At 42.7% G+C, this 51,095-nt stretch overlaps 3 protein-coding genes across 3 annotated transcripts; 2 read left to right on the top strand and 1 right to left on the bottom strand.

The window, feature by feature from the left end:
* The first annotated feature begins 1,342 nt into the window (after positions 1–1,342).
* Positions 1,343–16,801, top strand: LOC142934226 (cilia- and flagella-associated protein 70-like). The gene is made up of 27 exons (XM_076078705.1): positions 1,343–1,589; positions 1,695–1,881; positions 2,661–2,756; positions 2,859–2,944; positions 3,589–3,669; positions 4,340–4,531; positions 4,684–4,866; positions 7,642–7,736; positions 8,067–8,152; positions 8,543–8,676; positions 8,925–9,071; positions 9,383–9,391; positions 9,593–9,670; positions 9,798–9,889; positions 10,080–10,140; positions 10,249–10,431; positions 10,681–10,812; positions 10,914–11,045; positions 11,404–11,537; positions 11,820–11,935; positions 12,382–12,684; positions 13,218–13,384; positions 14,126–14,425; positions 14,782–14,871; positions 15,191–15,292; positions 16,025–16,072; positions 16,292–16,801. The coding sequence occupies exons 1-27, from the start codon at positions 1,515–1,517 to the stop codon at positions 16,388–16,390; spliced, it is 3,408 nt and encodes a 1,135-aa protein (XP_075934820.1). The 5' UTR covers positions 1,343–1,514; the 3' UTR covers positions 16,391–16,801.
* Positions 16,436–21,076, bottom strand: LOC142934227 (transmembrane protein 138-like). Its single transcript, XM_076078707.1, has 3 exons — positions 20,884–21,076; positions 18,946–19,021; positions 16,436–17,163 (listed from the first exon to the last, which is right to left on the bottom strand). The coding sequence occupies exons 1-3, from the start codon at positions 21,070–21,072 to the stop codon at positions 17,051–17,053; spliced, it is 378 nt and encodes a 125-aa protein (XP_075934822.1). The 5' UTR covers positions 21,073–21,076; the 3' UTR covers positions 16,436–17,050.
* A 4,645-nt stretch (positions 21,077–25,721) lies between these two features.
* LOC142934280 (CD151 antigen-like) lies at positions 25,722–40,302 on the top strand. Its single transcript, XM_076078793.1, has 8 exons — positions 25,722–25,899; positions 29,133–29,217; positions 30,071–30,262; positions 35,096–35,170; positions 37,373–37,477; positions 38,414–38,572; positions 38,933–39,019; positions 39,166–40,302. Exons 2-8 carry the CDS (start codon positions 29,134–29,136, stop codon positions 39,223–39,225), a joined length of 762 nt encoding a protein of 253 aa, XP_075934908.1. The 5' UTR covers positions 25,722–25,899; position 29,133; the 3' UTR covers positions 39,226–40,302.
* The last annotated feature ends 10,793 nt before the right edge of the window (positions 40,303–51,095 follow it).

The following is a 51,095-nucleotide window of genomic DNA, read 5'->3' as shown; positions in this document are numbered from 1 at the left end:
ATGTATGTGTACGCATACAAGGAATTTGATTCCGGTTTTCACGTTGCTTTCAACTTACAAACAGAATATACAAATAAACAAGAAAAATATAACAAAAACAAGGACATTAAAGACAAGAAAGTATGACAGAGGTAAGCATAAACATTTAACCACTATGTACAATATAAATATATATCCAAAAGTATATATATGAACACAAAGAACAACAACAATAACAATGGATTTGAGACATTGTTCGCTGAGGTAAAAGTAGCAATATCCCTCTGTGTTATTTTTAAAAATAATATATTATTGGATTTTCTTATTTTCCGCAAGAACAAAAATAATAAAACAAACAAATAACAGCACAAACAAACAAAAACAGTTCAGATCAGTGAAGAAGAGGTTACAGGAAATAGTCTATATTGCAGGTAAATCACAGATTACAAGAGTTCCGGTTCAGATGACTCCTTGTAAAATAATGGAAGAAGATCTAAATAATTCAGACAGCCCCCCTAACCCCTAATAACGACTTTCTGGTCACCAGGGTGAATACAGATGTTCATTACCTGCTGAAGGTATTGAAGGCTTCATTGAAATGAATAAACCAGTTCTATGTGCGATAGTGTGCTGAAGTTGTTTCCATTTTTATTCAAGTTGCTCAAAAGTACATGACATAATCATTTTTCCTACTGAGCTACTGCACACCACTGAGAATAGCTCACACAAATCTCTCATTAGAAATATCTAAATATGCTCTAACTTGCAGAAAATGTTGTGTTTAATTTACATTAGCACCGCATCACTCATATTAAGAAGCTGACTGAGAAAATAGGTCGCCATGCAGGGCCTTCGAGGATCACACACAATATTACATTCTTCTTTTTCCCCCACTATGAGCTGTTGCACCACCACCAGTAAAGTTTGCCTTGAGAGCAGTGACCCCTGCTGCCCCTGTAGCACTATTACAGAGTAACAATATAAACATTTTCCTGAATACAGTGGCAGGAGAAATACTGCTGTGCATGAAGTGAATAAAGAGTGAAAACAGCAGGACAGACTCTATTATTTCTTACCTTGATCCAACACAATAAGATAAAATTACAGCAACATGTTATCACTGGAGTGAAAATAATAATAATATGTGTAATTGTTCTTGAATAGCTTTCACTGTTGAATAAAAAAGAAACTTAAAAAGGCAGAATCTTTCAAATGGTCGCTGCAGTAAGATCATGCAAAGGCAATGCAACAATAAAAGCAGAAATGATTTTGCTATTGTGCTTTATAACTGGAAGTCTGATGTTAAGATATGATCGGACCCCATAGTTAAGTTGATGTTTGATTGTTTTTTGTGGTGGACAGTTATTGCTGTTCTGTCAGTCCGTTGGGAAATATCAGATTCCACCTGAACGCACCACCATGTGTAGCGTCGTTTTCATGGAAACGGGACTCTAACCGAAGACGAAGAACCGAGCCTCAAACCGGTGGCTCGCTAACTTTAATATTAGTTTACCATTAGTCTGACGTTAAACACAATGGAGGCTGCTGAGAATACCGCAGAAACAAACCATAAAACGATCAACATAACCGTCGTCCGTGGAAATAACCTGGTACGCTCGTTGAACGTTGTAAACGTGTAGTTGAATACAAACATCGGGTCAGGACTTTAGGATCCACCGGATGTTAATTACATATTCTGTTTCCTCTCTTTTCAGCAAGGTGGAAAGACGGGCGGCCTCCAGAGTTTTGTGCAGGTTGAAGTGGATACACATGTGCTGGGAGAGTCGGAGAAGAAGCAGCTGGACCCAGCGGAGCAGCGCGTTGACTACGACTTCACCTGCAGCTTCCACTGCCCCAGTACCGCCCAGGCCCTCAGTGACATGGCCCACAAACCCATCATATGTAAGCTGGGTCTGTACATGTTGTTCCGTGTGTCCTGATATCTCACAGTGGAGATAACCAGCCTGACACGGACATGTGTAAACATTTATCTCCATCTCTTCTTTCAACTTCAATTCTCGTTTGACAACACAGAGGCTCTCAAATTCAACACACACAAAGAAAATAAAATGAGGGATATGTTAGATAAAAACATGGACTAAAAACAATATCATGTTGCATTGTTAGACACTAAAGAACATCCATGTCAGAGGCACAAAACATAAAAGCATGCAGAGTATGTGAAATATATAAGTCAGTCAGACACAGCTAAACAACAATAAAAGACATGCATGCAGGTAGATGAGGGTCGACCGGCAATTTCAAGACAGACAGACAGGTGATGACAGACAGACACAGACAGGTGACAACAGACAGATGGCGTTCCAAACGTAGTAACTTAATATTAACAGTAGATGTAACACTTTCATTGCTCACTGATAACCTACAGACAAAACAGATTAGAAAACCTTAACGTGTGGCTTTATTGTAAGTTATTGTCACACTGGCTAACTACTTTCATTTATTGTTGCCGTTGCGTTTCAGAAGAACCGGCTTAAATAGCCTTCAACATCTAAAATGTCCAGATTTCACTTTTGCTGCAATTTGGTTGTCTGATGATGGCGATATTTATTTTAGCATAATTAGTAGGTTTATCATTTCCCCCCTGATCAGATATCCTGCATTGACAGCCCTCAGTTTTCACAGCTCTGTTTGATGAAAGTTGGTTTTGTTGTGGTCAGTGACGGTGATGGAGTTCCTGCCCGAGGAGAAGAAAGTTGAGGCGAAGACAGCGATGCTGGGCCAGGCTGTGGTCGACCTGCTGCCGCTGCTACAAGGTACAGCTGGATGTGTCTAGATTGAAAACACGCCGCTGTATCTCCCTTAAATGTCTGTTTCTTTTACGTGGAGGTCAGAGAGATTTTCTCTTCCGTCTTCAGGTCGGTGCAGCTTCTCGTCCACAGTCCCACTGAATCCAGGGACGGCCTCCTCAGCCACAGAGTCCTCCCTGGACTCCTTCTGCAAGGTTGGTTGGTTAATGACTCGATAATAATACCCTCACTCATTATTAAGGGCAGTGCTTCTTTGTGGCCTTGTCATGTAGAGGAGTCAGATGCTCATACGGTCCATATTAATTATTAATACTTAATAAAAATGATTTTAATGGACTTACCACAGTAGGGGCCCATCAGCTAGTTTATTTTCTGTAGGCTCCTTAACATCCGCCATTGATCCGGCTATTCCTGCAATGAACTGCCAGACATTGCCATAATTTGAAACATTTTTTTCTGCTATGTAAGGGGTGAAAAGTGGTTTAATTAAAGGTTGTGCAATATAATATTTAGAGTGAGACACTGGAGAGTTATCAATCTGTAGACCTTCAACTACTGAGGTACTGTAGCCAAGTCTTTAATATTGCTTGTATTTATTTAGTGGACTAGCCAAAAACGGACATTCACGTGTGCTTATTTAATCTATTAATGCTTGCTCTATTAAGACATTTACCATTTCACAGTATGATTTTATTTTATAGAAAAGTCCTATTTACATCCACGAGATAAGATTATCACCCACCACTGGTTCACCCAGAGAGCTAGTGGATTGGATCTGAAACAGATGGAAGTTGTTCCTCCCAGATTTCTGTAATCAGTGAATGTTCCTCAGTCACAGAGCAGCTCGAATGTGGACACAGCAGTTAGAGCCAGAACTAAGCAGTTGGCCAGCCAAGTCCTTTCAAAGTGGACAAGGAAGGTATAATCCCATCAACTCACCAGAGCTTGTACAGTTAAAGTTTGGGTGGATCTCAAAACCTCCAACATGTCACCAAGTGACACCTTTTACTGTCACATGGAAAAGGTCTCGTGGCGTTGCTACATCACGGTCTCTAATCACACCTGCTCACAGTGGGCTGCAGTGTATGGACATCTGGCAGATAAGTACCAAGAGAAATAGTTCAAAAAAAGACGAGAATCATTGTAATCCAAGATATTTCAGACCAGAAAATGGAACATGATAAGGAGGCCACTTTTTAAACAAAATATGTTTTAAGACTTTTATTGCACCTAGTGTTTAAGGCGGGCATTCGATTTTTTTCACCAAGGCTGTGCTGAACTGAAAACTTGTCATGGTCTTTCTTAGATGTCCCTGCCAAACGTTTCACCACTGTCTGTACAATCTGTGATTTATTGCGCTCGGACTAGATGACAGAATCTCTAAACATGGCCTGTTTTTAGGCCACAAAAATCCAAAGGGCTGAATATTTTCCCTCCAGGGTTTGGAAATGCAATTAGTACCTTCAGGACAGTGAACCTCTGTCACTTTACACTTTACATCATTTAACAAATTGAATGGCATTTCCAGACAGTGTCATTAAACAATTAATAAATAAAACGTGAATGTGCCTCAGGTTGTGACCCCCCAGCAGTCCACCCTGGATGTGTGTGTCAGCGTGTCGAATCCAGTGCTGTCCGAGGCTGAACTATCAGCCTCCAACCTGCTGAAGGTTACAGTGGAGACCGCGTTCTCCATCCCCGAGTCATGGACATTGCAGTCCGGCCCCGCCTCCACTCCCTGCAAATACGCTGCTGCCCTGGAAGTCCCGCTTACTGCACAGGTGAGTGTGATATTTACTTTGTACTGTTTAAAGCCCTCCAACAAACAAAAACATGGAGGGACATTTAAGCACGTCATGATCTTAACATCGTCTGAATCTCTCCAGAGGGAAACATTCTAACACTGTGGCTGCTCGATTCCTCCGACTCCCAGAAAGACCAGGTGCTGTTGTTCTGTGAGGGGAAGCTGAAGGCAGGCGGGCAGAGGGAGCAAGATGGCCGACAGAGGAAGTGGCCCCATCAGGCCCTGCTGGTCCCGGGGAACCTCTTCCTGCCCGCTGCCTTCCTCCAGGAAGAGCCCGTGGAGCAGGAGGATGGCGAGCTGACTGGCTTACAGGTAACCGCACATGGGGCCTGCAACTGCTGCTAATTGCGTCAGCTGGAAGGCCTCGGTACGTTGATAGATGTTGACGTTGGGCACATCGCTGTCACCAACTGTCTTAAATATAGAACAGCGTGAAAGTGAAGGATGTCACATGAATGTCGTTCATTTAATAGATACGGACAGACTTTAAGGACAGTCATTTGACAGGCTTAGATAGTGACTAAAGAAGTTTAAATGCGTTAACAATATTAAAAGTAGGAAAAGTAAATATTCACAATAGCATATGTAATACTGTAGAACAGGGGTCACTAATAGGCGGACCGCGGTCCGGATCCGGACCCAGACGCTGTCCTATCCGGACCCGGACGTATAACTGATGGATAATTGAGAATTATACATTTTGGCGGAGCGCTTCTATTTTAACCTGCGCAGCTTTTCTAGCCTTTACGGTTCTCGGTCAGCAGTCCAGGAAACGCACCGACCAATTAGGCTACACGAGTTGTAAATCATCTCACGTGATGCTACTCAGCCAATCGAATATGTGTATTCCAAAATGCATCGTGAGTCGAGAGACGGGGAGAGAGAGAGCAGTGGGAGAAGCAGTTTCACACGGCGAGTGGACCTCGAAAACGCAGCTTTTAACAAAGAATGGACGGACTCTTATTTGTTCATTCTTCCTGCTCGCGCTACTAAACCACTCTGCCTCATGTGTTCAGATACCGTGGCCGATATTAAACGCACCGATGTGTAACGCCACCACGAGACCAAACATAACTCTTTTGAGCAAACACTCCAGTCTGAACTGAGGGCAAGATGTTGAGATGTGTAGAGATAGTTTATTATAAAGTTGACTGAGACCGTTATGATGTGAAATGGATTCAACAAAACAGAAGAAATAAGTTAACTCCAGCCAAACTCTTTCCTTTTTCATTTTCATTAATTTTTCTAAAATCAAGCACTTTCTTTTAAGATGCAAGTTTTGCAAAAGTTCTCTTTTGTGTATTTTATTTTTAGATGGAGCCCTTATTTTACTTGAAATGAGAGAACATTTATTTATGTATTCACGTCCACATTCACGTGATCGAACCTACTTTCTGGAACCGAGAACTGTGCTAAAGGAGTCTTTGTGTGACGGTCCACCTTGGAGCGCTGGCACACCACAAGTCCCGGCACACCTCCGTACATCCTTTTCCAGCCCGTGCCAGACGAACTTCGCTGCCACCAACTTCTGAGACGCCCTCTTGTCAGGGTGCGACAGCCCATGAATAGCGTTGAAGACCTGTTGTCTCCATTCGTCGGGAACAACCGGCCGTGGCTGGCCTGTGGAGACGTCACACAGGAGCATAGCGCCAGTTTCGCCAAACGGGACCACCTCCAACCGCTGTCCCGTAAGTGACCGGCCTCTATTCCTGTATAACTGGGTGAACCAACGATCTCCATCCATCTTGTCATAGTCCAATCCTAACTGGACAGCCCCGGTGACGGCCCTGGAGAGACTTTTCATGTCGTTTCACCAGGTTTTCGCTGAAAACCTGTGAAAACCTGTGAAAGCCTGGTGAAAACCTGGTGAAATGAAATGAAAAGTCTCTCCCGTTTGGCCAAACTGGCGCTACGCTCCTGTGTGACGTCTCCACAGGCCAGCCACGGCCGTTTTTTTTTTTTTTTGGTGATGTCATTAAATTAAACTATTTTTTCTAACATGGACAAGTTATTTATAAGTCTAACATGCTATATTTGTGCGTGCGTTCTGGTTTGTATGTTTTCTCCCCCTTCAAATTACAATCCAACAGCCTATCATCATACTTAACGATATAAAGTTGACACTGTCAGGTCCATTCTACATCCATTGTGTGCGGTCCCTTTAAGAATTAGGATTTGGGAGTGACGCGGATATTCTTTATTTGAGAAAAGTTCATATTTGTGTTGTCAAATTTAACTATGACCCTGAAATTCGGTCTCTTGTACTTTATTTTAAGATGCACCATTTTTAAAAGCTTTCCGTTATGTAACTTATTCTTTAATCCAGTCAATATTTTAATTTCTTTAAATTCATGTATTTGATTATTAATTATAATTCATCCAGTTAAATTTGAAAACTGACAAATATTGTTGAGATATTATTCAATTGCACTTTCTATAATTTATTTGACAGCCAGTTGTTGACTACATACAGACAGTAATACAACTGTTCGGCTACTTCAATACATATGGTACTAAATCATTGCGCAAATTAGACATTATTGTGATGTTCCGGACCTTTGCGTGAGGAAATTCTCTCGAAGTGGACCTCGGTGAATTTGAATTGAATACCCCTGCTGTAGAAGATCTAAAATGATTAAAGGGACCTTTTATGTGGATTTCCAATCCGTGTTGATCGTAAATGTTGTCAATTAAAGTAATGCATTTCTCAGTGTGAGCTATATTGACCCAGAAAGCTGATTGCTCCTGCTTGCACAGCCCTGCCAGTAGTGCCTACATGTCCCAGGATGCATTGCACCCTTCAGTCCAACAGGAGACTTCTGTTGGTCTTGAGGAGCCGCAGCATTTATTTGTGCACAAGCTGCAAACTCGACTGTACATTCACGTGAAATCCCCACAGCTGAACTTAAACTAAATTCAAACTCGTCTTTCTCGGTCAATGTAGAATAAACCGAGGAGTTAATTGCTTCAGTCGACCACATTTACCAATCAACCCTGATTGGACACACACATAAGAGGTGCAGAATTTTCCCTTTACAGTAACTCACACACAGAGTTACAGGGGTGAACGTCGAAATGTTCCTACAGGACCGGGAGTTTCGCAAAGAGGCGGAGACCATGAAGAATAGGGTGAGCTGGGACACAGAGATGCGCTGCTTCCTGGATGCAGGAGGAACCACCAGGTCTGCTACACACACTCCTCCTCCTATCTCACCATCATACCTGTTGGTCATGACTTTTAAGAGATTATTCTGGAAAGGGAAAGTCAATCATCAGTTTTTTTGGGGCTATCTCCGGGCTTTCTTCAAAATAATCACATTTAAGGAGCATAGACAGTACACAGAGTGTACTGTAGAACTTGGTTCCCCCATTCATTGCGTTTGAAGGCCAAATGGAAATGAAATGAGGAAGTGACAGAATTCACCTGATCTCGAAGTAACACCCTTATAAAACACGGAATTAGAAATAAAGATACAGAAAAAATATTTGAAAATATGTGCTTCAATGTTCAGGCTGCAGCAGAAGATCACTGAGAGCAGACTGTGGCCGGTGGAGATAATGAGGTCGACAAAGGCAGTAAAGATGGTGAGACAGCTTTGTTATCTAAAGATAGTTTCAGAATCAGTCCCTCTCTCTCTCTGTACTATATGTCCCCTGCAGTGTTCGCTCTCTAGCCTGAACCAAATATTAGAAATATGTGGGATAACATTCATATTAATTTCAGGCAAAATAGCAAAAAAGGTTAACCAAAGCTAATGTGAAACATTTTGTGAGCACTAAACATGTTTTCTGAGTTAAAAAAAACCTGAAGCAATGATCAATGACAGACCAAGCAATGTGTCATCTAGTCACGTGTGTGTGTGTGTGTGTGTGTGTGTGTGTGTGTGTGTGTGTGTGTGTGTGTGTGTGTGTGTGTGTGTGTGTGTGTGTGTGTGTGTGTGTGTGTGTGTGTGTGTGTGTGTGTGTGTGTGTGTGTGTGTGTAGCTAGATGAGGGGAACCCAGAGATCCCCTTCCATGGTGTGGCGTTTGTGGACATGGGGCGGCTGCTGTATCCTGGAGTCCGCCGCATCCGAGGAGCATACAGCATTCAGCCCTTCTCCGAGGCTGAGTTGCTGAAAAAGGTGGCACAAACATACACGTACAACTCATTAGCTTTAGATTTTTGTTCATTTATTCATAGTTCTTGATCAGGGTCTGGATTTACTGGATGTACACGACTGGAATTCCATCTTCTTTTTTAGAGGAACACTTTCTGGAAATATGTTTGTTGGCTTTCTTAACCAGAGTCTGATGAAATGATCAATATCAGCTCCACCCCTGCATGCCCAGTACATCAATAAGTTGTTTCTCATTGATCTTTTACTTAAAGGCCAAGCAGAGCGTCAGTGTGTTGAAGGAGCAGGCCAAGGCTGCAGCCAACGAGGTCAAAGCTCGTGCTGGCTCAGCTGCAGGGTCTTACAAGGCGAAGGCAGGGAAGAAACTGGATGGAGGGAGATCGAAGGAGCCAGCCAAAAAGGTCAGGATTTTATACATGAACTTTTAGTTTAGAGAATTTTCAGGAGCATGGAGACATAAAATAGGCCCTTAAACGTTTTGAAAAGCTTTTTGAAAAGTTTTTTTGTTTGCTTCACCAGCCCTAAACGTATCTAAAGGTGCTGTATACGAGATTGGGAGCATTTCTATCGGCTCTCAACATGGTGAAGGCTGAGACAGCGGCTAGCAGCTAACGGTGCTAACAGTGCAAACAATGGCATAAGTGCTAACAGAGCTAACAGTGTTTACCTGAGGGGTTAACCAGAGGGTGGGTGCTATGACTCCGTATGAGAGCAGTGCAGAGCCGGCCCGGCTATGTCAACACAGCAAGGTGAAGCTCTGCTAACAGCACACATAGAGGGAGAGTGACTCCACTACATCTTTAGATGATAGTTGTTTGCTGCTACATTAGTGCTGCACATCGTATAGAGCACCTTTAAACTTTACATCCAGGTTGTGCTTGTGAAGGTGGGACCCTAATGTTACCTGTTTCCATTATGGCAGCAACCTGCTAGTCAGTGCAAAATGACTCCAGCCGGCGCGGTGGCCGAAAGTGAGCCGCACGTCAATATGAAGGAAAGTGTAAGTTTTTACAGAACAACAACACAACTCTGTTCAGTATTACACCATCATTTACTGGAAACTGTGGTTGTAGTTACAGTCTAATACAGATTATAGCATATTAACACCTAATTCCTGTTTATTGCAGATTTATGGGGAGGCCAGAACTTATATTATCATTGAGATAGCCTTGGAGAAACCGCTGGTACCCAAACCATCTCCAGAGGAACTGTCCAGAAGGTAATGTGTTAAATATATCCTTAAAGTGTCCCGTGGTCACTAAGTTTGACCTGGTTCTATTGGCTACTCTGTCTTGCTAGAATGAATCATACTCATTTTAAGGGACCGTTTTTATGCACTCTGGTCTATTACATTTGGTCGTAGCACGAACGGCTGAGTATGTGCTGAGATGTGTCTCTATTTCCTGCAGGGTGAAGGCGTTGATCCCACCCAGAACTCCACTTCCAGTGGGTCCCGACATAGCAGAAAGAGTAAAACACAGACACACAGAGACACACACACACGCACAAAATGAACCACACACCAGCGGAGAGTTTGCTTCCTTGCTGAATTCTCTCCACCGGTGCGTTTTCCTGCAGGCAGTGCTGGACTTCCACAGACAGGTGGGCAACGTGGTGACCAATGTTTGGCACCAGTACGGGGAATTGTTCGGAGCCAGATGCAAGCCGCCGGAAAACTGCAGCCGGGAGCAAATGAATGTTCAGATGATGGGATCGCTCAATGACTCTGGGAGATATCTCGCCTTCAAGGAACAGATGAAGGTCAGAACATACATTCTCACAGAAACCCTGAGTGGATCTGTATCAGGTTTTTGTTTTACTGAGGGGGTGGCTCTTCTGTAACTATTTGACCACATACATGTTTGTGTGTGTGTGTGTGTGTGTGTGTCTGTGTGTGTGTGTGTGTGTGTGTGTGTGTGTGTGTGTGTGTGTGTGTGTGTGTGTGTGTGTGTGTGTGCATGTGTGTGTGTGTGCATGTGTGCATGTGTGTGTGTGTGTGTGTGTGTCTAGCATGCAGTGGTGAGGATCGTACGCGACAAGATGCAGCGAACTGAGTCATTCACTGACCCTCAGGAGCTAAAACTTTTTGTCAGCCAGCTCTATGTCTACCTGGTGGACGAGATGCACATAGCTCTCAACAAGGTAACACACACACACACACACACGCACACACACATAAAGTGTATGTGATTCTACTGTGTGTGTATATATATTTATGTTCATTTTTATCCTCTCCTCACCAGATTTATTCAGATGACGTCGTTGATGATGACTCCCCGGATGAGATCCAGTTGAGTTCTTCTCAGCTCAGACATTTTGCCAGAGAGGCTCAGCTTACTGGGGATTATCAGCAGGCTGTTCAGTACTACCAAGAGGTACAACAGCACTAAAAGACATACTCGCCTCTCTTTACACTTCTGCTCCTCACTCATAATGAATGAGGAAAAGGACTTGCTGAAGAACTTCACAGATGTCTATTCATCCACTGTTTTCAGGCCTCTAAATGAATTAGTTGTCACACATGTCCACACATGTCCGCACTGGCTTCTGTTTGTCTTGTAATCCTTGGAGCATATCAGTGTTTTTGGGTGTTTGTTTCTTGTCCTAAGTGACCACAAGTCATGTGCAGTGATTAATAATAATCTCGACGCAGATAATGACTAGATAAGATAATGGCTGGTAAAATAACTAACTAAACTTGCCACTGAATTTTTGTTTTCTGTTTCCCTGCAGTTGGTGGTGAGGCACCCGAATGAGCCCTCCCACAGGTTTGAGTGGGGAAGCTTTTACATGCAGACCGGAGACTACATGAAGGCCAAAGAGTGTTTCCATAACGCCGTGTCCGTCCAGCAGGCACACCAGCCCAGGTTAGAAATGCTCCAGTTACACTTAAAACATTGATATATATATATATATATATATATATATAGCCATGAGCTCAACACAGAGATCCTGAGTCTGTCTACTGTATATATCAATGAGAATAGAATAGTTGTCGGGTGTCTATTGGCATTGTGTAACAGGACACCACAAACATAGTTCCAGTTCTCTGCTCCCAATCAGTGCTAAGCCACACAGCAACAAACCACGTTAAAGGTTAAAAACTGGGAAGTGGTGACCTGTGTGTCTGTGTTCTCTTGTTTCTCCAGCCTGATGATGTGCGGGGTCTTGACAGCGATGTTTGAGCGTCACAAGGAGGCCCAGACCTTCCTGGAGAGGGCCACCAGCATCGACCCGCCCAGTGTGGTGGCCTGGACGCTGCTGGGTGAGATGTAGTCCTACTCACTGCTCTTTAACCTGTGAACCTGCTGCTAACAAAGAACACGTACTGGACAGACTGCTGCTGCCGTCACTCTTTTTGCCAACGATCAGATATTATCCAGTCAGGGTTGTCTACACACAGTATGACGGAGGCTCCTGTGAGACATATACAATACACAAGACACTTGAGATGTCTTTGTGTATTTTTACCAGAGTGTGTGACTGGCATTGTTTTCTTCTTAAAAATGCAAAAAAAAACCGAATGCAAATACACAACAATGGTAAATATTCAAAAGTAATCAGCACAAAAATTAACTTTTAGAAACTTTGGTTGAAAAACATTAATTTCAGCCGTCACAATCTCTGACCCTAAACGACTGTGAGTGGTTAACACAGATGCATGCTGGGAATTGCACAGTCTCATTTCACGTTTCTGGCTCTGCTGTCCAGGTTTGCTCCATGAGATGCAGAGCGACTCCATCCTGGCTGAGAGGGCTTTCCTGGAGGCCAGAAGGCAGCTGAGGGCAAACGAAGCAAAGAAGAGGGAGGAGGAGACGACGGACAGGGAGAAAGACGAGGGGGAGGAGAAGAAAGATGAGGGGGAGGAGGAGACGACGGACAGGGAGAAAGACGAGGGGGAGGAGGAGAAAGACGAGGGGGAGGAGGAGAATGACGAGGGGGAGGAGGAGAAAGAGCAGCGAGAGGATGAGGAGACAGACACGGCTGCATGTCAGTCTCCCACCGATAAGAAAGGTGAGCTGCAGTGGGATTATTATCATCTGAATGTAGTCATGTGTTGGTTTTCTCTCGTCACATCGAGGGAAACCAGGCAGCCGGCATGAAATCCATTAACACTTTAAACAGAAACGCTAGAGGCCACTCCTGTTCTAATGGATCTCGTCATGAGTCTTCAACGCCACAGAGAATACATGACGAAACACACTGAGATCTGTTAATGATCACATCCAAAATACTTTTTATTTGTAACATTTACTATGAAATCTCAAATAACAGGAAATGGTGCATGTTTGACAACTTCTCAAATAGTAATGGATTGTAGTTGTAGTTTTATTTCTATTCTTGTGCACTTGATTTAATCTATCAGGACAGAAAACCTCAAATGTTGATAAAGAATGTTGATTTATATCAGGGTGTCACATGCATTGAGAAGCTCAAGCTAATTTATACACAGTTTAGATGCAGTCTGTTGGTAAGAACCACCTAAAAAGAATCTCTTCTGTCTGCGATGCTCGCTACCTGACAATGTTACCGTCGTTTTCTCTCAGACCCAAAGTGTGGAGACCAGGACCAGAACCAGGACCAGAACCAGGACTCAAAGGTGCAGAGAGACTCTCCAGTGCAGCGTGTCGGCTCCAGATCAGCTCCAGCTAAACTCTCCTCCACCATTTACACAATGACTGTTCAGTTCCTGCTGCAGAACTGTGCTCTGCAGGTAAAACACACACACACACACACACACACACACACACACACACACACACACAGTGGCTGGTGGTTTGTCAAGCTGACCAGCCAGCTGGACTCACAGTGATCAAGTATGAATGAAAGCAACCTACGATGTTCAGTACTCAGATGACCCTTTAGTTTAGTGAGTTATGGAGCAGAAGTTATTTATGACCACTGTTGATGCTCCAACATCTGGAATATGACAGTTAGCCGTGGAAAGGTTATAAATTGTGGAAATCGGTTTTCAGAAAGTCAAAACACATTGTGGAAAAAAGGAGAATCTGCAATTGTTTTTAGATTACGCATTTATATTTCATTTATATTGGCATGCTAACAATTGTCAGCAGTAAAGTTTCCATAAAAGTTAGGGACTCTCAGATATCGGGCCGATACTGACACGAATACAAATTATATGTTTGAATAATTAAACATTATGAACTGGAATTCTGATTCCTGTTCAAGTTTTGACCAATTTAAAAGGTTTACACTCAAATTGTGATTCCTGTAAATTTAGAAGATTTTTCACCAAGTTGCTGGCGTACGATTTATTATTTTAATAATAAATAACAATTCAATACATTTTATTTATGTTTATTAATTCAACACTGGTATCAGATCGGTACTCGATATCGACACTGAAAAAGTCAGATCGGTGCATCCTTAACAACAAAAGGTCCATGTTGTGGTTGCAAACAGTCATCAGCAGTCACTGTCTTCCTGTCGTCAGATGGCGGAGCGAGCTCTGTCCCTGGAGCTGTTGTTAGACGGTGGTCCCAGCGTCTCCTACCCTCTCCTCCTGGCCCAGTTGCAGCTGCTCAGAGCTGACTACTGCGGTGCCGCCGCCAGCCTCGAGGATGTGCTGTTTCACAGAGATGCGTGGGCGCTGAACGGTCACGTTCACTTCCTGCGGGGGGCGTTCACTGATGCGATGGAGAGCTACGAGCAGAGCCTGAACTTCCCGCAGCCGCCGTCAGACACTCACCTGGTCCTCCTCCGCCTGGGATCCATCTACCTCCAGCAGGAGAAGGTCAGATATCGACACGAGCTTCAGCTCCCTCTGATCACTCAGATAGTTCACTCGTGTGCTGTCTCTGATGAATCTGCCACGTCTAGGAAGAACTACAAACTGCTATTACAAAGTATTGTAGTCATAGTAAGGTTTTCTAGAATCGCAAAAATTGGCCAAAAAGGTCAGGAACAATATGTTTTCCTGGACAAGTTTAAATTTGCAGCACAATTATGATAAAGCTTTAAATGTGTACAACCATGTGGGTGTGTCATAGGGCACAAATCACAGAATTCCCATTTAAGTTGTTGCATGTCACTGCAAAACCTCTTGTATGAAGCGACTAACTACAGTGTAATCAATCTCTTATCTTTCAGTTTGACCAAGCCAAAGGTGTCTACCTGCGGGCTTGTGAGGAGTCTGCCTCCTGCCTGACCTGGCTGGGCCTGGGCACCGCCTGCTACCGAGTAAAATCCCATCTCCACATATTTAGACGCAATTGAATTCTGGTTTTGAAAGGATACAAAGCGGTCTCATTCAAGCGTTGTGTCTTGTGGCGTTACGGTGTTTAACGGGTTATTTCTTCATCAACACTGCTGGGCTCAGTGATTTCACACAACAATCATGTCCACACACCAGCATTGTCAGGTTTCAAGTACTGTCCTCATTCTACTGTGAACAAAGCTCAGGTTACCCGAGCGTACTGTGTAGTTCCTGCAGTTGTGGAGTTGTTGTCTTTTACTCTGGGAGGAGGTGAGCCCCGCTTGTGCTTGTGTGTGTTTGTAGCTGGAGGAGCTGTGTGTCGCTGAGGAGGCTTTGACTGAGGCCAACCATCTGAACAGCCAGAACGCAGAGGTGTGGGCTTACCTGTCTCTGATCTGCCTCAGGGTGAGTGATGACCTGAAAAAACACACTAGCTGTGTCCCAGTTCAAGCTCGGCCTCCCTTGAAGTCTGTATTTCAAGACAGAGTGGGACACAATGGGCCGACGCTACAAGAATCCCTAAAAAATATCCCAAAGACATGTAGCTTTTCTTTACCCAAACACGGGGTGGTGGGGGGGGGGGGGGGGGCACAGCTGGTGAATCCTAATGTTCTTAGTATCCCAGCATCCTTTGCTCATGGATCACATGACCTAGTCATATTCTTTGCGGAGACTCAACTTCATGCGAGGACGAAAAGCAAGTTCAGCTTAACCGAAGAGTGTAGAAGCAAAGAGACGACACTCTGGTGCATTTTTGACAACCGCCACTAGATGGCTCTGCTGTACGAACACATGAATATCCCTCATTTAGGTAACTATGTACTAAAAGAATCCAGAGTTATTTTCCTCGGCATAAAGAGCGAGCATCAGACCCAATGGATTATGCTGCTCTGTACTCCTGCTAGCTTCTTTCTAGCTGTGTGCTTCTGTAGTAATGTTTATATTGGCTGTAATTCATCGCTTTTATTACCTTATAATACATCCATGGGCTGTATGCTGTAAAGCCTGTACCGTGGTGGATGTATTAACGTCCCTGTTCCCAAACAACCGGCTATCAGCCAGTAGCTATAGTAGCACGACATAAACAGAATCTCACATAGTATATGTTCAACCATGCAATGAACCTTTTGTTTTCAGTCGGGCAAACGAGAGGAGGCTGAGCAGTTCTATAAATACGCAACAAGGGTGAGTTCGTCTGGTGTTTTTATCCGCTGTTTAAAGTAGAGCTGGGATCAGTTTTTGAATATGTTGTTAATTGTTGATGATGCTGAGAAATCTCAAATTTGTATGTTTTTTTAGTGAACAAATAAACCTAATTTTTTCTCCTTGAGTTAGTAAAATACATGATTTCACATAAAGAAACTCTCATCTCATGAAAACCTTTTCTCATTTGTTGGCATGCAGTTCAACCTGCAGAAGGAGTCGCTCCTCAAAGAGTTCGGTGAGCTGAAGCATCAGCTCCTCTTCACTCAGCTAATGTCCTGCTTAGAAACAACCTCATAAAGTTCATTTGATACAAAACACACACGTTTCAGAAGACATTTTTATTGTACTTTAAGCATTTAACACTTCATGGGAAAATGAAACACGGTCAGATTTTACAGACTGTGGAGATCAGCAACTGTCAAAGCTGCAATAAAGTCAAACGCTGTTCAATATCCACATTACAAACAAACTCAAAGCAACACAAATAGTCTCAAATGTGTATAAAACAACTGTAATATTGTCTGTTAAAAAATATACAGCATTAACAAAAGAAAAGACAAACGGCATGTGGTGACAGCTATCACAGAATATTTTTAATTGTTTCACTTTTCATGTAATTCTTACCTGATGAGACCTTGTTGTTCTAAAACGTCTCAGCAGATTTTGGCACAATCCTTCCTGCTTTGGAGGGAAATGTTCTGTGGAAAATGTTTCTGGTTTTCAAATCCTGTCAAATCTATTTGTAATGTATGTTTTACATTAAATGCATTTCAAGCCTGATTGTATTTCTTTTTTCAAGTGTTCCCAAAATGCTATTGGTATCGTCTTGCAAATGCACTTCAAACACATTTAAATACACTGTACTGAAGTGGCCATCTTTTCCCCAAATGCACACTTCATTGAAACACCTTTGCTCTCCATATGGGACCTTTTTATTGGGTTATTTTTGCAGTGAGGTCACTGTCTGACCCGAGCGAACAGTTCCCGCATCCACGGCGAATCCTCATAGAGGCGAGGGTCACCCAGATACTCTGACGTCCTCTTGTACAAGTAGTAGTACAACACAGAGGCTGTGGACAGAAACATACGTGAGGAAAAATCCACTAAATAATACAAACATATCCACTTGTTTCTACCCTTTCAGTCCGTTCCAAGGTGCTCTGAGTGATGTTAGTTTATTACAGGTGCTGACAGATCTGCTTTCAGAATATATTTAAACAAATGAAGGACGGTGCTTTCAATACGCAGTCAGCAGCACAACTAATGCGAAGACAAACGAAGTGTATCATTTCGCTTGAATCTCTATTAACCCAATTTGGTTGTTCAGTGGGGAAATGAAGAACTAATCACGCCTTACTTATATTTCTGCAAACTCTCGTCATGTTCTTTCAGAATTCATGTCATCAACTTTCAGTATTGTCAAGAAAATCAACTTGCTTCAGTTAGAAGAGCCCATCACACTGAACCATGTTACAGAGACGCATGTTATTTGTATAAATACATATATTAGTGTCCCTTTTTTAGTTTGTATAATTCATCATTCATTTCCAAGAGAGCGGCTCCGGTGTTCTGACTTTGGACAAAGATTGAGGTTACTTGAGAGGTTGAGAGGTTACTTGTGATTGTACAAAGACAGAGAAATAAGGAAATCCCCTCCAGCATTTACAACTACAGCTCAGCCCAGCGGGGTTCGTACTGCGTCTTCAGGAAGGTTCACAATGAGAGAGATGTTGTGATGCAACAGTGGATCACACAGTATGAGTAACCGTCTTTGTGGGTCTTAAGTAGCAGACAACACAGAGAGACAAATAAAACGTTCTCAAACTTAATACGGGATCAGAGAAGAACAACAGCTCGACAATAAATCCTGTTATCCACTTAAGAGCTTATACGTGTATGAAAATCACACCCGCGTGGCGATGTGAGCGTGCTGCTGGAGAGGAGAGACTAACTCACTCTAAGCTGTCTGTCAGTGACCCTCTTCAGTGATAATCACACTGAAATTCAGCGGTTCAGAGGTCTGAGAGCAGGTCACAGAAACACAACTTCATGCTCGAATAGTGTCACTCAAACAAGGATTCACTCTCTTGTAAAGATTTCTGCTTTGAGAGGAAAACGCTCCATGTTGAGACGAGTCAGCATCTTTGTACTTCTGCTCAATGTTTTATATTGAATGTGTTTTTGGTTAGATGCCTGAAATAAGTTTTGTGGTGAACAGAAGCTTAACAGATTTTAGCGTTTTGTTCTACGACATTAAAAAAGCATCAGTAAATACCCCTCTCAGGAATTGTGAAGCTTTAACGTGTCTTAAAAAAAGGCGGTTGCTAACAAATGGCTACAAAACATCATCACGTCTACTAGTCCGCCTTCACAGCCTCGTTGTCTTTGTACGAGCGCTCATGTGACCGTTGTGTAGTTTGTTTCAAATATCATAAAAGTGGTTTTCAATTGTGAAGATTATCTCGCTGAACAAAATGTGTAAGTATCATCGTTTGTTAGCGCTTATTCTCTGCAGTAATCATTTTGTCGAGGGAACCAGTGAGATGCTAACTTCCGGGGTTGGCCTATAAAAACACGTCTTCTCTGCTGCACTTTGATGAGTCATTTCTCACTAAACAACTAACTCCTGTAAACTGAGCATGTGTCAAATCTAAAATATAATGGATGTCAATAGTACCGCTTCTCTTGTTTCATTTAAGATTACACACTGTTCAGTTACCCTCTGTGTTCTGAAAAAGACCGATCCTTTGACATTCTTAAACAAAGCTCTGTCGACAGCAGTAGACACTCAAAATAAATTGCATTCGGTCGGCTTTAAAAATGATTTAAATGTGGTAAAATGTTCATCTTACCGACTCTTTGGAACACAAACAGCACCTGAAGGCCGTCCGTCCAAATAAATCTGTTGGTATTCAGCCAACGTAGATTCTGGAAAGATTATACAGAAAACATTGACGGTCATTTTGATGTTGCATCTTTTATAAATGGAGGCAAAAGACTACAAATTACAATTTACTCACTAATATTAAACAGATTTTGCTGCCATTGCTAGAAATGGCAAATCAAACATTTCACTGTGTGCACATTTATTTTGAATTTCATGAAAGTTTTAGGATTTTGCCGCCTCAAAGCCCTTATGAATGTTCCTTTGTTTATTACTATTATATGAAATCCATGCTTGACACTTCAATACAACCTGTCAGGTTGCCCCATTATTTTGTCTGCTTTCTCTTCCTCCCTTCTGTATTCGTAGACTTGTTTTATTGAAGAATAGCCACCAACAAAGCTCCACCTAATTTGGTGATAAACGCATTTATTTTAATATTTAATTGAAATTCTTTTGTAATTTAAAAGTTTTTTGTTTGAAGCAGCAAATCTGAAAATGGTGGGTTTTCATTAGTAGTTAACTAAACACGACTCAGACAGCTGCACTGCTTTCCAAATGACACACTTTTGCTCTTTACTTCTCGTACACACTGCAGCTGCCTTTACAAAGTACGTACTATGCAACTGAGACCCTCTTGCTCATTTATACTCGCAGAGCATTGTGGGTCAGAATAGCCAGAAAGGCGACCGGATGTAGTACAACATCATTTTGGCATAGCCTACTATGTATTTGGGACAAACGAAATATGTTCCTGGCATGCTAAGTAGTTCGGCTCGAGACCTATGTTTGATAAATTGTGCCCACATTCTGTCCACATCTCACTGAGATCCGAACTCTGGCCACCTCGGTATGTGGTCTGGCTGATCGGATCCCACTTTAAATCTACAGCTATCATTTAACCTCCTCCAAAAAACACCTCCATCATTTGAAACTGGTCCTAACCTGTACAAAGACTACGTTGATGTTGTTTTCAAATACAAGAAATACAGACTGTGCAAGTTCTGAAATTCGTTCTGCCAATTACACCATAACAGAGAGAGCGCAACATTACAAAATGTGCATTTCGGTTGATAACCTTTCTATCATAGTCCATATTGACATGTGGTCAGCAGAGCTGAGATTGAAGTCTGGCTTTATTTTTAGAATTGAATCTTGCTTTCCATTATTAACGAGAAAAAGACCTGTTTTCCTCTCTGTATTGGACGATGGGGTTGTTATTTATGGGCGGACAGTTCCACTCTCAAACCCTTAGATGCAGTAAATCACTCCGCCTTAAGATTCATCAGTGTGGATTGTTACAGGACACACACACACACACACACACACACACACACACACACACACACACACACACACACACACACAACACTGCCTACTTTACCAAAATACCCACTTGCCTGCTCGTCCAGTGAGCAGCATTTGTACCTATTTATTTGTAAAGCTATTTTACAAAAGGCTTCCCCTCCGTTTCTCAGCTCTGCATTCTTAAAATGTTGGACTCCTGCTCACAGACATGGCTCATCCTGCAGTTATAGAGCTGCTTTTTGTTACCGTGACCCACATACGTGGACTATACTTCAACAAAACTTTGAGTAGACCTCGTTAATGACACAAGGCCAAGGTTTAATTGCTGCTCTTAGTTTGTAACTGTCAATGCTATTATTATTTTTTCTGTTTTAATTGATAAAGCCATGCATTCTTATATCATTTCTATATTACTTTAGTCGTCTCTCCACTATTGACAATAAGGATCCTCCCTCCATGTGTTTTCCAAGGTTTTAAATAAAATAAACGCGTCCCGGCGTGACCGAAATGACAAAGGTTGCGTTGACAAAGACTGAGTGTAACCACGAGCCTTGGATCTTAATATATCTCTGCACATTTGTGCACAAACAGCTCGTACCATAAGCCAGGAGTGGAGTATGATACTGAAGGTCAGATAGAGAGCAGAGAGCATTAGCGCAGCTCTAAACCGCTCCAGCAATATGGCGACCAGGCCGATCTGGAACACGTAGGTGTTAAACAGCATCAACAGAATGATGATCAGGTTGAACAGGATGCCAATGTCCTGGATTCTGTTGAGGAAGAGCATACAGGAAAAAAAAGAAAAGACAAGAGAGAAGCGGGATGTGAGACCAGCAGAAAGAAAAGGGACGGGAACAGAAAGATTACTGTCTTTGTACAACGCTGATTCAAATCAGTCCAGCATCTCAAACGACTCAGTTTAGACGACTAAACTGAACTATCTTTAGCTTTTTTCCCCCCACTGGAGCCAGAGACTATGTTTGGCTGATGAAAACAGTGAGGAACTTACATGAAAAGTACCAGCTGGACAGCCGGTTCGTGCCTCAGCAGCTCGCTGAAGGAGTTGACGAACAGGTCGAAGGAGAGCAGGCTGAGCTGAATCAGCAACACCAGAGAGTAGTTGCTCGTTTGGAGCGTCTCCGGCCCGAAGGCTGGGCGCCCGGGCGGACTGTGGGGGTTCCACGCTGGATCCAAGGCTGCACTGCACTCGCACACACGCTACATAGAAACATAAATCCACTCACGACAGCCCTGACCGTTTGGGGGTCTCAGCGAGGCCTTCAAGTGGCTCCACACTTGATACAGCAGTAGGGCTCCATTTGCTGTTTGGTAAGAATGAGTCCTGTTTACTGGGGAAGAACTGAAGTCCTTTCAAAGTGGGAAACAGAGTCGGGTGTTGTGATGAGCTGCGTGGAACTCACACATGTCAACATGTCAGATGTGTTGATTTTTACGGCTCCAATATGAACAGATTCAGGCGGTTCAGTCTATGGTGTTTCCAGGTTTCCTTGAACCTTCATATTTAAAACTGGTGAAATATCAGCACCCGAGTAAATCCAGCAGAGGCTCTGTGGGAAGAGACGAGACAGACGTTAGTATTCTGCTGGAAAACAGTGAAACTCATTGTGTTGCAGATTTACATTCACTTAAAGCAGAGACTTGGGGAAAAAACAGATGTTATATTTCCTACCAAACATAACCAGACACATTATCATAAATCAAGAGTTGGATTCCCTTTCAAATCAATGCAGACGGACGATCAGCGCGGCGGCCATTTTTATGTGTACCATTGCCATTGCTTTATTTATATAGCACCTTTAAAAACAGAGTTTACAAAGTGCTTTGACAGACAAAGCAGCAAAAGCAAGACAATAATAACAACAACAGAAAGCTCAGTGAGACAGTTGATACGATAAAAATAAATAAAAAAACCTGAGGATCTTAGGCTGTGAGCTGGCTCATAGGGGGTCAACATCTCCTCTATATATGTTGGGGCCAAACCCATACGTGCTTTAAAAGTGATCAGTAAAATCCTAAAATTGTAGCCAGCTAACTTCTGTGACAACTTTGTTCGGATCATTTTCTGTAACCGGTGTAGCATTAAAGCATGGTGGAAGTATCAAGCTAACTAGCGGGCAGCTGGCTAGTTAGCTAGCTTGCTAACTACAACATGTTTTAGTGCTACACTGGTTACAGAAAATGAGCTGAACAGGCCTCCATCTCACTCCCCGCCGCTCTGGAGGACAAGCTACTGAGCTAACTAGCCAGCCATCCGTCTCCGGAGCTGCATCCACTCTCTTCCAAGGCGAGCTGCAACAACACTTTACAGTCCCACTGCAACAATTTTCTTTTGTACCAGTCGAATGATAATTTCGTCAAAGGGACAAGATTTTGGTATCAGAGGTGCTCTGGATTCCGTTTGTAGTCCAAGTAGTATTGACAAATCTCATTGGAACAGGCTTTGGTTTAATGCAGGTGAACAGCACGAGTGTAGAGCAAAAGAGACGTAATTGATGATGACGATGATTCAGCTTTTCAGTGATTTAAAATCTGTTTGTAAACTGGCTACTCGTCTCTCAGCTCCAACCCCAGTCTTGCATCTCAAGCTGCTCTCAAATTGGAGAGTAAACAACGAGCAGCGCACTGAGAAGGAAATCTTGGCTACACCACAACCCCAGAAATATAGCCCCCCTCTGCCCCTAAAGGCCTGTCGTCATCAAACCTCTAGATCGGTCCGATGACCACAGAAAACAAAATAGAAAAAATAAGTTTGAAGAACTCAACAGCAATGTCTCTTTCCAGAAATCGTGACTCAAGATATTCGCATTTCAAACCTTCAAAACAAGCCCCAACCCTGATTAAGATTACTTTAAATTCTAGCTAACAATACAAAACATTTAGATTAAATTACAGCTGTGTACTACACCAGGACATTTAAACATTAAATTACAGTTTACCGTCAAGTAGAAAGGCAGCTTCTCTCTCTTCTCATCTGAGGATTTCCCAGAAATACAGAAAAGGAACAAATCCTGAGGTGTTCCTTCAGTTTACTTCTCATCCATTTAATTTAAAAAAAAGACAATTGTAAAGAAGAATTAAGAAGAAGACAGGTCCTCCTTCCACTGCTGTTGTTGCCACTTGGAGTATTAGTTCATGGGTACTGTAAATCTGTGCCCTGGCTACACCTTGTGAGCCCGGATGACTATCCAACATGGATACCGGGTGGATCCTCTTATGATCCCCGTATTTATAGCTTGGCAGGGCCGTGGCAGGTGTGACGAAGATTAGGACTACTTCTGAAGACCGGCGCGTCGACCGGAGGACTACTTATTTATAGAAGCTGTCCCACTGAGATTGTGGGTCAGCAGAACTACCAGCTCCTGGACAACCAGTGCATATAAACCAAGAGAAAATAGTTCCGCTGCTGCCTTACATAAGCTTTACATAAGCAATTAAGGATTAAGTGACATACGTTTTAAAGGGGAAACATCTTGTTCTGGTTTAAGAGTGCTATGGATACACACAGAGACAAACTCATCACTTTCTGCTCCCTCTTCTATAGAGAAGAGTGGTGGTTTCATTTAAAAGGCTTTCGTTGTTGTTGTTCACATGCTCCCGTCTTGTAGTCCTTAGTGCCATTTAATCTTCTTAGAAAACTCCCAAACAGCTCGTTGCTTTATGGAGAAGTGATCAATACATCCTTTAACTATTTCAGAATATCAGCTACGACCATCAAACGGCTGCAGAAACAACAAAAGTGTGCGTACCTGTTTGAGGCCGGAGTAGCATCGGTCTAAAGGATGCAGGCAGTCACAAACAACTCAAGACTGACAGCTTGTGTCTTTCCTGGTAACAGGCTTTATCCCCCCCCCCCCCCCCCCCTCCCCACACACACACACACACACAAGCGCACACACACACATCTCTAATAGGCAGGCACAAGATTTTTTTTGTGGTGAGTTTGTTTACATTCCCCTTGACAACAGCAAATACTGTGGCTGTGACTAAATGTAATATTAACAGATAATTATTATTCATAACTGACTGTATTTGTTGCGCATGTATTATTTTGCTACGTCGTGTTTTACCTCTTGGGTTCTGGATCTTATTTGTGAAGCACTTTGTAACTTTGTTTTTAAAGGTGCTATATAATGAAGTTATTATTTTAATGTTTAAATATTTGGTAAATACTTAAAGTTACTTATAGGCTATTGAATTGGTAAAACAAATAAAATAAAAACCTTTAACAGGGAGAGAAAAAGAGGAAGAAACCTTAGGGAGAGCAACAGAGGAGAGATCCCTCCATAATAATATATATATTTTAAATAATGAAAAACATGAAAATCTCACTTTTTAAATATGGGACCTTTAAAGATTTGAAGTTGCAGCTCGTTCAAAGTTTGCGGGGCGTGAAAGTAAAAGGCAGATTTACCCTGATGATGTAGTGTTGTAGCTGCTGGAGTGATACACCTACTGGGTATGAACTGCGGTAATTTATCCAGTAAAGCTTTTGCAATTCAAATTAATAAATGTTTTTTCTTCTTCTCCGTAAACACAGTGGAGTCCATTTAACCATTTCATATAAGTTGCAAAGTTACATATGAGCCTGTGACATTTTGTGGACCTGTAAGTGAAGATAGATGGAGTTCCTGTTTAAATCACAAGCACAGCCAAACATTCCTGACATGTTTTCTTTTCATTTTATTGTGACTTGAATTTCCTACTCTTGCATGTGCTGCTTATTTTCATTTCCTAAACCTTGTACTCCTGTTATCCTAACATGCTGAGACGTTTTTCTTTTCTGCCTGAAAAAACTGAATAAATGCTCAAAACTAATAATGTTGTGAAAATCCATTTTGGGGTACTCTGTTTAATCTTTGTTTTTTATTGATTTATTGATTTTGATTCTCCGTGGAGTGACATTTATTACAAAGGACAACAGGTCAAGGCTGTATACGTATGAGCAAATGATAACGTGTTATTAATGGATGCTGTCTGATCTTTTTCAGTCACATTGCCATTCAGGATTATGGATTCAGGACCCATAATATGGGTCACCAGGCTGATCCAGCAGGTATAGTAGCAGTAAAGTATCATTAAAGGCTGTTTGGTTCAGTGAAGTGTTACATTGAATGTTTACATAAATAATAAAATAAAAAGAAAAGAGATGTTGCTCATTATTCTCCACTGTCGAGTACAATTATTATGTCATAATTATGAGATAGTAAGTCTATTATGATTATACTGTCTCATGATTATGACTTACTATCTCATCGTTATCATGAGATAGTAAGTCATTGTGACTTATTATCTCATGATAATGACTTACAGGACCTTTATTTTGTCCTCACAGTGGCAGTAATGTTCTTCCATACTCACACACACACACACATAAGCGTTGCCCCGGGACAGAAAAAACAAAAAACCACACCAAGCCCCACTTAAGGTGGCCCAGGGCGGAGTCAGCTCCTCTCAGTCTGTACGGAACCTGAACGCACCACTTCAACCGAGGAAGGTGGAATGAAAACAGGCGGTTTTTAAGAAATATTCCATCGCATATCATCGCTTATTCTTAAATAAATACATCGATAGCAGATCAAACAAACAGGGGCAGGTAAGAGCTGTTAGCTATCCACACACACACACACACGCACACACACACACACACGCACGCACGCACACACTGCGGTGTAGCATCGACCAGACAAGGAAGTCTTTTTTTTTACGACACAGACGGAACATTTAGCAGCTTTCTACTCAACCTCGTCCATCAATCAGGGTTTTATCCGCATGTCGCCGTCTCTTAGAAGTATCTAATCTCAATACAACACGTGTTTTTACACAACAACACAACACAGACGTGTAACTTTAGCGTTAGCTCACACGGTGATGGTGATTTAAAGCACGACGGAGGTTATTAACACTGTGTCTACAGATGCTATCGTGAGCTCTAACTATAGTTACTAAGAACCACAAGAGCACGGTAACTGGTTCCCAGCGGTTCTACGCACGGCTGGTGATGGTGACGTTTAGCTCAGTGCTAACGAGCTAACTTCAGTTAATGAATGTCTCCGGTGTGATTTAGTAAGGATTCAGAGATGAGTCATTTAAATCAGAGAAAGTGTGAGTTAACCCCCCTAAAAAATACCCGGTTACTCAAGTTATCCCACAGACCTCGGAGGTTTATGATTTCTGGAAAAGAGACATTCCTGTTGAGTTTTTAAAATGTATTTATTTGCATTTTTGTGCACCACAAGCTGCATATTCCCATTATAATCGACACAAGGCAAGCATCTCTACGTCCAATATCTGCACCAAAACAAACTAGATGAATATAACACGGCAGGTAAGAGCGAACATGTGTATTTGTGATTTTGGGATAAACTGTCACACAGGAAATATCATAAAGTACTTTATTTGGCTCTTTGTCTGCTAATTTAATGGACGAGGAGTGTATTTGAATCAGGATCTGTGTCTCACACCTCAACTAAAGAATACATTAACAAAAGATGTCAAATCAAATGTCCATAGCTCAGACGTGAAATTGTACTTTTCTTTTGTTTCTGGATTTCCAACACCCCATTTCCCCCAAAACATCAATGCAGAGATGACATTTGGCAAATCAGATAATCCAGTTGCAAAGTAGTAAAGTAGTATTCAAATAAAGTGTTAAGAGTTGTGTCTCTATAGCTGCTTACTGACGGTGTGGAGTACCGTAGACATTGTTTAAAGTCTGATGTGATGACAGTCAAGTTTAAATACTGAATTTGAGAACCAATGGGATCTTCCTGTAGTGTGAATATATATATATATATATATATATATATATATATATATATATATATATATATATATTCAGATGATCTAAAGTTAAGCTGCAGCTATCGATTTGTTTATAAAATGGAAGGAGACAGTAAAAGAAATGGCCATCACAGTTTCCCAGAGTCCAAGATCACATGAAACACCAACGTATTGAGTTTAAAACAGCAATTAATCACATTGCAGAAGCTAGAACCAGACTCAGAACGTGTCATCAATCATCAAAATAGATGCCAATTAATTTGCAGCGTCCTGATTTACAAATAACGATACCAAAAAGAAATGGTACAAGCATCAGTGCACTGCTTCTGGTAAGGTTTTATTTTACATTTAATCTAACTAATTACTTATTCATCATTTCTAGTAACAGGTAGAACTAATAATGACAACTTAAATCTATTGTTGATAATTTAACAGCTGGTGGGTTGGTCTCAGAAAGACAGTAATTTAGCATCCCCCCCAACATGCCTCAAATAACCATCAACCTTCACTAAACCTGCAACGGCTGTCACACTTAATTATATGCGTTTGCTTTTACAGGTAAATTATCCTTTTCTAGACCTGTTCCAGTATTTCACCACCGTAATCTCTTCGGGTAAATGAGACGGTCATTATCTGATTCATGCTGAGTGTGTCAGACGGGTGTCATACGTATCTCTGCTAACAGGGCAACAGTCTTGCTTAATGTGCCTTTGAGCAATGATATCACATCCTGGTATAATCTAAAGCTAATGAGAGACACAGAGATGCAGTGTCTTAAAACCTGCATTCTCTCTAATGTCCACCAGGGGGCGATTCCTCTGGTTGTATAGAGGTCTATGAGAAAATGACTCTACTTCTCTCTTGATTTATTACCTCAGTAAACATTGTAAACATGAGTTTATGGTCTCAATCTCTAGTTTCAAGTCTTCTTCAATACAGCATGATGTTCATTTAGTACATTATGGTCCATTTAGAGTCAAACAGACCATAAAGCAGGGGATGCTTTAGGGCGGGGCTTACAGTGATTGACAGGTCTCTGCCACAGCGTTGTCTGGTCGTGTTTACTTCTCCCTGTCGTGTTTCTCTTGACTCAGCTGTTTTCTGTCCGTCTCCAAACAGTAAAATAAGGAGTTTTTGTCTGTGAGGTGTTGTTTGAATTTAATTAACAAGGTCACGCTAAGTGTTCCCGCTCTGACAGATGGTCACCAGACAGAGTCCAGACGGACCCACTCACTCATGCAGGGCACTCATCTGAGTGGAAGACGTGGTGGTGGTGGGGGAGTCATGAGGAGGAGAAGAAGAGTTTGAGAAAGAGGCAGTCAGCGGAGGGCGAGTCTGGGCTTGACGGAGCAAGTGAGCCAAGAAAATTGTGGGTTTAAAGAGAAAAGATGTGAGACTTTGGGAGCAAAGATTATTCCATGAAGGCAGCGAGTGTTCTATGATGGGACCTTCAAACCTGAAACTGGTGTCGTGTTCTCCATTGTTGTGGTGAAGACACAGTGTCAACTACTGCAGTCTAAATACAGAGATTGTTGGGATGAGCTCCAATCTGTTTTTGAAATATGAATTGTTCCGTTCTAAGAAGACTTTTTTGGCCTCTGGAAGCGTTGGACGTTGGTACTGGGCGGCGAGCGAAGCGGGCGGTTCTAATTTCCAGCCTTGGGCCCGACTCTGAGCTCCCACTCAGTGCTTAGTCACGGATCTCTCTGCATACACATGTAATAACTCGGCTCACTGGTTGTGCCTACACTGCTGATCTAAAGCGCACTCCCCCGTGTACTGCATCGGCCTCATTCTTTAAAAGCAAGTCACCATAAAAAGGAAGGTTGGCTTTAATTTCAAGCTCTAATTCTGTGTCCTGAGTGCCAACAACCAGCCTGCGTTGTACTTCAATTAAAGGGCCAGCGTGTAGCATCCAGGGGATCTACCGGCAGAAGTGGAATACAGTATTAATAAGCATTTTGTATAATCACCTGAAAATCAGAAGCGTTGTCTCCTACTGTTTGTTATTGTCATATCTGACCTGAGATCTGCCGTCTCTTGCAGCATGGGGGTCTACGAGGAGAAAAAGGAAGCGTGCGGAACCGTCTGCCTGAAATACCTCCTGTTCACGTTCAACTTCCTCTTTTGGGTAAGTTTCCACTCTGGCACCGTTTATATCGCACAAAGGATTTCATCGCCAAAGTGTTTGTCGGTCTGAAGTGCTTCTCAAGCACCTGCATGTCTGACATTATCTGTTATAATGACGTTTTACTCAACAAGTTAGTGGAGGAGATCTTGGTGCACAGCAAGGCTGAAGAAGAAGTCAGATAAACAAACCCTCAGGCCGGTCAAACGTACCGTGTTTTGAGGAGAAGAAATGATGACAACTGAAATGATGTTTTTCCTTTACAACAAGCACACATGCACAGAAAATGCCCTCGTACTGACTTCATTATTTAGCTTTCTTCATGGCATAAATAGCAGATGAAGCTCTCCAACAGAGTTCCATTCAGCCAGCAGATGAATGCCTGCTGCTGTTGCATACTTTTACAGAGGACACAGAAGACGCATTCAAAGCCTTTATTCCCCCCCAAAAACATTCCAGTATCAGGAATGTGGTGTTCCAGAATACAAATAAGTGAGAAAAGGAAGAAATGCTTTTTAAAATGTGTTGGAGCCCACGATGACGTCTTGGATTGGTTTTATTTGTCCTGAACTCACAGATATTATATTTATTACGAACATATTTAACAAAGAGAAGCAGCAAATCCTCTCATTAGAGAAGCTGAAACCAGAGAATGTTTGACATTTTGACAAACATCATATTAGTAGGTACATTTGTCAATTGACTAATTGCTGCAGCTCACATTGAACCATTGACCTGCATTCATTTTTCCTCCTTCGTCACTTTGAATACTTCAAACCTCTTTGTCACTCTCAGCTTTGGTTTCCTCCGGAGTCTCGTCGTTCGTTTCTTTAATCACGTGCTCTTCTCCTCCCAGTTGGCAGGCGGCGGCGTGATGGCGGTGGGCGTTTGGACCTTGGTCGAGAAGAGCGACTACATCAGCCTTCTCTCCTCCAAGACCTACGCCGCCTCCGCCTACATCCTGGTCCTGGCTGGAGCCATCGTGATGGTCACGGGGGTGCTGGGCTGCTGCGCCACCTTCAAGGAGCAGAGGAGGCTGCTGCGAGTGGTAAGAGACCCGTCAGAGGGACGTTCTCTGCAAGCTAAAGAAAGATTTAAACAAACCGTGGGACCGTAAGGTGTATTCTTTATTATTGGAGGACATCTTTATTTTCACACCAATGTCTAATAGGATAAAGTGATGACAAGGCGGTAACTCTAGTTTATTTAAAGGTACAGGCAGACTGATTCTATGTCACTAAATATCACTGGATTGCATATTCTGTAGTCGGATGTACGTCAGCTTATCTGACATCGCTCTTGGCATCAGACTGGATGTTGTGTTTCCATTCTTGAACAAGCCACGTTTGTTCGAAGGACGTTTTGGCGCCACACACACACACGCACACACGCACACACACACACGCACACACACACACGCACACGCACACACGCACACGCACACACGCACACACACGCGCACACACACACACGCACACACACACGCACACACACACACGCACACACACATCGCGGCCGAGGTGTCGGCCTCCATTGGGTTCAGTTCAGACACAACAAGAAGTTCTTACAGTAGCAGCGTGTGTGCCCATATTTGATTTGGCACCGTCTGCACACAGCACAGGGTTTTGCCAACAGAGACCCGCAGGGCACTGAATATGCACTCGTGCACAAACGCACAAAAAAAACACTGTACTGTTCACACACTGCTACATATTTCATCCACATATATCAACACGGTAAATGTGTGCATGACGCACGACGCTGTGGGCAAATGTTTGTGTCGACGAGTCCATAAGAACTCGGCAGAGCCGGATATTTGTACGGTACAGAAGCTCCTCGAGGACAAAGGACGGCATTCAGAACAAAGTGATGGCGCGGCATTGTTAACTTATCCCAAAAAAACAAGACGAATAACAACTCTCTGCCTCATACGTCAATGCTCATTTTATACCTCGAAACGACTAAAATGTTTACACAAATTAAACAGTAGTCAGAAAATAAAGTATTCAGTCGAAGGCAGGTGGAATTGCTGTTTTATTCTCAAATAGTTTTGTAATAATGTTATAAATTTAAAGGGTAAAATGGTAAATCGAGTGTCTTTTGACTTAAATCTAGATATAATAAGAATTAGATTTATATCGCACACTTTAATCACAAGGTGCTTCACATACAAGGTAAAACGTTTTAGTACGATGTTAAAAGTAAACAATATACATATAAGAACCAGGTGAGTTAAAATAGGATGAATACAATTATAGACAACATTTCATGTCCCAAGTAAATCAAATTTAAGAGACAAAATTTAGAGACACAGATTTGAAAGGTAAACTCACAGAAGGCAAGTAGTTAAAAAGACTAATTATAGTATTACTGTGACATTTAAAGGACAAAAGACTGCTTTAGATGATCCCTTTTTTCATGTGTGGGGTGGGGGGGGGTGTGTGTGTGGGCGTGTGTGGGGGGGCATCCGGAAGAGCTGAGATTAGGTTGATGAATCACAGTGAAGGAACCAACTTGTCGGCAGGCAGAGATGCTATTGAGATTGTTAAAGAGGGCAAACATGAGGGTGGGGGTGGGGGGGGGCCTGGTACCTGCTTGAGAGTACATGAGAGCAGCTGTGATTGGCCACACTGTCCTTCAACCTAAGTCACAAGTTCTAACCACCTGATGCAGCCACAATATCACCAGCATATCTGCAGCTGTGGAGCTTCAATAAACCCTCTCTTTAGATTAAAGGCCGTATCAGACGAAACGTACGAGCGAGGTCAGTGAGATATAGAAAACCTCTCCCACGGGAAAAGGGGTGTGGTGTGTGTGTGTGTGTGTGTGTGTGTGTGTGTGTGTGTGTGTGTGTGTGTCTGCAAACACAGCCTCATTGTTTTCTAGGAGAAAAAGCGACAGAACGGTGCAATGACTCAGGGAGAGGAGGGAGAAACGTTTTCCTTTCCAAGTGAGCCAGATGGAAAGCAGTAGCTGAGTCTGGATCCACCTGTGGAGAAAGTGACTTCATTACAAGTCTGAGTGTGTCTCCGTCCTTTAGTTTTCTCTACATTCCTCTTTCTGTCTGTCTCACTGTTATCTGCTTGTCTTTATCTTCTTTTTGTCTAATCGCTCATTCTGCTGCAGCAGACTGCACAGTATTCTGGGTAGCCGGTTACAGCTGCTTGCTCAAGGCGCCCTAGTGGTTGTTGTGACTCGCACCTTCTTAAAACACTAGACACTAGGGGGCGCTAGTGATAATGCAGCTGAGTGCGTCACCGACCTACGCGGGCAGACATGTTGGTGAGTTTAATTTAGTTTTTTGGAAACTAGTTGGCTATCTACGTGTGTTTTTTAGCGGCAGTGGTTCAATGCTACTTTGGATCCGAGGTCGTGGACCCGACCGCTCACGAAATAGTTGTACGCCTCTAGACTCTTGTACGTCTTCATCTGGCTTATAGTCGGAGGTCTGGAGGACGAGGTCATTTGTGATGTCGATCGCCTCCACACCGAGCAAATCGGTCAAGCTGTGGGAAAAATCGCTCTTCATCATTTTGTGAAGGATCACAGCCAATGTGTGTTTCTATTTTCTGCCGTTAACGGCTGCGTGCAGGTTCAACCGACCCTTTTATTTATTCACTTTCCTCTATTTCACATTCACGCAGTATTTAGGTTCTTCACTTCCTGCCCTCCATCTGAATTTCATGCGACATAATAGTCACGTGATCGCAAACAAGCTGTAGTCCATCTTTCTTTTTTGGCGTGTGTGTGTGTGTGTGTGTGTGTGTGTGTGTGTGTGTGTGTGTGTGTGTGTGTGTGTGTGTGTGTGTGTGTGTGTGTGTGTGTGTGTGTGTGTGTGTGTGTGTGTGTGTGTGTGTGTGTGTGTGTGGTTTTGAACTTGAGATCACAGCCATGAATCACAGAGAAGGAATGAACTTGTCATGAGGGAGGAGCTGGGGGATCGCAGGAGAATGCCAAAGATGGAGAACATAGTGGAGCTGTGTGTGTGTGCTGTCTTTGTGTCGTGCATCAAGAGAGGATCAAATTCCTGGACTGATATCTTGTCGCATTCACTTTTAAACTCGTCAGAATGTCTTCATCCAAATTCTTTTGTTTATGAGTTTTGTTTAAATCGTCCATAAAACTACAGCTGACGTTTCCCACTTAAAAACATAAACGCACTCTTCTTCAACGACATGAAACGAGGTCATTATAAGTGGAGGAAAACATGTTCTTCATCTTGTGTCTAATCGAGCAGATTTATGGGGTTTAAGTGAAATAAACCAAAAAATAACTCTAGATTAACAAAACGTGGCTCAAATGATGTGAATCAACTCGACTTCTTAAAGCGCAACGTAAATAAAGAAAGTGAACTCGTCTGTTCATTCATTAAAGGTACAGTGTGTAGATCATCTAGCGGAGGCTAGTGGTCGTACAATGTACACGCACAGCCAACTTGTTCATAAAAACTATATTATTAGATTTAAACATTGATTATAAAGTAGCCAGCCGGACTTATTTGTGACTCTTAAAGGAAATCTCTGCACGCATCCAACCGTTCTCTGTCCGATTTAAAGTCACCTTCAGCGTGACTCTGAACTCGCTCAGGGATTGTAAAGGCAGCGGTACACTTCTAATGAAGTGTGTGTGTGTGTGTGTAAATGTTGTTCCTTTATGGAGTGAGGATGAAGTTACAAAAACTCTGGAGAAACCAGAGAAGCAGCAGCTGTGTGAGAGGGAGTTCAATTATTCTATAACAACTCCAACATGAGTTTTACACATCGTCATGTCAGACATTCTGTTGTTCAGACAGAAATGTAAAGCCGATGCAGAGCTGCACATATGAACCTGATGAGAGTCGCTTTGGCAGCAATTACACTGCCCTCCGGGAGAGAGAGAGAGACTTTACATAAATGTATATACTGCAGCACTACTACTCTTGTCCACAGGGGCCGCCAAAATCAACACAAATGTAAAGTTCCTTGCGGTAGCTTTAAAGTGTGAGAGATTGACGAGCACCAGATCTTGTATTCAGTATCGATCTCTGTCGTATTGCGTCTGAAACCATCAGCACAACATCTCAATGCATGTTAGTCTGTTCAGCATTCAGGCTCACAGTTCTAATCAGCTATCCAATCACAGACCAGGTCCACTTCACTGGCCTGCTTTTCTCTCTCTGGTAGCAGCAGGCTGGAGGAATGTGGGTCAAGGTTTCCTTTGGTCTGATAATATCAGACTCTTGTGCTTAATTCTGCGGAAACTTGCGCAGACCTTCCCTCTTAACTCCCAACGGCCTGCTCACGAATCAGACACTCTGAACAGCAAACGCACAGCGGGAGATGTGCCCATGAGCAATAACTCACAGGTTCAGCCAGGTCCAGCAAATCACGAATAGAAAACCATAACATGGTTATATGTTGTATGCACTACTATTAACATCTAATTAGTTGCACCTGTACAACATCAGCCCTGCAGTAAATCCTACTTTTCTGAAGATTTCTCCGTCTGTTCTTGGCGTTGCAGTTATTTTTTATTGCATCATATTTACATAAACGTCCCTCTGTGCTCTTATAAATCAACGGTGTCCCAAATACAACTGTGTATTTACACAATTTGTTGGCCAACTCTGCATATTTCCATGTTTAAGTATTGATTTGACAGTTTACATGACACTCTGTCCCAGTTCCATACTATTACATACTACACAATGAAACTGCTCACAACAAAGGCGATGGATTATCTTGAGTAACCGGGTCATGATTTCTGGAAAAGAAGAGTTACAAATGTATTTTATTTGGTCATATGGTCCCATTATACGGGAGAGAAGGCTGATATCAACTCACTGTTGCTTCCTCACATTTCCGTCCGCTGACTGTGTTTCCATCTTGTTCTGTGTCCTCAGTACTTCGTCCTGCTGCTGTGTATCTTCCTGTTGGAGATCCTGGCCGGCATCCTGGCTTATATCTACTATCAGCAGGTACTCTTTCCCCCCCCCCCCCCAATGCACCCTGGGAAGGTTTGTATGTGTGACAGATATGAGCCGAGGAATTGTTTTAAGTAATGTAGTCGTAACAGAAGGGAATCTCATGAGTACGGTTTGTCCTCTGAGATACATTTTTCTTTTGTATAACTGATCCTCTCTATTGTCACTGAAGTAAAGAAACCCGTCTGTGTGTTGTAGCTCTTATGTACGCTACTAAACAGATCAATAGAGCACGCTCGACATGCCTCTTCATCTGAGCACTTAATCAAAAGAGTTGTAATAAAACGCGCTGTGACTTTTAACCACGATGAAACCAGCGCGGTTAAATCAGACTGTCAGGATTAAACATCAAACGGCCCACGAAGAAGACAAACATCAGACGGACCGTGTTACTCTCGGTGCATTTAGTCCAGATGGAATAAAAAAAGCCTCCAGAAGTCCACATGACGAGGCTGAATGCTCACAACCATTTAGACCCACTTTAGTGCTGGTTTTGGATTGAATCACACTGAAACACAGCTGTTCTCTCCAAAAACAAAACTCTACAGACGCGGTGTGATGACTTACAGAGAGTAACAACATACTACGACGCTCTGAATGCACACAGTTCTGCTTACAAGCCATGTCGTTGATGTAAAAAGTAAACTCTGTGTCGGAGAAGCAACTTTTCTAACTTTATATATATATATATATAATGTAGAACATATTCCAGCAATGTACTCGGCTCTATCCTGCTCCATACTGTCGTTAATGTATCGGCCTTTAAAGCCACCATCAGTGTTCCTCTATTATGTTATATTAGTAATATTAACATGGCGTTGCTGCTGTCGTGTAGCTCAGCAGCAGGACTCCTCTCAGTCTGGAGGTGCTCTGCTTTCATTATAACCGCCTCATTCATAACGCACAACCCGTCTGAACACCCGGCTGTCTCCTGCTTCCTACAACCTCTTGACTCCTTCACTTGCTTCAAAGGATTGTTGCATTAATTAAGTTGAGCGTAAATCTCTGATTCCACTCTTCTTCCCTCCCTCTGTTCTTCATCTCTCTGTCTCTCTCTCTGTTATTATTCCTCTTTTGTTCCTCCTGATGTTCAGTGAGAACTGATCTTTTGCTTCTTTATTTCATGGAACCTGCTCGTCACTTAAAACACTCGTGACGAGGCGCAAAGTGTCACTTCTGCGCTGAGTGCTGCACGTTTAGCGTTTGTTTTGTCGCCGAGAGTTTAAAAATGTCCGACCGTTTTACCCCGCCGTCCAATCACAGTGGAGGACGGACGAGTCAAGTATCCTACGATATGAGTATGTTGTTGTTACGCTATTGTTTGTTACTCTGGACTTGATGGTGTCTTCATGACTGAATTGTGGGATAATAACGTTGATCTGAATCTGAACAGAGCGACGTTTCTCTCCGAGATGTTTCCTCAACCCACTGAATCTCACTGATGACCGACAAGTCCGTCCGTCCTCTCTCTCTACGTGCTTCATCTCCAGTAAATACTCTATTTAGCAACAAACGGCGATATACTGCTTTTTGCATTGGTATCCCGGACATGTGGCGTGTTTTACAGCCCAGTTCTGAACAGCGTAAGCTGGTTATTCTCACCGGCAGCGGATGCTACAGCCTTCCTCACCTGTCGATAGCCCACATTTACACGTCAGCACCTGCAGGTCTGAGGTCAGTTTGAATCTTGAGCTGCTGGTTTTCGACCTCTAAAGCCGACTGTCGACTGGTAAAAACCTCTCGTTTCCTTCGTCTTCACCTCCCGTCTCTCATCTCCCCTCCCGTCCTCTCTTCATCATTCACTCCCTTGATGTCTCCTTCACGCATTGATTTACAGTGGTTTCCCAGCTGGCTTGTTGCCATAGAAACTGAGCCCCCACCCGCTCCTCCAGTAAGCGTTTTTCTGCCTCTGGTCTAGAGAACAAAAAGAGAAACCTAAAACGCAGACTTCCTCTGTCTTCGCCTTCATGTGCTGCTCTGTTTGTTTGAACCTGCCGTCCAGCAGGAGCGTTTACGTTGTGACTCAGGAGCCGAGTCAACAACTACAACAGATGTTTATCACCGGGTCGTGCTCTGTGCTGGCCCGAGATGTATGTATGTATGTATGTATGTATGTATATATATATATATATATATATATATATATACATACGTACATATATATATGTGTGTGTGTGTGTTTGTGCATCCCAACAGTTGAATGAGGAGCTGAAGCAGAACCTGAGAGAGACCATGACCCAGAAGTACAAACAGAGCAGCCACGAGCACGTCACCAGGGCTGTGGACAAGCTGCAGCAGGAGGTAAGACACCAGGACGGATAGATGGATGGATAGATTGATGGATGGATGAACGGGTGGACGGACGGATGTATGGCTAGATGGATGCATACACGGGGTGCGGGAAGAAATTGAGGCCAAGTATTGATCTTTTATTGCGTAAACTATTGATATTGCAAATACAAATGAAACCTTTTGCACAACAGTAGCTTTTTCTTATGTTTTTGGACGATGTAGACGATCATACAAACAGTCCAATTTGTCAAGTGCATGATGCAACATTTATGGTTTTTATGATGCGTGTCGGTCAGTCTGTCTGCTTGGCCGACAAACCCAAGTTGTTTTTCTGTGTTTCTGAACTGGATCCCCGTTAGCCGGCTCCTCGGCGCCGCTAGTCCTCCGGACAGAGCGGTCTACAGAGAAGACAAAACATAAAACATGCACTATGTGAATAAAACATCCAGTTAAATCAGTGGAGTCAGATTCAAAGTACAGACAGACACAAGGATGTATATATACAGTATCAGTACAGACCATATACATTATAACTTCTTCAAAGAAGGATCATGAGTCTACAAAGTTAATGGAGTTCTAGTCGCATGATTAAAACGTTCTCTTATTAGATAAAACAGATGTTGACTAACGGCATAATTTGCAGTATACTCAGCATATTGCAAAATGTTTAAAATCGAAATACAAGATTGTATGGTGACTCACGAATCCTGATAATATTAAATATCTGGTGATTCACACTCTACTGGAAACATCTACCAACTTGTGAAGGCCGACGTTAATCTTATTTTTTACCTGAAACTTTAAAATTACAACTATTGGTAAGAAAACCAATGTTTGTCTTTGCTTAAAGTCTTTCATCTAACTTCTGATGTTTACTATTTCACTTCTTCAAAAGCTCCCCCTCTAGAGATGTGAAACGTGTCTCCCTCTGTCTCCCCGTCTCAGTTCAAGTGCTGCGGCAGCAACAGCTCGTCGGATTGGGCCGAGAGCGTCTGGATCCACTCCAGAGACGCCGACGGCAGGATGGTGCCTGACAGCTGCTGTAAGACGAGCACCGATCTCTGCGGCCGCAGGGACCACCCGTCCAACATCTACAAGGTGGAGGTGAGCGGCTGAGGGGGTGCTGTGGGCGTCAAATGGGGCTGACTTCTCGGTGCGGGTCGGCTGGATCGGTATTCATGCGAGAGGTCGGGCGGTATTTCCGGTTTCATCGCCGTCACCGGTGTCTCGTTCAGACACAAAACCACCTTTACCAAAAGAGTGAAACTTGGTAGAATGATGTTTTGAGTGGAGTATCCCTTTTTAATTTGGTAATACCGTGATATGAATGTTCCTTTTATTTCTGTCTCGTCTGCATTGAGACGGCGTGGTGTTAAGAGACAGAAGAGACAAAAACGTACATCATGACTTTTGTTTTTTGGCCGTGAGACGTCCCACATCAACGTCTTTGTTTTTAACATTTAGGGAGGCTGCATCACCAAGCTGGAGAAATTCATCCTGGACCATCTGAAGATCATCGGAGCGGTGGGTGTTGGGATCGCGTGTGTACAGGTGAGCAGAGATTCAAATAAACGTGTATGTATATGTGTGTATATATATATATATATATATCTCTATCTCTATCTCTATCTCTATCTCTCTCCATATCCATTGAGGTGTTAAATTCTGTTTCTCCTTCCCCGCCATCCAATCCCCAGGTCATAGGGATGGTGTTCACATGCTGCCTATATCGAAGTCTGAAGGCAGAGCCGTACTAAGAGGAGCAGCAGAAGAAGTGTGTGTGTGTGTGTGTGTGTGTGTGTGTGTGTGTGTGTGAAGGAGGTAACTTCATGGACCACATGTCATACTCAAAACAGCCCATAGGTTCTTTTCTTTGCCTTTCCACACAGGGGGAAGGAAACATTAGGCGAGGGATCAGATTCTTGAGGATCTCATTTGTTGGGAAAAAATAAAACACTACGAGGTTTCTTGAAGCAATTAAGCACTCAAGCTGTAGACTCAGCTCCATCTGTGAGAGACGAAGCCTCAGAGAGAAACCGATGGGAATGTTTTAACACCGATTGTGTAAATTAGCGTAGCACAGCCTCCTCGGGACTAAGAAAGACACTGTAGTTTTTTTCCCACTCTCAGCAGCTTTCCCTCGCTCAACAAGCCTCCACCTCTGGGGCCTTCTTCAACCTGCAACAGCTTTCACTTTCCACCTTAACCAGCCAGCCATGCGATTTAAATATTCGTTCCATCGTGGCCTTCCTTTAAAAAACCATCTAAAACTGTTTTTATATTTTGTAAATGATTATTTTCAACACTTTGTGTCTCCGTAGTGACATATCCGCGTTTTTAATCAACTCTGTCGCCTTAAAGACATGCAGCGAGGTACTCAGTACTCAGTGAAGGTACCTTCAGGTAGTTAGTGCCTTTTCACAACGGCAGCATTTTAACCCGTGAAGTGATCGTGTTGATGATTCATAACAAGCAGTGCCACTAATATTACTCGTAAGAAAGCACCTCATGTTTGCTTTATATTTTTTATATTTAAATACATACACAAAGGATTTATCCACTGATGCCAAAGTTGTCAGCCGTAACTCTCTGTATCTCCTCCAGCCTTATTGGTCCACTGATGTCTGTCTTTTTTTAGATTGTTGTCACGAATGAAGATTTTGTTTACTTTACTCTACGGGGCATACATTTATTATTGTATTTAACGGACACATCGGTGAGGAATGATATTTCCCCCGTGTGCCTCAAAGCCAACACTGAATTAACCTTCTGTATTTCTGTCTTCGTGATAATCCCGGAGTTGTTTTTAGTTTGAATAAAACATTGACCAACAATACGCTGCTGAGTGATTTGTAAAAAAAAAAAAAAAAACACCAAAACATAACTTCACTGCACTGAATGTCCTTCACCTCACAGTTATCGGGTCGTGTCACCCCCCCCCCCCCCAAAAAACGTCCCAAAAAATAACATTATTGTGTAAAGATGAAAACCACGTGTCCCGTAGCCAGTGGCCCTGACACAATGGGGCGCCAGCTTACAGGTGCATTAGTGTATTAACCCAAAGTCAATTCCCTAATGTTGCTGTACTGTGGCGATCTGGGGTGCGAGCCGCAGTCCTGACGGCTCCTTTGCCGGAGTGCATTACCTGTGTGTGTGTGTGTGTGTGTGTGTGTGTGTGTGTGTGTGTGTGTGTATATATATACCATGACGGCTATACACGGTCTGTAATGGGAGGTGTTCTGCCAGCTCGTGTTGTTGTTGAGTGACTGTGCATCGGTGTCGTTACAGCAGCAGTTACTGTGTGCAAACACAGGGAGGCAGCACCCGCCACGGCTTCCACCACCACACTGGTGAAAACAGCTGGTGAGAGTGTGTGCAAAAACACCCAGAGGCTGTTGAGGATTAAGTGTGCTATGCGAACGAGCCGGAAGATAATCAACCGGTCAGCTCGCAGCTATACGGCCTTCTAATTGGTTTCCGCCCGAGACCACTGACGAGGCGAGGTTTAGCCATTTCTCCCATTGCTGAAGATTAAGGCAGAGTAGAAACAGCAGTTAACGTTTCCATCAGAGTGAAAGTAGTTCAGCACATGGCTGTTTCCAAGGAGCAGACATCTGTGGAATGCAAAGTCGTCCGTCCTGCTCTTGACACGGCCTCGAGTTTGACTTTTAAATAGACGACAGGAAAGCACGACGAGCCTTCGAACGACCAATTGTGTTGCTCTCCGCTGATGAAAAGCCTAATAAATCTCCCTCCTCCCTGCCGGGCCTCGCCGCCCCGTTGCTCGCAGGCAAACACAAAAGGGGTGAGTTGATCAACGTCGGCGCATGACAGTTCCAAAATATCTCACCCTATAGCCTACTCGGGCGTCCGTTCGGCGCACATGTCACCCGCTGCACCTCGACCTGTTGAGCCATCCAGCAGAGAGGTATGTCCTCTTCTCCGTCCACCTTTTCTTTTGTTTTTTCCTGGAAGGTGAATTCTGTGACTGGGAGTCTGGAGGAACATGCAGGCATTCATACCCAGAGTCACCCAAAGGCAGGGGAGCCCAAGGGTGCTGAAACCTCTCTGTGAGTCTTATTTTAGGTTTAGTTTGCATTATTTTCAAATCAGTCGACTGGGGAAATCTCTTTTCCCCTGATGGAGAATTTCGTCATGTCTGATTTGGTTTCACAGCATTTGTCAAGAGCTGAAACCGTTGCTGTCGTCACTGGGTTCAGGTGAAGGTTAGTCAAGAATACAGACAGATTTTTGCTCCCTCACACACTTACAAATGGGAATAAATCAATCTGAAATGACTCGTTAGCTAACTGGCCTCACTGGGAAGAGATATGCAACCTTTGACAAGCGGCTGCAAATAGACACTGCATTGTCTGAGGTCACATGTTTTGGACTGTGTGTCGGCATCAGAATCGGGTGATTTCTGTAGTCAGGATATTTTACGAGCTCTCTGAACCTTCAGCGCTGTGACTCTTCAGCCGTCTCCAGGTCCAAACAGGAGGTCTGAACATAATCTGCTCTGCAATGTTGAGCTGCACGTATGAACGTCATGCAGACACGGACACATCTCGAGCCTTTTGTCTCGAGGCCTCGGCTGGAGGTCAAGTGCTGCCAGTCGAAATTGAAATTAATTGGAATATTCCAGCGAGAAGACAAAAAAAAGAAATCCAGTTTCGGTCCTCGTACACCTGTGCACATTAAACAGGCCAAATGTATGCACAGTCACGCTCTGGGTGCATTCTTTTTAAAGCAGTATGGATTTATTACAATGCATAAAATAAATAATACAGAATAACAGCTTCTTCTTCACCCTCATAATGATGATGATGACTCTGATCCCACATGACATTTTATTACACTGTTCATCAGTTTTATTAAGCAGTGTGTGTGTGTGCGTGTGCGTGTGCGCGTGCGTGCGTGCGTGCGTCATTTACATTTCCTCCAATTTTGAGAGAGACCGGCTCAGCAAACCGAGAGACTTTGAGCCTCGGTAGGGTTCAACAAGCTCCCCCCTCAGACTAATACTGAGGAGCTGTGTGAAATAAAACCTCTCACTGAGCCGCCTCTCAGCCTTTAGGAGATGTCACTGGTGCATCTGTCAGGGGGGATGGGGGATGGGGGATGGGGGGGGGGGCAAGCTCCTGCATGCTGACAAGAGGCTCACATGTGGCTCTTATCCCTCTGCATACTGAGACGTCACTCACTCGCACCCTCGGGCTCACTTCAGCCTTTTTCTTCCTGGAGCGTAGCGCCCCTCAAACATCTGGCTCTTCATCCTTTTCCCTCTTCATGGGTCACGTCCCATCCGGGCAGAGGAGACTCCGAGTCCTTAGGTGTTTGGAGCTCCAAGGTGGTTTTTTTGACCAGCTGGCTTTTGATCTTCCTCCAGGGGGGGTCAGAGTGGATCTGTGTGTGTTTGTGTCTGCAGCTGCAGATGTGGAATCAGATGTTCACCCCGCTTTGTGTGACATTATCTTGCGATCGCACTAACCCAAGAAACACCAACAAATAATATGGTTTATAAAGTCGTCAGAAATTAAGAAAACTATTTAGAAATATGAAACACTTATTTGGACAAATTTAACTCTGTTATCCAAACCTTCAAAGAGCTTCGTGACCTTTTTCAAATAAAAAATACTCCTTGATATGATTTTGTTCTATTTACACTTTTATAACTGTATGGCAAAGTTGTTATGAATAGATTATGAACAGAAACAAACTAAACTAATACCATTACAGCGGAGCAGATGATATCAGGTCTGAGAAGTACATTTCTACATTAGAAGGGCAACGCGGTTTTATTTGATTTATGACTTTAACCTAGAGAGCCGAATGTCAGTTTGAACTTCTTTCACTGAACTAAAACCAATTTAACCGTCAGATTAAGCTTCTGAGGATCAAAGTTCTACATTAGGAAGCCGTGAGTTAGAAGAACGATATGGTTTTGATTTCCAAATGAAACCTTGAGTTTGAACTTCTGTCGTCGAAATAAAATTAATTTGACCGTCACATTAGATTAAGCCGTCACTTCTTTCCAGAAATGCAAAAAAAGGTCGTGAATTAAAAGGACGACATGGTTTAATTTAATTTCCCACTGAAACCCAGACAGCAGGGAGAATATGGTCACTGTGACCCTCTGAGCGCTAAATGAGGCTTCATTTGATTTGCAGAAGGTCAGAAGGAAGAGAAAACATTAAATAAAAATTAAATAAATGTACATTTTTGGTTGCTGGAGTGAAAGTATGAATGGCATTAAATCCATGTATCTGTAGAAAGTACAAGTATTGTACATACCTAATGTATGTAAATTTCACCACAAGTTCTAATAAAGTGAAAATCATTTATCTCCAAATAGTGATGATATTTTAGAATTAGTCACGGGTTATACAAATACAAAATGTTTCTACGACCCAGGATGGTTCTTCATTAAATTATCTGAATAATAATTTATTATGAAGCTTAAAACAGGCTGTTTTACTCAAAACATCTGACATAGTGGAGATTCACAGAGTTCACAGGACAGCAATGCATATTACTACACTCTATATGCTCTATAATTACAGGCTGGTTGAATCTATTACAGTGATAATGACAGGGCATTAGTGTGTATTAAGGTTTTAATGGCGTTAAAGGTTGCAGGTGCGCTTGATTTATCTAATTGAAAGGATCTCGACAGTGTCGAGGGTCAACGACTTGTGCATTAAAAGATTCTCTGAAGTGCATAATGAAACACTTATCGACATACGGGGCGAGATGGGCGCGTAGATATCGATTTTTTTTATATCTTTAACTTTCAATGAGAGAACGTGCTCATGCATGTAAAATCACAAGTAAAGAAGAACCAGGGCCTGCAACACAAGCTATGGTGTTATTAGTGGAGCTTTGAACGCCGAGTTCACCTGCACTCGAAGGGGCCCTGGAGGGGACATGATGATTGTGTATCTTTAGTATTGTTTGTACATTAAGATTAATCCGGTCATCAAAATGATATCACAACACAACACAGTGAACAATATCTAATTCAGCTAAATGTACAGTTAAGTGCACCAAGATGCTAACACATATCTGTGTGTGAATACTTTTATTGTAATATACGACAATTCTCTTTTAAATTCCTCCTGACTTCTCTGGCTGAGCCGCAGTGATACAAAGAGCCCTCGGGACGTCTCAATACTGGTACAATAATAAAGTCAATGTTCTCGCTGCTCAGAGTGACTTTTTTCTTCTTTTTCAGGAGGTAATTGCAGTGGGATTATGAAAAATGTGGTCTTTATCTTATTGGGAGTGACTCTCAGGCATATACGTAAATGTCTATGTACACACACACACACACACACACACACACACACTGAGGATGATTATCTAAACCCTGCTCATTCACAGATCGATGTACACACTCACTGTGATTACATGTACTGCATGAACTCTGTGTCGCTGTGAAAAAAACTACATTAAATTAATTAAAGTATTAGAAGTAACCCAAGTAAAAGTACATTTACAGGAGACATATTGCGCTTATTTTCAGGTTCTGTATTTTGGGTTTCTACATGTTTACATGCATTGATGTTGGAAAAAAACAACGCATGTCAGTGGTGCAGTAAAGTGTAGTCGCCGATCTTTGGGAAGAGAGTGGACGCAGCTTCGTTGGCTGGCTAGTTAGTAAGCTAGCTAGCTTGTCTGTCTCCAGAGCGACAAGGAGTGTGGTGGAGGGTCCGTTAGACCCAGCGCTGACGCTGACGACCAGCGCGCTGTTTAGCTAAGTTTATACAACCAATGTAGCATTAAAGCGTGGGACAATTAGCCAGCTCGCTAACTAGCCAACTGTCCACTAGCTAGCTAGGTAGCTTGCTAATTCCACCATGCTTTAATGCTACGCTTGTTACAGAAAATGAGCCCAAATAAAGCTGTATAGCTGAAAGCAATGTGCTTTCCTACGCTGTGAGTGTGTGTGACTAAAGCATTAAGTTGTTAAATGTTACTCATGTGCTCTGACTTTCTACGCTTCTTAACGGTACTACTTATATATATATATACTTTATACTTATACATACTTTATATATATATATAGTTGTGATCCTGACGGCTCTATTAAAGGTACCGTGTACTTCTCCATTGAGGGTTTTAAGACTTTCACTGTATTTATATAGCACAATTCCAACTTTATAACCATGATAACCACGCCTGAATATTTAAGAGCCCCCCCCCCCCAGCTATCATACATGATTTGTGTCGTAAACTCTACACTGTTTTTTTTTTTGGTGTAGCAACTTTATACTAAAAAATCATATTAATGTGGTTATAATTAATATATTCATCATAATATTGTCATGTGAAAGGGTGTTGCTCGTAGTGAAGAAACTACCGAGAGTAATCACCCGAATCTGCAGCGGCTCCACTTAATTGTCTAATTGTTGGGCTGTCCAGCCCACAACTTTATACTGTTTTGATTAACTCTCACAGCTCTCGGTGTCGGGCAGGCAGCTGTTTTCACTGAACACGCTCTATAAAACCCAATGAATGCAACCTGCTCAGCATCAAGCGGCGGACAGACACAGTTAGAGACTCGCTGGTGAACATAGTGGCGCGTTTAGCAGCTAAAGAGATAGATATTTCCCTCAGGAGTCAGTAGAAACAGAGCTGAAAGAGAGTGAATATTGGACACAAAGAAAACTTCAAAGTGCATGGAAATACTCAAGTACAGTGTCATATTCCACCAGCGTTCTACGTTTTTTATTTACATTGTAGTAGCTGAGCTTCAATTTGTCTTGCTTGTTGTTTGGCTCGTACTTTTCCCAATGAACACTCCCTCGGTTGTTGCTGTTGTTTTGGGCGTTTTCTTTGTAAGGTTTTCTAGAGCCGGGTAATAATACTGTTTATTAGCTTTGGGGATTTGTAAACATGATTGGTGTCCTGCACAGAGCCCATTCACATCATCATTTCACATTTTCAATATCATCTCACATTTTTCATCTCGCAATTACATTTCAACTGCTGAATTCCTGCTCTGCTATTTACATTACTGCCTCACTCGGCTCCAGTCAACCTCATATCCAGGTTGTTCTCAGCCACAAGCTGCTTCTCACTGCATCTTTTGATTTCAGTATGTATACATACAGCACATTAATAATGATTGAGCTTATATGTGTCAATGGGTTTAGATTCATCCATGTACGTTCACCAGTTTATTTATACTCCTTATGGCCTGATGTCCCCAGCAGAATAATGGCCACATGAGGACGTCATGGATGTTTAATACATCCGTGTGTCTAGAGCTTATTAGCTCACACATAGAGTCCACTTAATAGATAGAATAGAGCTCAAAATCAAACTTAAAAGTGAAAGTTACTTGATTCATCTACCGAGCATCTTTATCTAAACAGTTTTACATGCACTGAAATACCCTTCCTGCATTGCGTGCTTCCACAAAATCAAACATATCAACACAAAATCAGATTAAGTTTGAAATGAGACCGACGAGTCATCTAATACTTTTGATTATGATGGGATTTAACGATATGAAGGTAGCCGGTTGAGGTGTTTTCATCGGGGCTTAGTTAAGACGACCCCAGCTTTAATCGTAATAACATTATGTAAGTGCAGGAATGTAACTGAGAGTCTTGTAAATCTTCAGTATTTTTGCCTCACCTTGTTGTACCTCCCTGAGACTTTCCTCCCTCAGATTCAGTCAGGGTGCAGAATACTTCTGCAGATTTTTCTTTTTTGCTGTTGTTGTTGTTGCATTGTTTTTCTGTTTTTTCCTTCCCTGCACGAGGAGCCAGGAGCTGTTGATAGGCCGTGCCTCCAATCTCTGTGTATATTGATGGGAAAAGAGATGGCGGAGGAGGTGGGGGTGCCGAGCGTGCGTGTGTGTGTGTGTGTGTGTGTGTGTGTGTGTGTGTGTGTGTGTGTGTTCGAGGTGGGGGTTGCGAGGTGCTGGGGCGTAAAAAGTCCACTACCATTTGTCACAGTCAACTGTGTGCCTGGCTGTCAGTGGCGCCTGCCTGCACGCCGCAGCAAAGGCCTCTGGGAGCCCTGCGTCTCACTGCGTGCATCTGCCAGGCAGTCCCCCCGAGCGCCTGTTGCTCCCTCTGCGTGTGCGTGTGTGTGTGTGTGTGTGTGTGTGAGATGGAGAGGGTACAAAAGAGGAACACCTAACTATCTACCGGTGTCAATCCAGGAGACTCTCCATGGACCGCTGCGCCCTGCGAGGCTCAGGGTCACGTAACCAACAGAGAGGGAACTGAGCCGCCAGCTTCTGTCAACAGACCGCTGTTTGCCGTGCGAGCCAATACAGTGCTCTTTAAATGACCAACCACACTGACTCTGGGTTTTACAAGGCGGTGTCACAAGGTTCTTTGTGATAAAATGGTAGAATCTTTCAGTGAGAACCGATGATTAAACATGACATGTGCCCTCTTCTTTATATTTCTCTAGACTTGCTGAACTTGCTGAAGGTACTGCATGACAGACACATATTTTAAGGAACTTGACGAACAAAAATCGTATTTTTTATACTTATTTAGAGGGGATCCTTATTCGTGGTTGTTAAAATCATAAAAATCATATTCATATTTCGTTATATTTTGGAGGGAGGTTTGGCTGGATACGAGTCATTATTTTGATATTATGATACTCGTATATTTCCCACATGATCATCATTTTTACACCAAAATATTTTTGTAAATCACAGTTTTTCAAAATGAATATTAATGAAAGAATAAAGAATCACAGCAGGTTGATTTTTTTTTAAATTCTCCTTTGCTGTAGAGAGTTTTACCAATTTCCCTGGCTGGTTACTGGTTTCCCCGACATTCTCCTCCTTCTGTACGAGTCGACACGCTACCGGAGCGAGGCTACGTAACAACTAGCCTGTTGAAGACATGGCCGACCCTGTGGGTCATATGACGTGATTTGTGTAAAACAACAGGCAGGAATAGAGACGTGCAGCAACACACACACACACACACACACACACACACACACACACACACACACACACACACACACACACACACACAGACCAGTGCTAGGCTAGTGCTTCTTGTCCACATGATTCATCTCTCTGGACACACAGGTCATCAGCTCAACATGGTAATGAATGAATGAATTGCCCAGTATGCCGAAGTTAACGGCGATCACCAGACGGGTCCAGTCTTAGTCAAGCTGTCTCTTGCATTACGGTTACGTAACTGAGAGAGTGCAAAAGGACATGTGTGTGTGTGTGTGTGTGTGTGTGTGTGTGTGTGTGTGTTTCTGTGTGTATGGGGGTGCGAGCTCTGTTCATTATATTCACAATTGCATTCTGACTTTGCTCTTTTGAGGATTATGGAGGTGGCAGATAGCTTCAAAGAGTACCGTTTCTAAAGGTCATCGTTATTCTCGCGCTACGTTTTTTTGATCCTGAAGCAAAATAAAAGAGTTTTTAGAATCACAAAATCTTTATCAAACCTACAGATTCTGCTGTGGTTCTACTGAATGCTCTATTGTTTGTCAGACACCTGAAACGCAAATTTAAATATGGTCACTTGGTTTGATCAGCTTTATATATATAGAGAGATTTATGAATATGTAAATTTGAAGAATTCTGCTGAAGAATGTTTGGCTGTTTTGTTTGATGAATGACTTAAAATCCAAACTGCTCTGTTGATGTATTTAATAATTGTTTTTACCGTAATACATTTTCTAGTATTTATTTGTTGTAGTCCTTTGTGGACTTCTATCTGAGTAATTTAAACAACGTACTGTATTTATGTTACAGTAAATATTCTGGATGTGTTGGATCAATTGTTTCACTTTTGCTCACGATCCACAGCTCAGGACTCCCGCCTTTCTCGCAACTTTATTGCAGATCAAGTGTGTATTTTTTTTTTTTTTGAAGGCCGGAAAAAATCTATTTATACTGAAATGTACAATTGAAAAGAACTGACATATTTCTGTGCAACAGCAAGCTGGAGCGTTGTTGAGCACTAGCCAAGTCCTTGCCCCTGCGTAGGTCAGCTTGGGGTTTCCCAATGTGTCAGACTGCGTTCTCGTCCCATTAACTCGCTGTTAAGTGCCCACAACAGCAGCTCCTGTTCATCCCGACTTTAATGGAGATATGTATTGATTCTTGCTCTTTATCTGTCAGAAAGCTCTTGTGTCATGTGATTGCGTGTGCAGCAAGGGGAGATCCACGCTTGCATGTGCACATGTGTTGTTTGTTGGAGGGGGGGGGGGTTGAAGATGCTATAGCTGTGACTGCATGGCGCGCCGCGGGGAGAAAGAAGTGTGTGTGGGAGTAATATTGTGGGGGGGAAAACCCATAACAAGGGTTTGTGAAAGTGTGTGTGTGTGTGTGTGTGTGTGTGTGTGTGTGTGCGTGCGTGACAGAGAATGAAATAGAAAGTGTGTTTATATTTGGATCCAGTGGAGTAGTGTTTGGGAAGCTCTGTGGAAACGTATGACAGTTTTCTCCAAATTCAATTTGATTTCAATCCTGAACTCTAAAATTGTACTCTGACTTTGAAACTGCAGACTCCCTCCAAACAACAGAAGCTGTATGAAAGCCTATACTTTTGTTTCAGAAATGTCTTGATTGGCAGATATTGAGCCACTTGTTCCCCTTATTCCCTCTGTTTTATGCTTTTTTATTTTTAAGATTAAACTCTCACGAGGTGGCATTAAAGAATACCGGCTTGGCGTTCCCGGGCCAGATGAGATATGTTATCTCTCCGGCCTGTTCTGGGTCTACCTCGGGGTCTCGTACCAGTTGGACGTGTCCAGAAAAACCTCCAATGGGTGGCAACCAGTAGGCTTCCTGAACAGTACATACCATACACATCGGTCTACGTTCAAACATATGGAGGTGAAGTTAATGACTTTAGTGCAGGACTACCTGGAGCTTTGCTGTCTGTCCAATGCAATATTTGACTTGCTTCACCCTTTTCCGTCCACTGACGTCACAGTCAGCGAGTGAGGCTCCCTGTTAAACAGACTTCATCGTCCTTGGGTTTTGGTTGCTTAGTAATGGCAGGAGCAACAGTTACGCCACAAACACCTCTTTCATATGGCCTTGATAGACCTGACAAGATGTGGACGTGTTGTTTAAACACACAGATGGAACATACAGGCCCGTGTAAGCGCATTATTTTGCTCTCTGCAGCGGTTTGTTGGACTGATGTAACGGGGTTCGGCCAAAACGTGTAATTTCACAGCAGACATTTCTACTCGTCAGTGCAGGAGAAGCACACGTGTTACTAATTACATTAGTGTTTCAGTGAGCTGTGACAGCGAGCCAACGCTGAAACTGAAGCAGCTTAATGTTAATTATTGTCTTTTACACCTGTGCTTTATTGCACCGTGACATGGCGAGACGTCTGCAATATATTGTAGAGAATTAAGTCTCTTCTGGTAACGTTATACATCATTTTATTGTCCAAATTAACGATTCAAAGCGAGTATTAGTAAGCTAAATAATATTAAAGCTTTGGTTTTACACGTGTAATTTTGTTTAAGATTCTGGGTCTGGATCAAACCTGGCACCTTGCATTAAATAACTTGTCCACAAATGAATGAATTCCCTTCCCACAGGCACCATCTTCTGTTCCACCTTCACATGTAGCAGCTCTGAAAACAACTTTGTTGTTCC

This window comes from Anarhichas minor, unplaced genomic scaffold (assembly GCF_050575085.1).
Source record: "Anarhichas minor isolate MPS153535 unplaced genomic scaffold, ASM5057508v1 ptg000067l, whole genome shotgun sequence".
Lineage (NCBI taxonomy): Eukaryota > Metazoa > Chordata > Actinopteri > Perciformes > Anarhichadidae > Anarhichas > Anarhichas minor.
Note: the sequence above shows the minus strand (reverse complement) of the source record. Positions and strands in the feature narration are given on the sequence as shown.

What these genes read in the sequence shown, in the direction of transcription:
- LOC142934226 (XM_076078705.1), top strand. Translation starts at nt 1,515, where the DNA reads ATGGAGGCTGCTGAGAATACCGCAGAAACAAACCATAAAACGATCAAC. An exon ending in CCTTCAAGGAACAGATGAAG is followed by an intron (nt 10,432 to 10,680) that starts GTCAGAACATAC and finishes GTGTGTGTCTAG; the next exon opens with CATGCAGTGGTGAGGATCGT. An exon ending in GTCTCCCACCGATAAGAAAG is followed by an intron (nt 12,685 to 13,217) that starts GTGAGCTGCAGT and finishes GTTTTCTCTCAG; the next exon opens with ACCCAAAGTGTGGAGACCAG.
- LOC142934227 (XM_076078707.1), bottom strand. Translation starts at nt 21,072, where the DNA reads ATGCTCTTCCTCAACAGAATCCAGGACATTGGCATCCTGTTCAACCTG. An exon ending in TACTCCACTCCTGGCTTATG is followed by an intron (nt 19,022 to 20,883) that starts GTACGAGCTGTT and finishes TAATCTTTCCAG; the next exon opens with AATCTACGTTGGCTGAATAC. An exon ending in GTTTGTGTTCCAAAGAGTCG is followed by an intron (nt 17,164 to 18,945) that starts GTAAGATGAACA and finishes TTCTGTCCACAG; the next exon opens with CCTCTGTGTTGTACTACTAC.
- LOC142934280 (XM_076078793.1), top strand. Translation starts at nt 29,134, where the DNA reads ATGGGGGTCTACGAGGAGAAAAAGGAAGCGTGCGGAACCGTCTGCCTG. An exon ending in CCAACATCTACAAGGTGGAG is followed by an intron (nt 38,573 to 38,932) that starts GTGAGCGGCTGA and finishes TTTAACATTTAG; the next exon opens with GGAGGCTGCATCACCAAGCT. An exon ending in TTGGGATCGCGTGTGTACAG is followed by an intron (nt 39,020 to 39,165) that starts GTGAGCAGAGAT and finishes TCCAATCCCCAG; the next exon opens with GTCATAGGGATGGTGTTCAC.